The sequence below is a fragment of the Ipomoea nil genome, unplaced genomic scaffold, assembly GCF_001879475.1.
Source record: "Ipomoea nil cultivar Tokyo-kokei standard unplaced genomic scaffold, Asagao_1.1 scaffold3087, whole genome shotgun sequence".
NCBI classification, from domain to species: Eukaryota; Viridiplantae; Streptophyta; class Magnoliopsida; order Solanales; family Convolvulaceae; genus Ipomoea; species Ipomoea nil.
Window position 1 is genome coordinate 2,734,893 of NW_017619515.1, and position 69,144 is coordinate 2,804,036.

General features: G+C 36.1%; 7 protein-coding genes across 11 annotated transcripts; 3 read left to right on the forward strand and 4 right to left on the reverse strand.

Moving 5' to 3' along the window:
* Nucleotides 1-7,114: 7,114 nt before the first annotated feature.
* Nucleotides 7,115-8,969, reverse strand: LOC109166181 (peroxidase 6-like). Its single transcript, XM_019315083.1, has 2 exons — nt 8,237-8,969; nt 7,115-7,558 (listed from the first exon to the last, which is right to left on the reverse strand). Exons 1-2 carry the CDS (start codon nt 8,882-8,884, stop codon nt 7,199-7,201), a joined length of 1,008 nt encoding a protein of 335 aa, XP_019170628.1. The 5' UTR covers nt 8,885-8,969; the 3' UTR covers nt 7,115-7,198.
* Nucleotides 8,970-25,811: 16,842 nt separating this feature from the next.
* LOC109166399 (IAA-amino acid hydrolase ILR1-like 1) lies at nt 25,812-29,487 on the forward strand. Its single transcript, XM_019315385.1, has 5 exons — nt 25,812-26,350; nt 27,457-27,582; nt 27,683-27,997; nt 28,084-28,212; nt 28,953-29,487. Exons 1-5 carry the CDS (start codon nt 25,970-25,972, stop codon nt 29,349-29,351), a joined length of 1,350 nt encoding a protein of 449 aa, XP_019170930.1. The 5' UTR covers nt 25,812-25,969; the 3' UTR covers nt 29,352-29,487.
* A 6,589-nt stretch (nt 29,488-36,076) lies between these two features.
* On the forward strand, nt 36,077-37,454 carry LOC109166314 (gibberellin-regulated protein 3-like). The gene is made up of 4 exons (XM_019315270.1): nt 36,077-36,208; nt 36,321-36,368; nt 36,480-36,519; nt 37,073-37,454. Exons 1-4 carry the CDS (start codon nt 36,149-36,151, stop codon nt 37,255-37,257), a joined length of 333 nt encoding a protein of 110 aa, XP_019170815.1. The 5' UTR covers nt 36,077-36,148; the 3' UTR covers nt 37,258-37,454.
* A 643-nt stretch (nt 37,455-38,097) lies between these two features.
* On the reverse strand, nt 38,098-41,514 carry LOC109166310 (DEAD-box ATP-dependent RNA helicase 22). The gene is made up of 8 exons (XM_019315263.1): nt 41,225-41,514; nt 40,507-40,794; nt 40,242-40,364; nt 39,699-40,135; nt 39,275-39,599; nt 39,024-39,176; nt 38,687-38,738; nt 38,098-38,571 (listed from the first exon to the last, which is right to left on the reverse strand). The coding sequence occupies exons 1-8, from the start codon at nt 41,489-41,491 to the stop codon at nt 38,519-38,521; spliced, it is 1,698 nt and encodes a 565-aa protein (XP_019170808.1). The 5' UTR covers nt 41,492-41,514; the 3' UTR covers nt 38,098-38,518.
* Nucleotides 41,515-43,734: 2,220 nt separating this feature from the next.
* On the forward strand, nt 43,735-45,547 carry LOC109166313 (protein PLASTID REDOX INSENSITIVE 2-like). 2 transcript variants are annotated; one of them, XM_019315269.1, is made up of 4 exons: nt 43,735-43,880; nt 43,923-44,098; nt 44,183-44,281; nt 45,132-45,547. In XM_019315269.1, the coding sequence occupies exons 1-4, from the start codon at nt 43,823-43,825 to the stop codon at nt 45,324-45,326; spliced, it is 528 nt and encodes a 175-aa protein (XP_019170814.1). In that variant the 5' UTR covers nt 43,735-43,822; the 3' UTR covers nt 45,327-45,547. The 2 variants fall into 2 exon arrangements, with proteins under 2 accessions (XP_019170814.1, XP_019170813.1); XM_019315268.1 differs by having other exon boundaries at nt 43,736-44,098.
* An 8-nt stretch (nt 45,548-45,555) lies between these two features.
* On the reverse strand, nt 45,556-54,121 carry LOC109166315. The gene is made up of 12 exons (XM_019315271.1): nt 53,970-54,121; nt 53,058-53,437; nt 52,542-52,700; nt 51,890-51,973; nt 51,728-51,817; nt 51,400-51,495; nt 51,178-51,321; nt 50,975-51,082; nt 50,696-50,747; nt 47,535-47,714; nt 46,716-46,883; nt 45,556-46,073 (listed from the first exon to the last, which is right to left on the reverse strand). The coding sequence occupies exons 2-12, from the start codon at nt 53,403-53,405 to the stop codon at nt 45,850-45,852; spliced, it is 1,653 nt and encodes a 550-aa protein (XP_019170816.1). The 5' UTR covers nt 53,406-53,437; nt 53,970-54,121; the 3' UTR covers nt 45,556-45,849.
* A 1,519-nt stretch (nt 54,122-55,640) lies between these two features.
* On the reverse strand, nt 55,641-59,473 carry LOC109166311. Of its 4 annotated transcripts, none has more exons than XM_019315267.1 (6): nt 58,857-59,473; nt 57,129-57,336; nt 56,348-56,794; nt 56,167-56,277; nt 55,961-56,053; nt 55,641-55,851 (listed from the first exon to the last, which is right to left on the reverse strand). In XM_019315267.1, the coding sequence occupies exons 1-4, from the start codon at nt 59,365-59,367 to the stop codon at nt 56,190-56,192; spliced, it is 1,254 nt and encodes a 417-aa protein (XP_019170812.1). In that variant the 5' UTR covers nt 59,368-59,473; the 3' UTR covers nt 55,641-55,851; nt 55,961-56,053; nt 56,167-56,189. The 4 variants fall into 4 exon arrangements, with proteins under 4 accessions (XP_019170812.1, XP_019170811.1, XP_019170810.1 ...); XM_019315266.1 differs by having other exon boundaries at nt 55,961-56,093; XM_019315265.1 differs by having other exon boundaries at nt 56,014-56,082; nt 58,857-59,472.
* Nucleotides 59,474-69,144: the final 9,671 nt, after the last annotated feature.

The window sequence follows — 69,144 nt, forward strand, 5'->3', positions numbered from 1 at the left end:
TGTTTGGCCATTCCCAATTCTCCTTCGCACCCCCGAGATTACCATTTATGTGCTGCCATTATACTTCTCCAACAATAACTTGGGCAATTACCAATAGTAGCATCAGTAAAACTGGTTGTGGGATAGTACCTTGCTTTATATATTTTTGCTACTAGCGTTCCTGGTTCTGTTAGAAAACGCCATGCCTGTTTTCCCAACATTGCAAGATTAAAAGCCCTGAGATCTTTGAAACCCATACCACCATACTTCTTCGGGACACACAACTTGTCCCAGGCCTTCCAATGTATTCCCCTTTCTCTTCCATTCCCCCACCAGTACTTATTCATAATTTGCTCAATGTTCTGACAAACTGTCTCAGGTAACAAAAAAACACTCATTGAGAAGGTAGGCATAGATTGCGCTACACTTTTCAATAGTACTTCTTTACCAGCCTGAGTAAGCAACTTTTTACTCCATGAACCAATCCGCTGCCTTATCTTCTCCTCCACATAAGAAAAAACAGCTCTCTTATTTCTTCCCACAAAGGAAGGTAGGCCTAAATATTTCCCAAAATTGGGTGCTTGCACCACCCCAAGATACTCCGCTACCTGCTCCCTGTCACTCCCCTGGGTATTCCTGCTAAAGCATATATTGGATTTATTATAGTTCACGACCTGACCTGACAATTTCTCATACCTTGCTAGGCACTGCCTTATAACTCCAGCCTCCTGGATATTCGCTTTAAAAAATAGGAGACTATCATCCGCAAAAAATAGATGTGACACAGGCGGTGCTCCCCTAGCCACTCTGCACCCATGTATAGAGCCTGCTAACTGCTCATATTGCAATATCATCGAGAGAGCCTCTGCACAAATAATAAATAAATACGGAGATAAAGGATCTCTCTGTCTGAGTCCCCTGGTTGGTCTCACGCACCCTCTTGCCATACCATTGACCATCACAGTATAATTAACAGTCGTTACACACAGCATAATAAGTTTATCCACCTCGCACTAAAACCCATAACTGTCAGCACTTTTTCCAGAAAGGTCCACTCAATTCTGTTATAGGCTTTTGACATATCCAGTTTCAATGCACCCCAACCTACTACACCACATTGTTTTCTATTTAGATAATCCCCCGCCTTAGCCGCCACCAAGATGTTATCAGTGATAAGCCTTCCTGGGATAAAAGCACTCTGGGATTCTGAGATTAGTCCTCCCATAAGCGTTTTCATCCTATTTGCTATCATCTTGGCCATAATTCTGTATATGACATTACTCAACGCAATCGGCCTTAAATCAGCAACCGTCTCAGGCACCTCCTTCTTAGGGATCAAAACAATGTTAGTATCATTCAAACCATCGGGGAATACACAAGAATCCAAGGCATTCATTATAAAACCAGATACATCCCCTCCCACCACCTCCCAAAACTGCTGGTAAAAACCCGGGTTTAACCCATCCGGGCCCGGTGCCTTATCTGGATACATTGAAAACAGAGTTGCTTTTACCTCGTCAGTCTCAAACGGGCGGTCCAACATCATATTTTGCGCCGGGGTCACTCGTGGGGTTAGAGCACCAAATAGTGGATCATCACAGTTCAATCCATTAGATGCAAAAATATTTTCAAAGTATTTTAGAATAGTTGCATGCATATCCTCCCCCTCCACCCAATCACCAGCATCACATTTAATACTTGAAATATAATTCTTTTTCTTACGAGCAGAGGCATACCTGTGATAGAATTTTGTGTTCACATCCGCTCCGCGAAGCCAGTGTTGCTTAGCTCGCTGTCTCCAGAACACATCCTCCTAGATCTCAATCTGTTTCAGGGAATTCTCAATCTGCTGGTACTCAGTTAGGGCCGCTGAATCTCGCCTATTCTGAATGGTATTTTGCCTCTGTTGTAACTGATTAATCCGTTTACCGAATTTATGGAATTGATCTCCCCCCCCCCACCCCCCCCCCCCACCGCATTAACTTCTCTCCACACAACCGCTGACAATACAGCAATCCTTCCGTTCTCCCCTCCTGCCAGGTTGTTTCTACCACTTCTTTACATCCTTCATCTAACAACCAAGCCATCTCAAACCTGAACCGCCGCGGTCCCCATCCCCTAGTCATGCATATTGCATTAATACTAAGGAAAAGAATCGAGTGATCCGAGGCCCGAGTCCGTATGTTCTCCAGCCATGCGTTCTCATGCATTACACCCCAAGCATTCGTTATCAAGGCCTTGTCCAGCCTTTCCTCTATCCAATTCGGCGTCCCTTTTCCTTTCTCCCATGTGAATTGGTGGCCCCTCATTGGCATCTGCATTAAACCACAGCCATCCACAGCATCTCCAAAACCCCGTAACAGGCTATTAGGGTATGGATTTCCCCCCTTCTTCTCATGTTGATATAGGAGATTATTAAAGTCACCTATTGATGTACGGGAAAGAGGTGGTGAGTATACGGGTGTAAATTGTCGTTCCGCAAGGGATTGGGACTATGGCGCGTACTTGAGTGACAACTAAAGTTCTAGGCACCAAAGTATTGGAACCCACAAGAATCCAAGCAAATTCAAATTCATGGTTGGGTAATGTCAACAATTAAGGGCTAAAAATCTAGTTAAGACAATGCAATTTAAACACAAGCAATCACAATGATAAAAGATGGGCTCAAATTAGGGGATGTTGCCTTCTAGATGCTTTAACAACTTAGGGATTAGGGGAGAACATTAACCAAGGGAACATAAGGGCAAAGCACATAAAAAATCCTAGCTTAAAGCCATTTTCATAAGCTAAAGAACAAGGATTAGAGGAAGGATTGCCCCACTTTCATGGTGTATCAATTCCTAGCTCTTGAAGCACATAAGCATTTAGGCCCCCAATTCTTCCCTATTTTCATAGAAAGAAAATGGGTTTAGAGAAAGGAGAGGCTTAAATTCTTCCCCCAACTTTCATTGTGGAGAAAAACTATCCAAAAGCAAGCTAATAAGAGTTACGTACCAAATATTAGCAAGATTAAACATAAAACCAACTCAAACAAATGAACCCTAGGTTAGGGTTCTTCCCCCTTATGCAATAATCACCTATTTAGCATCTAGGTTAGCAATATCACCCTAATCCAAGCCCAAAAACGAACTACTCACACTTCATAAGCATAAATAACAACAAAGCACAAGAAAATATCATAAACATTGCACAAAAGCTTAAGAAGAAGAGTAAGAAGCTTCTCTATTGAAGATGAAGATTTTGTGGTTGAATCTCACTCCAATCCATGATTACAAGCTTTGTAGAAGAGTTAGAGATGAAATACTAGACTAATCTAAGCTAAGGAAATGAAAGGAAAACGAGTTCTTGCTATCTAGGGTTCTCTCTTCTCTTTTTTCTCCAAAAAAAGAGTTATAACGCAGTCAAAAGAAAACAGAGATGGGCTGCTCGACATTCTGCCAGGATTCGACGCGTCGAGAGTAATTCTCGACGCGTCGAGTGCTGATCTGCATCAGAACTTCGACTTGCAGGCTAATTTTGACCCTTTTTTCTTCAGAATTAGGTTTCGGTGTCTTCATGAAAGTTGTAGATCTTCGAGTCTTCTTTCAAATGGCGCAAGAATCACTTAATTTGGACAATTCTAGGCCGAGATATGATCAAATTACCAAATAGTGGTCAGTTTCGGGTGAAATCTGTAAGTTCGGAACTTCAACTTCAAGGATGATTTTGACCACTGTGGCTTCCTTTTTAGGCTTTGATGTCTGAATATGAGTTGTAGCCCTTTGAGTCTTCTTTGCAATGGGACAAGAATCATGTAATTTGGATGTTTTTAGCTTGAGATATGGTCCAAGAACCATGACGTCGACGTGCAGGTCGGAAATTGCAATTGCATGGTGCTTGCTTCTCTTTTGCTTTGGTTTGCCCACATGACCAAGACCATTGAAAGAACCACCCTAGACTCCTTTGGAAGTGTTGCATCCATCTCCATAGCTTCATATTTGGCTCTCATTGACTCCAAATTCATCCAAAATACCTCAAAAATACACAATTGCCTGCACTCTACAATTTATGCATCAAAAGATATAAACAAAGGAATTAAGGCACTTCTTTGCATAAAATCAAAGTGTTTGTCACTCAAAATATGTCTATACAAGGGGTAAAAATATGGACATAAATGCACTTATCACCTATAACCACCCAGGGTAACAAGGATCTACTTTTCAGAGTGCCAAGCAAATTCCAAGTGTCCTCTCTCATATTTCACTCCGGGATACCATATATACATGTCATACGCCATAGCTTATTAAACAAACTAACCTCCACATCTATATGACTCTGCGAGTAACTTAATAATCTGACCGTATTATTCTTTCTCCACAAAAGCGCCATTCCACCACTCAACCCATCATTATCGACATAAAACAAACCTTCATACCCAAGCGTAACACGGATCCGTTCTGCATGTATCCGTGGCACCTTGGTCTCCATCAAGAACACAAAATCTGGCTTCTTACTGGACACTAGGCCCCACTATCTGTAGAACCGTGCGTGGATTGCCCAAGCCACGACAGTTCCAGCTCAAAGTACTCATGATGATGGGCGGGGCTGGGTACCAGCTCCCGCCATAGACAAGTTTTTTGAACCATCTTGCATTGTGACATCACCCGTATTACCCATATCTTCCAGCCTATCCGCCTGCACCTGCCTTCGACGCTTCGCCGTCACAACCACACACTCCTCCACCACGTTTCCCGCCCCCTCCCCCTTCTCCAATTCCACTGTTGCCGTGACACCCGCCGGCTCCCGAGGCATCACCGGACGCGGACGCCCCCCTACCGGTACGAGCCAGCTATCCCCAACCGCTCTAGGAGCGCTCCGGGATCCACCAGCACGCATATCCGGACCATACGGGTACCGTTCCAGTGGTATTCCTGCCTCCCTTGCATGAATGCAAAACGTGTGTAGGTGTCCCATGAAACCACAAAAATAGCAAAACTTATGTAACCGTTCATACCGGAAAGTGACCCATGCAGTAGTCTTGTCCCGTTTCATTAGCTTCATCCCTCTCCGTAAAGGGCGATCCACCGGTATGGATACCCGTATCCGATGAAAAGTTAGCCACGATGCCCCCTCGTAACGATCATCATGTTTAATAAAAGTACCCATAAAGTTTCCCGCCTGTTCCAAGATAGCCTGCTATGTATATCCCTTGGGCATATCATTTAGCTGTACCCACATATCAATCCTATTCAATTGGACATCCCCCGGCAACACACCATCCTGGACTTCCCGACAAACCAACGCATTATTCTCAAACGCCCAGGGACCACCATTCAAGACATAGTCCATGTCCGTTTTATGAAAGAAAACGAACAGGAACAAACCCTTCTGGATCTCCGTAACCTGCACTCCCCTGACCGGCTGCCACACAGATGCAAGAACCTGCCTCATAAAATCTAGCTTTATCATCTTCTGTGTGAGGAAACGTCCTACCACCTTCCATGTTTCTTCTTCCTCCTCACCCACCTCACTGCCATCGTCTCCGCCCACTGCCGGCATGAAAGCAGCGCCCTCCTCCTCCAACGCCCATTCCTCCCAACGATTTGTGATCGCCGCCACACCAGCCTCAACGTCCGTCGCAACCGCCGGCGCTGGAGGTCGTATGTTGACGTCGCGTTGCCTCTTCATACCCCGGCCCTCATCAGCTGTCAACCCTTGCATGTTCCCGGCCATTCGACCGATGGATCTCCGGCGAAAATTGCGAAAACCTAGAAACCCTAGGATGAAAGCGAAAACCCTAGTCGTCTACTAGAGAGAATTTTTTTAATGATCATGTGGTTTATAGAGTTTAAATAGGGAGAAAAAATAGAGTTTAAATAGTGAGAGAAAACATTCAAAGTTATTAGAAAGAAAATTTGAAATCTTTATGAGGGTTGATTAGTTCTGGATGATAGCCACTACTTTCTTCTTTATTTACTGCAACAATTTAGTAAACAAAGAACAAATGTTTTTTAGCTTTACACGAGGGAACTACTTGCAATTACTATTTTATCCTCGTGTTTCGGACTTGCACCATTTATATATCCTCGTGTTACATTTTTTTTTTTTTTGGAATAAGGTCCAAATTGACCCCTGAACAAAATGTGAAAGTGCAATTTGGTCCCTGAACGTAAAAGAAGTGCAATTATCCCCCTCAACATCTCAAATGTGTGCAATTTGACCTGATAGCAGGTTAACATTCCATCCAACCGGTTATATAATGATGTGTATGCTGACTTGGCATTTTTTTTTTTTAATTTCCTTTTATTTCCTTTTCTTCCATTCACCGTGTATTAAGGCAAAGCTTCAATAGAAATTCCCAAACCACGCATCAAAATTCCCAAACCCGCATCAGAAATTCCATTCATCGTGTACCTGCATCAGAAATTCCATTCACCGCGTACCTGCATCAGAAATTCCCAAACCACGCCCGTGAAAGCTATTAACTTGTTTGTTGTTAATATAACTATGTAAAATTGAATATTTTTTCATGAAATTTATCCTGCTTGTAAATTTGAGAGAAGATATCGATGGTGGAATATTACAACTGTTAGAGTTAGTTGTTTTGTAAAGAAGAAGACAAAAGAAGGAAATAAAAAAAAATGCCAAGTCATCATCCACGTCACACATGCAACCTGCTAGATGGGATGTTAACCTGCTATCAGGTCAAATTGCACATATTTGAGGTGTTGAGGAGGGTAATTGCACTTTTTTTTACGTTCAGGGATCTAATTGCACTTTCACGTTTCGTTCAGGGGCCAATTTGGACCTTATTCTTTTTTTTTTTTTTTTTTTTTTTTTTTAATACAATAAGTTTCGCCCAGCTTAGGTACGAATCTTAAGTCGCAGGAACCCTCCAGGTAAATTACACATGACCCAATAAGTCATGTCAGATTCCATTCGAAAGTGTCTATATATATACTCTATGCATAAAGAGTTTTCATTATCTCTTATCAATTCTTTGATGCATATATTATATTCTTTGTTTAACTAACCAATTAAGCAATAATCTACGAAAGAAACATATACAATTAAGCATAAAGTAATACTCCATCGATCATATATATCGCATGCATATATATACACACAGAATATAATATTAGAACTGAACAAATCGTCACCGTACCATTCCACGAATATATAGAATCTGACCGTCGTCGTATAATATACAAATTAAAATCGTCGCAATAAGTACAAACGCCTAACTGGCCATCGTCGGCTTCGCATTATTGAAAGCGTCGCATCTCTTCCTGATCTCGCCATCTTTTCCGGTCTTCACCTGATAAAGGCTGACCTTCTCTATGGCACGCGCGAACGCGTCGAAGAACGCCGTCTGGTTCTTGGCGTACAGGTCGACGTACGGCTTCGTTCTGGCGTCGGAGATCAGCGCCTGGTCGGAGGCCAACAGCCCCATGCCGTTTTGCAGGTTGATGTAATACATGTTGTCGAATTTCCCCGGCGTCATGACGTCATTGAACGCCGACATCCCCGTTTCTTTCGTGTAATTGGCGCACAGTTTTCGTAGTGCTTGGGCAAAGTTTGGGTTTAGCGTGGGGTCGATCTGTCAAACTCAAAGGTTAATGTTTAGAAATTCTACATTATATTTGAACAAATACCCCAATTTTGGTCTCATAAGTATTAACAAAATCACGATTTTGATCCACATGTTTAATTTCTACCAATTTTCATGCACTACTATTATTTTAGTACCAATTTTTATGTGATTATTATTTTAGTACAAAAAATTATCACACCGGTCACCCCTCCATTTATGACATGTCGAAATCTAAAAATTGTAAAGGTATTTTCGTCTTTTTAACATAAGATTCTAATTTGGACAAGAATAAAAGGATTTAAACCCTAAAATCGATCTCAATTCGCAGTTCTCCTCCTCCTCATCATACATTAATTTGTGGAGGAGAACTACGAATTGGATAGATCTTATGTTTAAATTCATTTATTCACGCTCAAATTGGGATCTTAATTTAAAAATGATGAAAATACCCTTAATAGTTTCATTTTCAGCATGCCTTAAACAAAGGGGTGACCAGCATGATGAATTTGAATTTTGACACTAAAATAATAGTTGTGGATGAAAATTGTTACTAAAACAATAGTCGTGGATGAAAATTGGTAGGAATTAAACATGTGGACTAAAAACTGTTATTTTGTTAATATTTGTGGGACCAAAATTGGTATTTGATCATTATATTTGAAAAATGAATATAATGGTGGATACCTGGGAGGTGGAGTTGAAGTTGAAGATGCGTTTACTGAACTCCGAGCAGTGGGAAAAGCCGATGGTGTGGGCGCCGGAGAGGGTGACGAGTTCTTGGACGGTGAGGTTTTTGGAGGCGAAAATGGCGATGAGTTTGTCAACGGGCATGTAGGGGGTGGCGATGTGGCCTTCCACGTCGGAGGCGCGGGAAACGAGGCCGTCTTTCCGGCCGAGCAGGACTTCGTAGTGGGGCCCGCCGACCATGGTGATAAGGTTGCGCGTGGCCACGGCGAGGATGTCGGCGCAGGAGACGGTGTCGGGGCACGCCAGTTCCAGCGCGGTTTTCAGGCGGACGACGAGGTCGAAGGCGTCGCCGGGGAGGGATTGGTTGATCTCGGCGTCGCGCTCGGTGCTGCCTTGGGCGTTGGAGGCGATGAGGATCGTGGCGTCGCAGCCGCCCACGACGCAGTCGTGGAAGAACACGCGGAGGATTCCGGCGGCGGTGGTCGGGGCGGCCATCTGTTTTTCGACGATGATTTTCTCCATGGTGTCTGAGAATTGTGGGCATGTTTTCTCGTAGTAATCTTTACTTAGATTTGACTCCGTCGTATAAATTAGGGCCAAAAATGGCAGCAGAAAGAGATGGAGACGGTACAGAGAAAACGCCATGGCTGACCTTGAAGAGATGGAGGCGGAAAAGATTATTGATCAGATCAGAGGGAATTGAAGAGGAAATGGAACCCTTTTTCTTGAATTTTGAGTTGGGAAACATGTGGTGGATACAACGTTGTATTGCCATGTTTGTTTTGGATCGGACACAACCCGAGTTTCACTCTTTCCCAACAAAATACTAATTTTATGGTGATTATATTGCTAGCAAGCAAATGAAATATACCCACAATTATATTATTTCTTTATCCAATTAATTTCGCCATGCAAGGAGACTTTGTCCTGAATCAAGGATAAGGGTTGATGAATATTTATGTGTAAATCATGGTAATTCATCAACTAAACATATATGCTAAACATTTGCTTACTGCACAGTACACAAGGAACTCCCTCAGTGATCGAGGGTGAGACTCTCATCCGCTGCTGAACACAGAGGTTAAACATTTGCTTACTGTGCACAAGGAGTCCCCTCACTTTGAGATCGAGGGTGAGACTCAATCCTGAGCCATTGCTCTCTTTACCCTTATGATGACTAACTGAGTTGTCTATGCAGGCGGGTTTTGTATTAGTTATTGGCTTTGGAGGTACGCCAGCAAATTAAAATATGTAGCATGCATATGTTTTTGTTAAGGGGATGGGCTCTTGATTTGGCAAGGGAAATTGGGACTTTAATCCTCATGCTTGTATTTAGAGATTTAATCCAATCCACAACCCTATTCTGTTCTCAAAACACATGGAAGCCCACCACTTCCTATATATATATATATATATATATATATATAGTATTGTCCTTAATAATAAGGTGCTTTTTTTATTTTATTTTTTATTCTTTATAGGGGGAATTCCATTTTTGGTCCTATTGTTATAAGGGTTTTTTCAATTTTAGTCCACTATAATTATTTGTCACATTGTGTCCACTATTATTAAAAGTGTTCAAATTTTAATCCACTTTAAGATTTTTCGTGGACTAAAATTGAAACACTTTTAATAATAATGGACGTAATGTGGCAAAAATAATTATGGTGGTCTAAAATTGAAATAACCCCTTATAACAGTAGGACCAAAAATGGAATTCACTCTTCTTTATATTAGGTTGATATTCGTATTTTACAATACTAATTCAACTACTTTGTCCATACGACCATACCTTGACATATATATATTGCTTCGAACCCTGAACAAATTACTATTGTGTTTAGCAATCGTTATACCGTGCACCAGGGTACACATAGCATTATGCGCCCCGCGCCTCCCAAAACGACGTCATTTTGTTAAGTTGTTAAAAAAAATCATCTGTTTCGAATGCACATAAACTCATAACAGAATACACAAACTCATAACGGAATATACATAATCTAACATTATACGTAATACACATAAACTTTGAACTGAATACACATAATGTGGTTTGGTTAATATAATACACATAAATTCATAACACAATACACATAAACTTTTAACTGAATACACATAATGGGGTTTGGTCTGTTCAGACTGACGGAGTGACGTCAGCAAGAAACGCGTGCATTTTGTGTCTGGACGCACATTGCTATGTGCACCGTGGTGCACGATATAAATTGCCTGTGTTTAGGCTGCATCTTTCATATATAGGGTGTTTCATTGGGCCTTTTCAAGTAAGGCTTTATTGTTGCAAAGTTGGCTATTTGTAATTTTTGTACCTTGGGCGTGCACAAGTATATATGATGGGTGAACCAATAATTGAAATAATATATGATGGTATTCAAATGAGAACTAGGTAAGAGATGATTTGATATGTAAGGTTCGATCAATGATTGACCTATTTAAGTTAACGTTCTATTTCTGATTAAGCAAGTGCTTATTGTTATGTCGAAATCATATACCTAGTAGTAGTGAAGGCGAACATTATTTTTGTATACATGTGTAACAGTAATCGTCACGTTTTAATGACAAAATACGAAACTTAGTATTTCAAGATGAAGCCAAAAATAAGGAAACTAGCTAGATGGATGGTAATGATAATCGATCATAGTCCATAGATGAGAATTCATGTATATGTGAAAGCTTTTGTAAATATTATAAAACGTTTTGTTAGGTTACAAAACAATGTTTCTATTTTTAAAGAAAAATATACCATTAATCTGAAAGATCACGAGACAATGCTTATTAATACCTGGAAAAAAAAAAAAAAAAGTGACATGCCACCCGCTCTTACCTGATAAAGAAATAATCTCTCGCATGGGCAGCTCAATTGGTCACAGGGCTGCAGTTTAGAAACAACGATTTGAGATTAAGTATCACAAACGACAATGTGAGAGTGACCTCTTAAAGTGAAGAATTCGGGGCTTTGTGCGCAATAGGTCTAATCTATTTGTTCAGTTGATGCTATGTTGAGTCAAGACGTGAGAGACCATTGGAATTGGGGACAATTAAATGAATATATGTGATTAATATGCACTTTTACAAGGTACTTACTCTTTTAATGATGAGTACATTACATTATTTTAATCACAGATAAAGTGCAATTAAGCCACTGAACATTCCAAAAATGTGCAATTTCACCTGATAGCAGGTTACCCTCAATTTTAGTAGGTTATCTGCTTACGTGGCAGCTGAGTTGGCATTTTTAATAAATTTTAAATTATTTTTAATAAATTTTAATAATAAATTTTTATTTAAAAAATAAAAATGAGTTTATTTTATTTTTTATTTAATTTTTTTTCAATTTTTTATAAAATTTATTATTAAAATTAATTATTAAAAATTATTTAAAAATTATTAAAAATGCCAACTCAGCTGCCACGTAAGCAGGTAACATGCTAAAATTGATGGTAACCTGCTATCCGGTGAAATTGCATACGTTTGGAGAGTTCAGTGGCCTAATTGCACGTTTTTGAAGTGTTCAGTGGCCTAATTGCATTTTCAGGTTACGTTCAGTGGCCAATTTGAACCTTATTCCTAAAATAAATTAAAATCATATTCTGTATTACTATATATATGTACTACTATCAATTAAATAAAATAATTATTATTCACAGATAGCTAGCTTGAAAAGTTGTATACCCGGCCCACTGCCCAATTAAGCTAAACCACAATCGTTATGCGTTGGACCCGTGTCCAGCATGCTTGCTGGACATGGGTAACAGTGCCGTTAGGCACTGTTATCTCTTTTTTTTTTTTTTTTTTTTTTTTTTTTTTTTTAAATTTCAGACCGCTTCATTGTAATAGTATATGTTCATAATTTTATTACTATATGTTAATAACTATACGTTCATAACTACATAACTGTACGTTCATAACTCTATAACTGTACATTCATAACTCCATAACTGTACATTCATAACTCCATAACTGTATATTCATAACTCCATAATTGTACATTCATAATTTTCGAAGCTCTATGTTCATAATTTTATCACTATATGTTCATAATTGTAAGTTCATAATGTTAGAGCTCTTTGTTCATAATTCGATCAATAACTGTACATTCATAATTCCATACTGTAGATTCATAATCTCATAACTGTAGATTCATAACTTCATAACTGTAGATTCATAACTCTATAACTGTACATTCATAACTGTACATTCATAATCTTCGAAGCTCTATATTCACAATTTTAAAGCTCCATGGTCATAATTTTATCACTATATATGTTCATAATTGTAAGTTCATAATGTTAGAGCTCTGTGTTCATAATTTCATAATTGTATAACTGTATATTCATAACGGCATAATTGTACATTCATAACGGCATAACTGTACATTCATAATCAAAAAAAAAAAATAACGCCGTTAACGGCAAAACGCGCGCGATTTTTTTTTTTTTAATAACTAAATGACGCGTTTTTTTAAAAAAACGACGTCGTTTTGGCCCATGTCCACAATTCAATGTGGACACGGGTCCAGGGCATAATTTGCCGCTAAACCATAATTATCTTTTACTCCATTAATGGACTCTATATATTATCTATATATGGTCGAAATAAGTAAACCTAAAAGACATCATCCTTTTATTTATTTATTTATTTTTATTTTTTATTTGAGTACTATTGACTCTATTACAAGGTAGTATCTGTTCTATATATTTTCTTTATCTAATGCAGCTCAAAGAGTCAATACCTCACCATCGGCCCGGGATTTGATCCTGTGACCTTCCCTTCAAGGGGAGTCACAGAGGTGTCATCTGAGTAGAAGGTACTTGGCTAAAAGACATCATCCTAAACACATGATGTCACCCTCTCAATCGAGCTCGTGGCACAAAATATTTTTTGTGTAATTTATCTCTTTTATGTGAGTTACGAATTATTATATCAAAAATAAAATAAATTTAGTCCATACACAATATTAAATAATGACTGAATTTTTCTCTTCATCCCACAAAACTTACGCGGTGTTCATAATTTAATTTGATAAGATTCTTTACTTTTTGGAGATCAACATAGTTGTTGAAGATGGTCGCTGCCTATATAATTGTATGCCTTTCCAAGAAGGAAAATAAAGTGACAACACATATTTGTTTGTCATTGTATGTACCATGATTCTGTTTAGTTCTAGTATTTTGTACGATATTTTTAAAAATTGAAGTTAATATATCTTATTTTGATTGATTCAGACCAAAAAAAAAAAAAAAAAAAAAAAACACAATGAGCTAGCTACATTTTTTTCCCAATAAAATTAAGATAGACAATAAAATTTTACTCCTCAGAATATACTTATTATTTCCCATGTTAAACTGTTATTTTATAATTATACACATTTTTGTTATCTGAGTTTTGACAATTTTATCCCTCAAAGGACAGTATTTTTTAATGTTATTTTAAATTTCACTGTTATGTCATTAGAGAATATTGTAATATCTTGTTTTTTACCATCTTTCAAGAACAATTTTTTTTTTTTAATATATAAGTTTTGGAAAATGAGAGGTTTAATTTAATTGGATGGGTTATTATGTACTTATAAGTTGTAATTTATTATTCTCATTGGTGAGGTGTACATCCAACATTGTACGGGCTGATCACTGTTAAAAAGTCTATATATGCAAGTCGGATAAGTTTGTAGTGACTGAAATATGACAACTAGTAACAAGTTATGCACGTAAAGAAATCCAATAATGTATATACTTCCCTAACGTTCAAATTGTCCAATAGGGCATTGGTTAGTGACTGAAAAATTGTATTTAAAATTTACTCCCAACTATCGTCGATCACATGATGGGAGTTCTAACCTTGCCATGAACAATCTAGGATTTTGACTCTCTAAAAATGGGTTACCATGATACTTGTTATATTTTCTTATTTACCAACTAGCTTTCTAGCCTGAGAAATACTTTTTTTTTTCCAAAATGTAAAATGAAATTTACTAACTCAAATTGTGAAAAAAAAAATTAATTAAAGGGCATGAGACCATATTATCATCATCATATTATAAATGTTTTTTTTCCCCACAATTCTGATGAGTAAGAATAAAATGATTTTTTTTTTATTTTCTTATTTTTGTGTACATTGGTGGGGATGAGAAAAGTACCAAAACTTCATAACTAAAGAGCTAGCTGCATGATATTGGTTGGTGGCATGTCAATGACTAACTCTTTCCCAATCCCCCTCATTGCTGATATATTTAAGCAATTAGATCACTTTTGTATTTATTACTTTATTTAAAGAAAAAAAAAAGTTGTTAACTTTTATCATTAAGCACTTATTTAGGACCGGCCTTGGTCATATACCATCAGGACAACGACACAAACCGGCCTATTTATTGGACTTCTTAATTTTAGTGGTTAACTATAAACGATTTAGGTTGATTTATCTCTTTATGGTTCTCTGTCGGCTATGGTCAAAAGGTGAGTTTCACCCAAAGCGTAACTTCGAGAAGCAGCTAGGGCTTTCTCGGCCTGTAATTTTTTTAATAATAATAAAAAAAGATCTACCTAATGTGGTGGCATGGAATCACGGACGCATAATCGAGACCTGACAGTCACAATGTGTGAGTTATATCTAATGTAGTGGGCACCAGATATTGATCTTTCAACTTTAAAAAATTGTTGAATCGCTGTGATTTATCCATCCACTATCATATGTTAGAGTGTAGGGTCTTTGGAACGAGTGATTTCGATGTTATCCTGAGTAGCACGCTAACCTAGCTTCCATCTTTTCTTTGTAACGTTCTGTCTTTGGACTTAGTTAACGAATGGTTTTTCTTTCCAAAAAGAAAAACATTGAAGCTCCATAAATGCATGGTGGGTGAGTGGGGATGATGGGTGGGTGATTTATGCATTGGATTTGATTTGATGGCACGTGGCTTTGTCTCATGGTAGGTCAGTTGTTGTGATGGAGGAACTGTTGTCTGCATGTTGTAGGACAAAGAACTCAAAACCATGTCTGATATTTTGTACAAAGAGATCCAAATATAGTAACTTATTACTTTTTTGCAATTGATTGAATTAGTACATACCTTGCCGGCCTAATGTAGTTATCCCATGGTTGGACCATTTCATCAATGTTTGTTTTGTATAATTGTTTGGGTTGATTAGTTATGGGCTAGTTTAACTTTTTTTTTTTTTTTTAGTCTTTTCTTCAAAGATTTGAATTCTCAATCTTAAGAGTCACCCACATTTTGACTGGACAAAACATTTGAAAAGTTGTAAATCACGGTAATATAATGACTCAGCAGACAGTGTCAAATGTGCCCACAAAGATATAATCCTCACTGTCGCCGTTGAGGTTCGAACTTTGGTCTCTTCTTTCAATTTTCAAATACTGCCTATCGAACTATTGAGCTAAGCTCGTGCGAACAACTTTTTTAGTCCTTAATCAGATAGAGTCACTAGGTGCACTTCATCTAAAATACACATTCAAATAGTGATTGGATTTTTCATAAATCAAAGAACTCAAATCCAAGTTTGATATTTTTGTACAAAGTGTTCCATGTATTGTAACTGACAGGATAATGGGACAAGGTAATGGACCCGACCCGTATTGCTCTTGATCTAACCTGAATGAGTCAAAGCAATTAACATAGTCAATTAGTAACAATTAGGAGTCAAATAGAAAGGAGGTGGAACGGTACACTATGTTGTGATATGAAACTGCAGGAAGAGAAAGAATTTATATTGCATATATAAAAATATAAAGTGAATACAATACAATTATTTATACAGCAACACTAACACCATAATAGGAACAATACAGCAGATTACATGTAGGGAAAACAGGAAAGCCATAGAAACATAAATGTGAACCAGTTATTACTCTAATACACTAAACCCACACTCCAATGCACTTATTAGAGCACCGTCTCATAAAAAAACAAAAGTTATTAAGGAGAGCGCACAACAATTACTAATGAGCAACGACTTTTATTGAGATGAGCCTTTGCACTTAGCTTATTAGAAGGGCGTTGTGCCCATTATTGTAACTGTTACCATTATATATACTCCTTCAGTCCCGATTTGTTTGTCGACTTTACTTTTAGCACGCATTTTTATGAAACAATAGAAAAGTACAACACTTTCCAATATTAACCTCCTTGCTAAAAAATCACCCACTTCCATCCTAGTACATCACAAGGGCACTTTGGGAAAAACATAGAGTTAGTAGTGTTTATTTTAGGAAAGTGGACAAAATTTTGGGACGGATTAAAAAGAAAAGTAAGACAGGTAAAACGGGACAGAGGGAGTAATATAAAAGACATCGTGTAACAACCAAGGGACACGCTCTGAATCTTGTACGAAAACTTTTAGCAATACAATTACAACTCTTTGCTTACAACTAATAGATAACTACTTCCAATTATTATGGTACATATACCTTGCATAATGTTGTCCCATGGTTGGACCATTTCATGAATGTTTGTCCCATGTGAGCTATTTATTATTCTTTTTATTTTGTTTGATACGATTAGTTATAGCAACGCCTAAACTGGTTTATCTCATTATAATTTTTTATCGACTAGAGTTACAATGCAAATTTTACTTAAAACACACATTTGGATAGCACCTGATTCAAAATCATGTTTGATATTTTGTAGAAACTAGAAAGAGCTCCAAGTATAGTAACCTATTACTGTTTTGCTTGCATTGGTACATACCTTTGCCTAATTTTGCCCCGTGGTTGGACCATTTCATCAATGTTTGATCCGTATTGGGTTTAAATTTTACACGACTTATGCATGTTCAGATAAGGGGTATATTAGGAATTTCACTTGTGAATAGATTTGCAAATTATTTGACATCTATTTTTTGCTCTCTACAACTTGACTTGCATGCTTTTTAGGCGGGGCCGAGCTACCTATAATGAGGCAAATTATTATTTGGATAGTGTTGTGTGGATCATATTAAAAAATAAAAAATATATTTTTAATTACTAAAAATGAGTTAATTTCAACAATGGTTCTCCGACTATGTTGATTTTTCACAATTAGTTTTCGATTTTTAATTTGGACAATTTAGACACTTGACTTTCAAAATCTTTCCAATGTTGATCCTTCCGTTAGTTGAAAGTTAAGTGGATGTTAGTTTGAGGGGTAAAGTAGTCATTCACCGTCTTTCTCCCTTTCCTTGTATTCATTCTCTAATCTCTATCGGAAAATTATCGGGTGACTCTGCTAAAGGGGCTGAAAAACCAGGGAAAAATGGGTTGACTTCCACTTTATCATAACATTCGCCATAGATTACATCACCGGCACCGCGCGGCAACCCGTAACCGACCGACAGCAAATTTAACGTTTTTTGGGAAACCAACCACCTAAGCCGCGCAGACATCACCGCCATAAAGTCACGTCACGGAAACATTAAAGTCGCCATCAGCCTCCGCGGCGACACCGTCACGAAGCACCAAAAAACCTACTTCCCCCCACCTCCACCGCGTCGTGGCTGAAAAACACCATCTCGTCCCTGGCCGCCGCGATCGAGGAGAACAACGCGGACTGGATCGACATCGACTACGAGCACTTCAAATCGATGCCAGAGGAATTCGCAGAATGCATCGGAAAACTCATCACGCAGCAGAAAGAGAGCGGCGCAATCTCCTTCGCGTCGATCGCGCCGTTCGAGGACGGCGGCGAAGTGGCCAGAAATTACCCGGCGCTGTGGAGGAAATACGGCGGCATGATTGACTACGTGAACTTCCAATTCTACGTAGTGAAATTTGTGGACAGATTTGTGCCGCCATTTTTGCCTGGTTTTCCAGCGCCCCTAACATAGTCGCCTGGTTTTCCGGAGGAGAAGGAATAAAGGAGACAAACGGCGAATTATACAAAGCAGTTGAAATGACTATTTTATCCCACAAACTAACATCTACTTAACCTTCAACTGACGGAAGGACTAATATTGGAAAGATTTCGAAAGTCAAGTGTCTAAATCGTCCAAATTAAAATTCGAGGACCAATTGTGAAAAATCAACATAGTCGGATGACCATTGCTGGAATTAACTCCACTAAAAATACATTATTTATGTATTGAATGTATGCTATACTAAATAATGTGTTTTCAGTACTCAAATAATGTATTTTCTCTGAATACAATGTATATTTTTAGTAATATATTAAAAATACATTATTTATGTACTGAATGTATATTATATGATAGTATGGTCCACATAGTTGTGGGCCTATAATAATTGCTAGGGCTGTTAACGAACCGAATATAAACGAACGGAGGTTGTTCGTGTTCGTTTGTTAAGAAATTTGGAGTGTTCGTGTTCGTGTTCGTTTGTTAAGGTTTTTGAAAATCCTGTTCGTGTTCGTTTGTTAAGCGTTCGTTAGTGTTTGTTAACGTTCGCGAACATGTTCAAGAACGTGTTCGTTAACGTTAACGAACATGTTCGCGAACGTGTTTGTTAACGTTCGTGAACATGTTCGCAAACGTGTTCGTTAACATTAACAAACACGTTCACAAACATGTTCATTAACAAGCACGTTCATGAACATATTCATTTACGTTCATGAATACTTAATAAACAAACACATGCACATGTTCATGATCACAATTTGTTCGTGAACAATAAATAATATACGTTCACGAACAATAATCAAACAAACAACACAACTACAAAACTAATATAATATAATATAATATATGTTTGTGAACATGTTCGCGAACATTATTAAACGAACACAAACGAGCTTGTTCACGAACATTATTAAACGAACATAAACGAGCTTGTTCACGAACATTAGTAAACGAACACAAACGAGTTTGTTCACGATCTCTTAGCAAACGAGCTTACAACTGTTCAAGCTCTGTTAGTTTATTAACCGAGCTCTAAATTTTGTTTGTTAATGTTCGTTTACCTTAACAAACGAACATAAACGAACACTTACCGAACACGAACACGAGTAGTTTGCCGAAAGCTCTGTTCGCTAACACCCCTAATAATTGCTATTATAAGTGCAAGTGTAAGTGTGCAATTAAGGCAAGTTACTCAATTCTAACTTTTTCAGAGCGTTTGGTTGAGAGGAAGGAATTAAGAGGGAAATGAATTCTAATTTGGTGGGAAAAGAATAATGTGGGAATAAAGTAGAAATTCAAATTACATTATTTGGTAGGGAGGAATAGTATTATTGAGAATGAGAAGGGAAGAAGTGATATAAAGACTAAAATATCCTTGTGTAATAATAATGTTAATAATAATCAAGGGTAAAAAAGTCATTTTCCTCCCTTTTCCCTTTCCTTTCCCATTGAATTGCAATTCATATGAGGGAGGTATGAATTGCAATTCAACAAAATAGAGAATTGCAATTCAACAAAATAGAGAATTACAATTCAACAAAATTGCAATTCACTCCAACCCAAACACTATATAATTCGGAATGACCAAAGAATTAGGCTGTAATTGAATTTCAACTATATCCAACTAAACAACCCAATTGTGTTTGAATAGGAAAAGGTTGATAATGCTTTTTTTTTTTCTATTTATATATATATAGGGTCAGGTTCTTGTGAGGTCAGGTCTTCCCGTGCGGTCAGCATACACCATTAGGTATGTATAAATGCACCACACAGTGTTCGTAAATACACTATATGTGTGGTGTATTTTTTGTTTGTGTGGTGCATTTTTTGGCATTTCATTCTGGTGTATTTTCGAACACTGTATGGTGCATTTATGCATACCTAATGGTGTATGCCGCACTGACCGCACGGGAAGACCTGACCTCACAGGAACCAAATTATATATATATATAAACAGTTTTCAACTAAATATCGTTAAAAAAAAACTCATTACTACATAGTACATACAGATTTTATCCTTTTTATAATGTATATAAATATAAATATATTTGCTAAATATGTAATATTACATTTATATATTATATATAATATAGCAAAAAAAATACTTAATTAGCCTCGTAAATTGGTCAAATTGAGTATTAAGGTACTCAAATTCAACTCATTCATTTTTATTTTTTTTTTAGTATTATTAACTATGTTACACTGCAGTATCTGTTCATAACTACTTCATCAATCTACTGAAGCACAAAGAATCAATACCGTATTATCGCCTCACCTGAGACTTCCAATTAATTAAGATATTTTACACGTCGTCCCTCCATTTAATGACAATAATTAATTAGTTGGCTGGTCAATTCCTTAACGTATTTCCCTTCATAAATGCATGAAACTGGACAATTCTATTACTACGATATATTTGACCACGTGATCGATAATAGTTCATTAAATTCAAATTCAAATTAAATAAAAATAATAATAAGAAATTTCAACCACAAAATTTGTCAACACTCAACATGAAGAACGAGATTAATCAAAGTGTACTGACTGTATCTTTAATATATGATTAAATGTTGTGTGTGAGACTATATCACATTACACATATAAACATTTTTAATTAAAATGTAATATTTTGATGAGTCAATAAAAAGTATAGTACTCCGTATATTTTACTTAAAAAGTACTACATATCTTACCTGAGATAACCACACCAAAACTTACTTTTAATCAATGTTGCAAAAATTCCGCCTAAGCGGTAGGTGTCGATCGGCTGCCTAGCGTATCACTATAATCGGTGGTCTAGGCGGTCGGCTGACTACGCCAGTTAGGCCTCTTAGGCACCGACTAAGCTGCCTAGTCAGACGATTAGCTATTGTTCTTTTTTTTAATCACTCAAAATGACACTGTTTTGAGCGAAATAACCCTAAATTGTTCAAACTCCAGATGTTTTTAAGTTAATATTTAATATTTTAGCATTAACTATTGAAGTTTTAAATAGTTTATAATTATTTGTCTTAAAAATTAATAATTTAAAAAAAAAAATTTAAAAATACACGGACGCCTAGACGTCGTTTAATCGCCGTCTGACGCTAGGCGCCCGATGAGCGCCTAGCGATTTTTTCAACCATACTTTTAATATAAAGCAGTCAATTTACTAAACTACGAAATTTAATTTATTTATTTTTAAATGGTCACAAAATAGTTTTAAAAAATCAATAATTTGACCTAAATTAAAGAAAAGAATCACATATAGAAGAGAAGATAACTTTTTTTTTTTGGGTGCTGGGAGGTAGGGTGGGGAGGGGGAGGGGGTGGGGGAAGTCTACTATCAGAATTTAAAAAAATGGAGTGGTGGACCATAAGAAAGAGAAATAACCAACTATTATACTATACTATAGAAATTTACAATAAATCTCACAAATTTTTTGAATGACAAGAAAATACACCGTGCTCGAAAGTATGTATTAGGCAAACATCGTTCTTGTGTAGTAGTTTATAATCACATAAGAGAGATAAATCACATTAAGAAGACCCTGCGCGATAAGGTTGATTAAGAAGGTGGTGATAAGAATCGAATTTGTGACGTTCAAGTGCGATGATCAATATCACAAACTTTATTAATAAATTAATTGATTTCATGCTATTTGTAGATTGTCTTGTAGTTTATAGTGATGATATCATTTTTTTAATTTGTAACAAAAAAAAAAAGAATTAAATAACGATAGTAGATTATGATAGCTGATATCATGTTATATTAGTTGTTAAGTTGTTCACTTGTTTTAATTTCATCGACAGGTGCATATTATTAGCTTTTATATTTGTAGAAATTTAATTGATAAACATATTTGTTTATTGCAATCCGTTGTCAGCAGATAAAATAATTATATTCATAATGACATAAGTGTATTTTATTATTTAATTAACTTTACTGAAGGTAACCAGCTTAGTTAACATAAGTGTCGTGCATCTCATTCTTTAAGAGAGGTTGGGAGTTTGAACCCCTCTCATATGGAAAAATCTATCTGACCAACATTTTGCTCATTAATTGAATTGTCCCGATGTAAATGGGGATTAGTTTGAGTACTTATAATTAGGTCATTCTTAACCATGGACTAGGGCCTGCTCACAGTGCAATGAATGAATTATATACTTGAAATAAATTAGTAAGGATCAAGTGCGGTAATAGCTTGCAGGTGAAAGTTGATATTTAATCTCAAACCTCGGTCTAGTCAAAATCAACAACCTATATTGAAGAAAACTTTAAAAAAATTACGGTGGCATTATGGTAATTTTTTATAAGTTCAAAACTTAAGGTGCGTAGTTTTATAGTTTAAGGTGCGTATGTTTAAAGTTTAAGGTGCGTATGTTTAAAGATTAAGGTGCATCAGTTAAAACTCAATGTGCTTAAGTCTTAAGGTTAAGGTACGTATGTACTTTTATAACTTAAGGCGTGTAGTTTTATAGCTTAAGGTGCGTATGTTTAAAACTTTAGGTGTGTCACTTTCTAGTCAGTTTAAAACAAAAGGTGCTTAAGTTTTAAGGTTAAGGTGCATAGTTTTATAGCTTAAAATGTGTAGGTTTATAGCTTAAGGTGCGTCATTTTTCTAGTTTAAGGTGCATCAGTTTAAAACTAAATTAAGGTGCAAAGTTTTATAGCTTAAAGTGCGTAGTTTTATAACTTAAGGTGTGTAGTTTTATATCTTAAGGTGCATCAGTTTGAGACAGTGCATGCATGTTGGCAGGAAGCACGTTTTTTTTTTTTAATCATTGATTTGAGCACGTTAATTTATATTTGATCAACAGCTCAAATCTCATCACATCTATTACCTAGGAGCTCCTTCACACTTGAAGGTCAGTGACTGCCTTGTATCCCTAGAGTAGGGATTTTTAAGACAGCCAGGCATATGATTTCTTAAAGAGGAAGTGCCATGTTTTTAGGCTCACAAGCAAAGAGCCTTGCACAGTATAGGGACTTCCCCTTAATAAACTTTCCATCACTATCGATGATCTTTTCAAAATGATCCCACACCTTTGATCTAGACTCAACCTCCTTCCTCTTTTTTGCAGGAACAGCAAGAGTCACCTGAGGATGCTGAGCAGGTGCCTCAGTGGATCGTTATGCTGTGCAACCGTGTGCACCATGCAAGGTGTACACGAAATTGGATTCATAATTTCTATCCTATAGATTCATAATTTCTATATTGTAGATTCATCATTTCTAAACCGTAGATTCATAATTTAAATACAGTAGATTCATAATTTCTATACAGTAGATTCATAATTTCTATACAGTAGATTTATAATTTTTATCCAGTTCATCATTATCTAGATTTCAATTAAGGGCTTCCACCAATAAAATGGAAATTTCAAGCTTCAACCTTGATAATTTCGCATTTAAGCCTTTAACTTTTAAAGGAACGTCACAATAGATCACATAATATCACAAAATCATACTGCTTCTACCATTATATCAGATAATCAGAATATATTAGAACATATATATCACAATATTATCAAGTTGGGTGGGATTTGCACAGCCCTACACAATATATAACAATACAGTGAATAAACACAAATATAAAACTAGGATTTACGATTAAAACATATATCTTCCACCATAATAGATCAGAATACATCACTATATCATAACATATTCACAATATATCACATAAATCACAAATATAAAATTAGAATTGGCGATTAAAACAGCTTTCACCATAATATATCAGAATATATCATTATATCAGAACATATTCAAAATATATCACATAAGTCACAAATATAAAACTATGTGATGGGGTGTGAACCCCGTGGCCTCGGGGCCCAAGAAGAAAAGAGATCAAGCTCAGAAGAAGAGAAGCCCAAGAAGAAAATGAAGCAAGTCCAAGAATAGATATGGGCCAAACCGAGGAGTCGGCTCGACTCGAGAGTCAACGCGAGTGTAGGATCGGCACGAGTAGGAGATCGGCCTAAAATGGCCGCTATCCTTTTAAAGACACCTATTTACTTACCCACTAAACATCCACAACCCCCAAATAAAGACTACCTTCATTATCCTACTAAAACCCCATTACAGCCCATTACTACCAATTTATTGCCTATTCAAATTACCTCATCCTAACCCCCAACTTAATATTCATAACCAACTCTTTAATAGCATATTTAATCCCCATTATTTCCCTAATGGTTAGTCACCCAAACGGCTACTTCTTATTGCTATAAAAGACAAAGAGAACACAAGGAGAAGGGGCAACCATTCGTACATACTACAAGGACTCTTCCACCCACAATGCACAAGGAAAACTCCATCTCTCCTACACACTGGAATACCTCCTACTATTCTTTCATCCCAAGAAGACCACCCACTATTCCACCATGCACAAGAGAAGACTCCATCACTCTTCCCTACTAGAAGATGCATTATCCATTCATCACAAGAGAAGACTCTACCGCTATTTCAACAAAGAAGGTCAAGAAGACTCTATCTCTCAATGTACAAAGTATAGCTCTCTCCCTACACAATATTTCCTTATTACATGTACAAAATAGCCATATACTATGTACCAATAGCTACAAGAATAGTGAAAGTCTTGGCTTGGCACCGCCCAAAAGGCCCGTGATTTTCACCTTCCGGTTTCCACGTACAAAAGCATTGAGTTATACTTTGTTCTACTTATTTTTCTATAAGCCGCATGTGAACGGTGAACCCACCAACCACGGTTGTGTTGGACCTCCCTGGCCAAAAAACCCTAAAACCAACACTAGGGTTTGCAATTAAAACAACTTTCACAATAATAAATCACAACATAACAGAACATATTCATAATATAACACAAATATATCAACATGCAGTGAATACATCATAAATATAAAAACTAGGGTGTGCGATTTACTTGGTTTCCCTAAATATTTTCCGGAGAACAAGGGCCTCTAATCAGTAATTACCACGGGAAGGGCTTCCACCAATGTAAGTCGCCAAAGGCCACCAGAGAATCGAAGACGACTATCTTAGACACAGGTTTCACCGTCTCAGAGAGTGAGACAAGAACAGAGAAGTCAGAGAACACTGAACAAAGAGAATTGGAGAATCAGACTATTGAAGAACAAGAGTGAACAGAGGAGTAGAGAATAGACTCACAGAGAGAATCAGACTATCGGAGTAGAGAGAGGACAGAGGAGTAGAGAGAAGTCTAAGAGAATGGAAGATGCTAGAGAACCGAACGACTGCGCAAATGAAGGAGGACTGCGTTCAACATAAATATATACTAGGCTTAAACGACACTGTACCATAGCATGTCTAACCATAATCCTAATAGGAAAAACATACATAAATGTAGGGTATAACCTTTATTCACACTTATTATGTTTTTATTTAGATTAGATTTAGATTCTTTCAAAAAAAAAAAAAAAAAAAAAAGATTCTTTAATTTTTTATAATAAAAAAAAATATTAAGCTCCAAAGTCCTATTCTTTACCCTATTTAGTCTGCATAATTTATTCAAACTTTCCAAATTCCAAGTGATTTTTGAAAATCTATTATTGCCGCAAATTACGAACTTTAAAAAAAAAAAGAAAAAAAAAAAAAAAAAAAAAAAAAAGACCAAACGGTTGCCGGTGCCGCCGATACCCACTAACCTTTTCCAGCACGTGTTTGCTATTTTTCACATGCTCAAAATTGCCCCTATAATAATAATTATGTGTCTCTCTTTCATCCATATATACACACAGATATCTCTATAGATATACATATAGAAGATGAGCGCTCTGTAAAACCCAAAGTCGTCTTTAGATCCATTTTTTGAATTTATTTATTTATTTGTCTATAATTATAATTTTTCTCCGGCCCAGACGGCGATCCATAGCTTGCCCGCAGTGTTTAATGGAGGCTGCAGTTAAGGCTATGGCGGCGGCGGCGACGGCGCTGCCGTTTTTTTCACTCTTCTGTTTGTTTTTCTTCGGCGCCGGGGAAAGTTCGAAACTGCCCCTCGCCGTGGACGGCGGTTTGAAGGATCGCATCATGGGGTTGGCTAACGAGACGGAAACGGTGGAGTGGATGAGGAGGGTAAGGAGGGAAATTCACAGGAACCCAGAGCTTGCCTACGAAGAATTCGCCACCAGCGCGGTGGTGCGGCGGGAGCTGGACCGGTTGGGAGTGAAGTACCGGTGGCCGGTGGCCAAGACCGGCGTCGTCGCCACCATTGGCTCCGGCTCTCCGCCGTTCGTCGCTCTCCGGGCTGATATGGATGCCTTGCCTATACAGGTTAGTTTTGATCATCATTATCTTCATTAAAATTAAAAAAAAAAAAAAAATCATGATTGTAGATCAGAAGTTCGACTCTTATAAAGATATAACTCAGGTAGGTTGAAAATTCATTTCTTACAAAAGATTGACTTAAATATGTTAAAAGTTTGATTCTTCTAAAGTAGGTCGGTCTAACTTTTAAGGTTCGATTGATTCCTATAAAAGATGATTCAAGTAGGCCAAGAGATTTGATTCTTATAAAAAAATAACTTAGATATGTTGAAAGTTCAATTCTTCTCAGGTAGACCTAATTTCTAAGGTTGAAATCCTACAAAAGATGATTCAGGTGATGAGTGGGAAAGTTTTTTTGGTGGGTCAAGAGTTTAATTCTTATAAAAAAATAATTTTTATAAATCAAAAAAAAAATTCCTATAAAAAAAGAATACTTAGGTATTAAAATATTGCCGGAATCAAATAATCCAAATTAATTTTATAGATATTTGATAAGTTATTAGTTGTTGCATGCCGTGTAGAATATATTCCTCTTGTCAGCAATGGCAGCATACATGGTAGTCGTAGATCCACCCATCCTACTATATAAAAGTGATTTCTTGTGGAATGTCTTATTTGAAATAGAGGAAAGACTATATAATAAGTAGAATATATTATTATAATAATATTATTATTAAGTGGAATTCAAAATTGAAATACTACTTGATCAAAATTATAATACTAATTTAATCATATAATTCTTCTCAATATTTTTACACATTGTACCCTGTGTAATCCGTCACCAGAATTAAATTTTGTCTATTGACATTCTTAATTTGAACTAATCAATTTTGAGCGTTAATTATGAACAATTTAGATCGTTTGAGCCAATTGGGTAAGCAATATAGGAATGTTTTTTCATAATTATTTGCTGACACGAGTGATTAGGTAGAGTTTTACTCAAAACGTACAAACACTTTTGAGTAGGGGGCTACGAGCTTTCTCTTTTAAATCAGGGTACTAAAAAACTGAATCCAACCAAATAGTTAGTATAAGCTAAAATTATTCTTTTGACTTTTTTTTTTATGTGAAACTTTTTTTTTATGATACCATATTGTGTGGGACACTTATAGGAGTTGGTGGAATGGGAGCACAAAAGTCAAGTGGACGGAAAAATGCATGCCTGTGGGCACGACGCCCATACCGCCATGCTCCTTGGAGCGGCAAAGATTCTGCAACAACTCCGGCAACAATTAAAGGTACTACCTTAATTAATTAATCAACCTTAACCCACGTTTTACGTTAATTAATTTACTCCGCGATTCATCGCCGCCGGCCGGCCGGTCATATGATGTGCAGGGGACTGTTCTGCTGATATTCCAGCCGGCGGAGGAGCGAGGGCGAGGGGCCAAAGATATGATTCAGAATGGGGTTCTTGACAACGTGGACGCCATTTTCGGGCTCCACGTGGCGCATAAGTATCCCGTCGGCGTGGTGGCTTCCCGGCCGGGGGAGTTTCTGGCCGGCTGCGGGATGTTCAAGGCGACCATTAAAGGGAAAGGCGGCCACGCCGCCATTCCGCAGGAGTCGGTGGATCCGATCTTGGCGGCTTCCACTTCTGTGATTAGTCTGCAAAGCATTGTTTCGAGGGAGACAGACCCTTTTGATTCCCAGGTTTGTTTGTTTGTTTTAGCAGACTCCGATGATGAATATTTGGGTGTCGGAGATTCATCGGATTTGTTTTGTTTGTATGTTTTCAGGTTGTGTCTGTGAGTATGATTCAAGGAGGATCTTCTTTCAATGTGATCCCGGACACCGCCACCATCACCGGCACTTATCGCGCGTTCAACAAGGATAGCTTCTACTCCCTAAAGAAGAGAATAGAAGAGGTAATTATTCATTAATTAACCACTCAATTATATTCTATGGTTTCAAAACATCATAAAAGGCTTCACTCCGGGCCGGCCTGAACAACTCACCTAAGTTGGCTGAACATTGGTCTTTTTTATTTGAGCTGATTAATTATAAGCTAGACAAGTTTGTTTTTTTGTTGTCTTTCTTATCTTTCTTTGCCCGTTAAGGTCACAAAGCTAGTTTACTTCCTTGTGACGTTTTTAAATGACTTTAGAGGCCTTTTCTAAAAACTACATATAACTATTGTCACATTTTTGGGTCAATTCTCTACTAGTGTTTGTTAGCTAGGGTTACACAATATCACATTGTGACAGATTTTTTCCTGTCATATAAAAAAATATTTAAAAGGATCAGGTCACAAATTCAATTATTATTAGCACTCTCTAGGTTGAGCTCGTTACTTGAGACTCCAGACCCTTCAATTATTATTAACACTCTCTTGTTGAGCTTGTTACTCGAGACTCCAGACCCATATATACTACAGAGTATACTTTTTTATTGGTGCGTAAAAGCTGTTGTAAAGTATTATTTTTTTTTTTTTGGTTGCTGTTGTAAAGTATTATAAGTATTATCAAATACCAAAACATAGTATGCTTGATTTTATATTTCTAATTTTATATATTGATAGGCACTATAAAAATCTTGTAGTTTAACATTTGTTATAAGTTATATTGATAATAATTAAGCTTAACTATATCTTGGTGATGAATGGTAGATTGTGAGAGCTCAAGCAGCAGTGCATAGGTGTACGGTGGAGATCGATTTTGACGGGACGGAGAATCCCACGTTCCCGCCGACACTAGCGCCGACCATAAACGACGTGAGAATCTACGAGCATGCACGGAAATCGTCGAGCTTGATCGTCGGAGAAGACAACGTGGAATTAGCTCCGGGCCAAATGGGCAGCGAGGATTTCGGGATGTACCTAGACAAAGTTCCCGGAGCTTTCTTCTTCATCGGAGTCAAAAACGAGAAATCCGCCACCGTCTTCCCGCCGCACAGCCCGTACTTCACCCTGGACGAGGATGTTCTCCCCGTCGGCGCCGCCGTCCACGCCGCCTTCGCGTATACGTACCTCTTGAGCCACGCCAAGCCGCCGCATTCTTCATCGTAAAACCCGAACCGGTTTACATGTTAACACTTATGTAGTCTAAGTTACACGAAAACCGACCACGTTGATTTTCAATGATCTGTACAGATACGGTGAGGATATCAAATTTCAAATAAAAAATATGTTGTCATAATGAATATATATCCTGTGCCCATCAATCCAGGCGTTATATTAAGCACAAAGTCTGATTGATTAACAACTTTTAGTTATTCTGTTATAGCTTCATAGGACAATCAGATTGCAATGTCTCAATTGTCTATCTCATTCAAACTTTCGATTTCAAACACTTATTAATTTTGGTTCTTGATCCTTATATGTACATTTACTTTTGCCAGTAAATTTTTCGTGATTTGTACAGATGCGATATGATGATCTCAAATTTTTGATAAAAAAGTATGTTGTCGTGGGACTATCAAATTGCAATTTATCTCAATTGTCTGTTTCATTCAAAACTTTCGATTTCAAACACTTTAATTTTGGTTCTTGATCCTTGTATATACATTTATTTTCGTGATGTGTACAGATACGGTGACGATTTCAAATTTCAGATAAAAAATATGTTGTCCTAAGATAACTAGATTGCTATTTGTTTCAATTGTCTGTCTCATTCAAAACTATTCGATTTCAAACGCATTAATTTTGGTTCGACGATTTCAGATTTCAGATAACAAATATGTTGTCATAGGACAACCAGATTGCTATTTGTTTCAATTGTCTGTCTCATTCAACACTTTCGATTTCAAACGCATTAATTTTGGTTCTTGATCCCTCGTACATACGTTTGTTCGTGTCAGTAAATTTCTGTAATCTGTACAGGTGTGGTGACGATTTTAAATTTCAGATAAAAAATATGTTGTCATAGGACAACAAGATTGCTATTTGTCTCAATTGTCTGTCTCATTCAAAACTTTTGATTTCAAATGCTTTAACTTTAGTTCTTGTTCTTGGTACACACATTTGTCTGTGTCAATAAATTAGGGAATTTCATTTTTGATGGGCAATAAATGTGATAGGAGGGGACCAAAATATTCCTGCAGTGAATCTTTGATGATAAAATATGATTGGAGATGGGTGGTTTGAAGCAAATCCTTAGACGTCTCAATCTGGTATGTCATGAGGATTATTACCTGGAGAAAACAGAGTGTACGGATTTGCAGAGAGGGTTTTGGGCTATGTCAAGTGGGCCTATACATTCTTGGGGAGGGTTGTGAAGTATAGAATTTGGGCTTTCTAGGGTTTCTAAGTTACATGGGTTTTCTATTGGGTTTGGGCCGGGTTACTGACCCCCAATGTTTTCCTAGTATTGATAGGGGAGCGTTATGTTGTGCAACCGTGTGCACCATGTATAATGCACACTGTTGCAAAAACGACGTCGTTTTGACGTCTGACTTTAAAAAAAAAAATTCAGAATTGCATAACTACACATCCATAACTTCATAACTATAAATCCAGAAATCCAGAATTGCATAACTACAAATACATAATTTCATAACTATAAATTCAGAATTGCATAACTACACATCCATAACTTCATAACTATACATTCAGAATTGCATAACTACACATCCATGACTTCATAACTACACATTCAGAATTTCATGCATAATTACACATCCAATTTCTCGCGTGAGGCGCAACAATAGCGCCCAACCGGGCGCGTTACCATAGTTTTTTTTTTCTTGTTTATTTTCCCTCCTCTCCTACTTGACATCTTAAAATTTGTGCAAAAAACTAACTATTGAGGATGCTATAATTAACAATGGTGCTTTTTTTTTTTCTTTTTTCTTTTTTTTTTTGTACAATAAGAAATAGCATATATGGTTGGTTGGATATGCTACTAGAAAATTCATTGTTTAGACTTGTGTTGAGAGAGACGTGAAGGGTCAAGTTTAACGTTTTGTTATTGGAAGGTGCCACTAACTAGTATATAAGTATGAGAAAATAAAGGTTATTGTGTCTTTGCAAGTAGGTATAATTTTTGGCATGCTAACCAAAAGATTCCAATTTTTGGCATGCATATTAACTAGGATTGGTCGGATAATTGATTTTGTAATTAAAAGATTCCAAATTAAACTCGCTATGAGAAATGTCTATTGACCTCTCTCTCTCTCTCTCTTTTTTTTTTTAACCGATCAATTATAAACAACCTAAATTGGTTAACCATCTTGTGATTCAATAAGTTTCACCTAGAACCAAGGTTGCAAAATACGTTAGGTGCCCCCTAGGCGCCCGATTTTTTATTTTTTATTTAAAAAAGATTATTAAAAATTGTAAAAATTCACTAATAAAATATAAGGTTCCTCTAGTTTTTTCTTACAAACTATTTACGTAAGTTGTTATAAAATGGTTTAAAATATTGTTGAAATCATCTAAATACATTTAAAAAAAAAAAACTAAAATTAAGACCAAAAAAAAACTTTTTTTTTTGAGAAATTAGGGGCCAAACCGCCTAAGACAGTAGCAGCAGCGCAATAAATAAGTGCGGAGCTTTTCACTATAACTTTAACTTTTACATAGCTCAAATTTACAAAACACAATGTCACGTTTCAACTCTCACGGAAGAACTCCATCTGCGAGCCGCCCCCGCCCTTCCTCTGTTTCGTTCACCTCTCTTCCCTCTGCCTCGCATCGTAGTCTTGCACTCCAAGCTAATGCCGGTGGAACGATTCGGCGGCAGACCTCTCGTCCCCGCCTGAAATGGCGTCGCCAACATTAGCCTCCTATCGTATGTTTAGCGCGGAAGCCTCAACCTACAGGGCAGAGGAGTTTGTTTCACATAGATCACAAAAAAATACACGATTTAAAAGAAAAAATTTGTCCAAAACATATAACTGAGTCAAAAATTATGTCTTGCCAAACTTTCTACTTTATATATATATATATATATATATATATATATCGCCGGTTCAGCCGGCTAGGCGGTCTAGGCCGCCCAGCCGCGGAGGAGGCCGATTCCGGCCTTCCTCACCGCGGCCGGACAACGCCTAGGCGCGATTTTTGCAACACTATCTAGAACACACTTTCATATAGTAGTTGTGTACTTTACAGTAAATCGAATAGCATTCATTTACTTCTTCCATTGGATCTATCTTACACATCATTAATCACAACACTAGTTGTGACCTTAGAAACCTCACATGCATGTTATAGAAGTTGGCCAATGCTGAAATTTAGAAAAATATTGGAGGGCACAAAATCCACAAATCCAAGGCTTTTGCCTTCAAAGTATCCACAATGATTGATTTAAACAAATGATAACACTTTTTTTGGGTAACGAGAAAACCCCTCGTTTGGTTGATCATAAATGATAACACTCAACTTCTAACACCCATCACCATTCTGCCATTTAAGGGGCACACAAAAAAAAAATGAGAAACGTGTGGATTTTTTTTTTTTTTTTTTAAATTGAAATAGGTCATCAAACTTTACTTGAAAAGTTAATTAAGTCTCTAAACATTTTAAATTTACAATTAAATTCATCAATATTATATTTTGGTGCCATAAAACCCAAAAAGTAGTTAGTGACATGTTATGACATGTCACTAGAGTTCTGGCGACACTCCCATGCATATTCCAACAAAAAATAAAAAGATCGGTGACTGGCGAACTATCGCCGATTGTGGACAAGGAAGGCGACCTTGGTCACCTTCTCAGATCACCGGAGAAGGAGACTCTGGGTCGCCTTCTCACCAACTAGTTTCTGGGCTTCATTCCACCAAAATACAATGTTGATGGGTTTAATTTAAAATGTTTAGGGGCTTAATTGACTTTTTAAGTAATGTTCGAAGAGCTATTTGGCCATTTGCCCAAAAAATAATTTATAATCTTAAAAAATATAAGTGTATTTAATATTTATAAATATCTCAAGTTTAGCGCCTTGTACTAAGATAATATCTATGTGGCTTTTCTTGAGAGAATGTCACAAGATTGAACTCTGGTGATCGAGTTTGACTCTTTGAATCTATATTACCTTTTAATAGAGTGAATAGTACTAAAACAAAATATTTCGAGTTTGGCGCGCAACTCAAAGCTTATTTTTCGGTGGGTGTGAAAAAAAAATATGGATAGGCATGAAAGCAATAGGGATTTTGAGTAGCCTCCAGCTCACAATGAGCCAGCAATCCTCCATGAGTCAGCAGTTTGCTTACGTGGCATGACTGTGTTTAACCTGGAGAGATAGATATGGCTGGGTGCACTTTTGGCCTAGACTCCAAACCTTAGCAATAAAGGAATTTAATTGTCTGGAAATGAATTTTTTTTTTCTTTTTTCATCCGGGTTGAATTTTTATTTTTTATTATTTTTTTTTTTAAAATCACAGTGACTCATGAGACCAAATCAAGGTCCACATAGTAGGTCGTGTGACAAAGTTAAGATCCATCATTTCTAGAGCTGTCAAAATGGACTTAGCCTACCGGGCTAGTCCGTCCCGCACCATCAAAAGGGCGGGGCGGGCTCTAATATTTTGAGTATGTTTTATAGCAGGCTTTTTAGCCCACCCTCGCCTAACCAGAAGGCCCTGCCCAGACCTAAGGGGTCCCGGAGGGGGATAGTTATGTTGTGCATCCGTATGCACCACGCATGGTGCATACAGATGCAAAAACAACTTCGTTTTGACGTCTAACTTTAAAAAAAAAAAAATCAGAATTGTATAACTACACATCCATAATTTCATCACATCCATAATTTCATAACTATACATCCAGAATTACATAACTACACATCCATAATTTCATAACTATAAATCCAGAATTGCATAACTACACATCCATAACTTCATAACTATAAATCCAGAATTGCATAACTACACATCAATAACTTCATAACTACACATCCAGAATTGCATAACTATACATCCAGAATGAATGAACTAAAATATGAATAACATAATGTTGTTGCTGGGAATCGAAACTGATTTTATTTTTTTTTTAAGTAGGACGTGCGTTTTGATGCAAAACGACGTCGTTTTTGCATCCGTATGTACCATGCACGGTGCATACGGATGCACAACATAATTTTCCCCCGAAGGGGGAGCTGCCTGCCCTTAGGCTAGCATTTTGATGGGCTTTTTGGCCCGCATTGACAGCTCTAATCATTTCGGGTCCAGAGATGAGTTTTGGGACAGGAATGGCTAGCGGTCCAGGGCCGGGCCCCACGTATCCTCCTCGGAACATCTTTCTCTTGTAACTCCTGAATCATGGGCTCTTGAATCCCGAGTGATGGGCTCCTTAACGCTAAACCTTCATTCTTGATCCATTTCTAATATTTCCACCAGATATACATATATATAGAGGATCATATGAGAACACTTGCTTAGGTGAGAACGTGAGAACAAATTGTGTGCATCTATCTAATATTTTTAATGGTCTAGATTAGATTAAGTGTGTGCGAACGCGATTAAGTGTGTTTTCATACATTTAATTCGCGTTCGCACACACTTAATCTAATCTAGACAATTAAAAAATATTAAATAGATGTATTCTCACGTTCCCATTGGAACCCATATATATATATATATATATATATATATATATATATATATATATATATATATATAACCAGTCAAACTCAGTAAATACATAATTATTTTCACATACATTATACCAAAACCCACAATCTTTGATGAACCGATTGTGTTGTCCAGGTTGGGCGAGCAGTGCGGGTGGTGGCCAGTTGTGAAGTGGAGAAGATCGAGATTAATAAGGTGGTCAGAATTTTGAGTGAAGTGTCAAAACAAGAATATGCCACGACTCATCTCTCCGACATCTTTCACACCTACCAAACTGCATTTATCATCCAACTCCTCCTTAGCTGGCAAATATGTATTATCCACCATTTTATATTATTTTTATTCAGTAAATCTTTGCATGCCTTGCATGCAAACTCGTGCCAGGTGAAAACGTATGAATTTATGCACTTTACGATTATATTTTACACATTAAAAAGTATGTTTTAGAGTTTTTATTGTGTATTTTTATAAATTTTGAAGTTTAATTTTGAATTGCACTCATAAACATTATAAAATGTACTTTGTAACTTTGTTGTGTAGTGTATTTTAAAGTTTGAACGTTCGCACTTCATCTCATCCTTATATATATATATATGTACCACTTCAAAGTAAATAGTTTCCCTAGGTACAAAAGAGGCATGGTGTCAATTGGCTTACAAATTAAGCAATACAAATAGCTATTCACATAATGACTTATCAAAGTGTAGAATAAACCTATATTCCCATGAATATTATTTCATTCTTGACTTATACCGTGAAATATAGAAATATGATAACTAGTGTAGTATATCTCAACAATTATACTGAATTTATAACTAAAAGGTTGATCAGGACTAGTATTTTTTATATCAAATACAATTATGCATGACATGTATAATTGTAATGTGAATAATTGTAAGGATAGATTTATAAGAAACCTAATACGACCTAAATGACATACATGGATCTAATTGATACCAAAAACACCATGAACAAATAACACAATAGAAAATCCTTTAATAATTTATAAGTTTCCGTTATGAAAAGGGTGACCGAGTGAGTATAACATTATTCTCGTACAATTCTTATTAACACCTTATCGTCGAGTCCGGCTAAAGGTTTCTTAGAAAAAGTGTTCCCTAATTAAGATGCAAGTTTAAAGGGTGATATAATTTGTAAAAAAAAGTAGGGGCAGTCTTGGTAGCAGCACGAGTATAAATTGTAAGCAAGGGGAGGGGGCTCTCTTTCAATTCACCAGTGAAAACCCAGAGTTCCAAGAATATTATAAGCAGAAAGAAACATAGTTGGAAAACAATGTCTTCTCCACGCTTGCTGCTCCTGCTAGCCTTCTTCCTCTTCTGCCTTTCTCACCAGGTAATGTTACATATATATATATATACTAACATTATCATCAGTAGAAATGAAATACTATGTTGGGTTTGTTTGACTAACCTAAGAGTTGGTTGGCCGTTGGCCGGCGGCGCAGGTTTTGTCGGACAATGTTGAACTTGAAGACCACCAAACTCATCTGCAGGTCTGTCTTCTTCTTCTTCTTCTTGTGTTCAGTTCCGATTGATCTCCTTTGTTGTTGAGCTGAACCAGTTGATGGGTCACTCATTCTCTTAACCTTCAATCTTACTTTCAGGTGGTCAAAGGTCCCAACAGAAGGCTCTTGCCTTTCGTAGGTACATTTTCTGTTCTCGGATCTCTCTTGTAGAATGAGACTAATCTCATTCAAGATTTTTTCAAGGGGGTTATTCTATTCATATGGAAACTTATTGTGTACTTGGTACATCTCACATCTAAGAGTGTTGTTCCTTACACATAAGAACTTATTGTGTATTTTATACATTGGGTGTTAGCGGATCGGATTTGACTAGCTGAATAGTTAATAGTATTAGTTAGTTGTAAAGAAATGTTTTGTAAATTAATTTTAGTTAAGGATAGATTACATGCAAAATGACATTTAAAGGTATAATTTATTTTTTTTATCAAAAAATTGTTTTTTGAGTAATTTTTTAAATTTTACTCCGTAACATTTTGGAGCAATAAACTATTACAAAAAGCTTATTAACCAAATACTTATATTGACTATTTATTCAAATCAAATAGCTGATAGTAACCAAACAAGTCAAAATTAGTTGATAAACTAACTATGTTACCAGAATTAATCCACTTAAGTTTCGGTTGGGTTCTATTTGACCTATACATATAAAAACTTACGATTTATTATTGCAGACTGTGGGGGATTGTGCAAGAACAGGTGCAGTGTGCATTCAAGGCCAAATGTATGCAACAGAGCTTGTGGAACTTGTTGTGTGAGATGCAAATGTGTTCCACCTGGCACTGCTGGCAACAGAGAAGCCTGTGGCAAGTGCTACACTGACATGACCACCCATGGCAACAGGCTCAAATGCCCTTAGAATTTTACTCTCCCAACTTTGCCCCTGTCCTACAACCAACCTCACCTCCTACCCTTTGCTATTAGGACTCTACTACTAGTGTCCCTTAAATAAAGCAAATTACTTTCCAAGTCTATGTGTGCATATATATATGCTCTAAGTTTTGTTGAGCTCATAATATTCTAATATAAATAAATGTGTAGTTCAACTGATTAATATATATAGAATATAAATGTATAGTTCAACTATCAGTTTAGACATTTACATAATATATTATTTGGCAAATTCATATACTTGATTTAAGACATGACTATACAACATGAAATCATATACGAATATAGATTTAGTTTTATTATAATCCAAGTGTTTAATAAGTTGACACAATTTTTTTTGATGGCCATGGCTATCTGGAGACGGTCCCGAACAGCCATGTTCGTCCATGGTCGTTTGGAACGAGGGCGGCAGCCACCGCCCACGTTCCAGACCATTTGAGGGCCAAATTTAGATCTTATGTCTAACAGTTGTGGCTATCTGTGAAGGAGAGACCTCATTCTTGACAGCTGTGAAGGAGGTAAGCACGTAGTCACGGATTGTCCTCGCCGGATAGTCGGTGGCTAAAACTATTTTTTTTTTTTAATAATTTAATAAATAAATTTAAAAAAAATTTAAAAAATATTTTAAAAGTGACACGTGTCAAACTTGGAAAGAATTAACCAGCTATACAGGTTAATTTGGATTCAATTGAACAATTGTACAGATTTAGGTGATCTAATTGAAGGTTTTTTTACTTAGAGGACCTAATTGAGTCCTCTCCGAATGACTTAAGGATGACCCTTTTTTCCAATAAATTTAGTCTAAATCACACTAAATAAACACAACAAATCTTATTTAGTAAAAAGAACATTTATTGTTAGGTTATTATCCTTTTTACAATAACAAGGAAATTTTTACAACATAAAATACAGTTTCATAGTCAAAAATTACTTTGAATAAAAAAAAATTACAAATATTTTTTTTGATTAATTTCCTGTCGATTGAAAATGTCACAAATGAAAGGCTTGGAAAAGAGCAGTGTTAGAGCCTTACTTGCACTCCCAGAAGAGAATCATCAAATGGTTGAGATCTTTTCTTCAACTCTGCTCCAAGAAACCTCCATCTCTTCTTCTTCTTCACAGCCCAGCTTGTCAAAAGAGCCTGTAATTCTCTGTACCTCTAGCAATGGCGAAGAATTCCCTCAACGAGGAAATACAGATTTATCCACATATTCCGATGTATATATATATCATGCAAGAACATTCTCTTCAACGGATTCTACATCATTCATGTTGCTAAACCCTGTCATAGTATGGTAGTTTAGGAAGAAAGTGTAAACGCATTTATCATAATCCGGAAACATGTTGGGGATGCTGTTGTTAAGGAGTGTATAATAAGACGCATTGTTAGCCATTACCTCTCTTCTTAAGCTTGTTTCGGAAGCTCCTCTTTCGACTAAATGCCTTCTCCTGCAGCCATATCAGAGGAGCGGGGAAGAATCAGTTACATATTAAAGATTTCTTGAATCTATTATATTTGACCGCTATAAAGTAGAGATGATCTGAAAAACTCTAATCAGGAACAAACGAAGAAACAACTGGTAAAACTACACTCTAGGCATCATCGCGGACAAGCTAGAGAAGTGTGGCACATAAACACTAGAATAAAGAACAAGTATCATCGTTTTTAATGGAAGGATAAAACAAGATAAGAAGGTTCAGAAACTGAAACAATCCAAAGGTGCTGGAACTTACCACAGGTTGACCCCGCTTTTCAGCTAGACGAACGGTGGCAACGAGTTCCCTGTTCGATTCATTATACAGACTTGTAACAAGCCCGGGTTGACCTGCTCTTGCTGTACGGCCAACCCTATGCAAAAAATCTACAGCAGATGTAGCGAATTCCGCCTATGATGAAATAAAAGATGACATAATTAGATTTCGCAATATCACACTGCACTTTGTGTGATGGCACCGATACATAAGAAATTATTAATACAGCGAACCTGAATAACATGTGAAACATTTGGGACGTCAAGACCACGTGCAGCAGCATCGGTGCACACAAAAACGCCCCCTTTCTGCTGGAAACTGATTAAATTTTTTGTTCGCTCCTCCAACGAGCTATTACTGTGGTAGCAGAAACATTCAATCCCAGATCCCGTCAAGACTTTAGCAACAGCTTCCACTGCATCAACAGTGTTTGCAAACACCATTGTTCGAAGTATTCCAGACCCATCATTTAATACGGACTGGATTCCATTTCTCACAGCGCTTATTAAAGCGTCCACCTGAGTGTCAATTGTAACTTCAATCCACTTCTGTTCCAACCTGTGGCACAGAAGCCATGTTAGAAACCGTTGTAATAATATTCAGCATATACTTCTGCTCATGCTGTAAAATAAATAAATAAATAAATAAAACAAGCACCTTGGGTTGTGGCAATGGAGGTAGTTTCCACTGACCCAGCTTGCGTCAGGAAACATCCGTTTTAACACTGCTCCAGCAGTTTTCTTTCCATTCACAGGAAGCGTGGCAGCAACAAAAATGTACTGCTTACTTCGCTTGTATGTTTTTCTCACTCTTCGCCAATCTGTTCTCTTTGCAACCTTGCTATCAACTTCTGAGTCCATTACACGAGCATCATCTTCAGTATCATCTACTTCTTTGCTGAAATCTGATATTAGGTCCCTGTTGTCCTCCTGATCAGAACCGAGAGGAGAATCAGGAATTGAGCCCGTCACTATCTCAGCGTCAGAATTTCTTAAGCGGGACAACTGCTTTTCATCAAAACGAAGCATATTCAAGAGCCGAATAACTTGGTTTTGGAAACTGCCACAAAGGAGCATGTCTGCCTCATCAAAAACCTGGTGTTTATTTATAATAAAATAATCGTTAATATTCAGGCCAGATGAATTTGAAATAAGCCGAATGGGCGAGTGATGATGCATTTCTATTGGAAGAAAAATTTACCACATGTTTCACACAACGTATAAAGTCAGATCGGCCATGATTCTCAGCTTCAATTGTATAAAGATAATTCAAAATTGCAGCTGGTGTTGACACCATTATATCTGGTTCTTTCACTGGCCAAGTCTGCGGGGTAAAGTTTAGTCCTTAAGGAACAGTTCATATGGTAAAAATAGATGCCAATCAAAAGAGCAAGATGCTATGCAAGAATGACTAGCCATTTAGTTCACCACATGACCGTTAAGGATGATTTTGATAATATCAGTACCTGTCGGCCACAAACAGCAGCAACCCTGAGGACAGGTTCGCCACCATCATTACGAAGACAATTAGCCATTCGAACCACTTGCTCACACAGCATGACATTTGGACAGAGAACAAGAGAAAGTTGACGGGACTTGTTTGCTTCCCGGCCAACACCACCTTCCCCCGATATACCAGAACTTTGGCATACCTTATCAATCAAGGGAACCAGGTACCCATGGGTTTTGCCACTACCAGTCTCTGCAGCAACCACCACATCAGCTCCAGAAAGTATACTCGGTATGCAAGCAGCCTGTAATCAGACTTGCAATATGAAATACTTGTTTTATGCAAGAGATAGGATTCTAAGGTAATAAAATGAAGTCCAAGCATGATCCAAATAGGTAGAATAAATCTAGAATTGAACATTGACATAGAACTGAACAGCAGGGTCTAAATAAAAATTCTCACTTGCATCACACAAGAATTTCATGTAGTACCTACACTACTGATTTAAACAATAGGATGGATAAAGATGGTACAATATACCAATACAAATACAAACATCATACATTAAGTTTAATTTGTTTGCAACTAATACAAAAATTCAATCTCTAATCATCACATCAATCACAGCAATCCTTTAGCTGATATCAGGCATTACAAGTTACACAACCTAAAATACGAAAGCAATTAAGAAATGCGGATTTTCATATGCCTTTTGCGCAAAATAAGTTGAGCACCTGAACCAGAGAGGGCCTATGAAGGTCAATACTTGAGAGAGATCGAGACAGGCGTTCCGAAACGCCGAGCGACGTCCAGGAAACGTTTTCCTCGGCGAAGAAGGTGTCGCCGCCATTCTTCTCGGCGGCGACGGCGGCTGTTCCAAATGCTCTTATCCTAAACAACTGCAGCTTTGCGATGCTACAGGTTCTGAATGATAGAAGCTTAGGCGTAGAAGGCGACAGCGTGCATAGCCTAAGCACCGAAAAGGAGTGCTGGAAACTCATCGTTAGCTCAGAAGCTTTCCGCCGGAAAGCTATGGCGATAAAACGAGCTGGGGTTTTAATTGGGGTTTTACGAGGAAATTGCACCCTAGTCCTCAAGGTTTACCGCTTATTTCACTTTAGTCATTAATCTTTATGAATTGTTTACCAAATTGAAAATTTGGAGGATTTAAAATAAAAAAAAATTTAAAATAAAAAAAATTTTAAAAAAAAAAAAACAAAGTTTGGTTCTTATATTTTGTTTAGCTGACGAGGAAAATACTTAGGCCTTGTTTAATAACATATAGTTAGCTTATCAGTCAATTTTAGTTTATTTGATCATTGTTAGTCGTTTGACTTGGTTAAACAATTAATATGAGTGTGATTAATTAACTTTTTGTAACAAGTTATTGCTCTAAAATGCTAAAATTAAAAAGCTACTCAAAATAGTTTTTTTATCAACTTTTTGGAAAAGTCATTTGGCATGTAACCATTTAATAGCTAACGGTTAATTTACCAAACAATTTTCTACACCCAGCTAATGATACAAACTAGTCAAATCTACAAACCCAATCAGTTAACAGTTATTTACCAAACACCCCTTCAGTCATAGAAATCTTGTGGCTATTATTTATCTATTTTTCCTAAAAACAGTTGCAAAAATTTATTATAAATAAAGAGGTTTCTAAGTGTTTGCAAAAGCATACAAATCTCTTATTTCTCTCTAAAATATCCTAAAATGGTATAAACTGCAGAATCGTTTCAATGGTATCTTAGTATCTGCATGAATACAGTTTTATTAGCGAGTTTCGTTCTTAAATAGGTCCTTAAGCATTTTTGGTATTATTTGTCTAATTTTTTATTACATGATATTATATTATGCTGAAAAGGCTTTATTTTTAGAAAAGCTTAAGAATATATGGAAAAAAATTATCTGTTTAAATAAAATAATTTTTAATTTTTGAAAAAGAGAGCTTATGGTGAAAGCCTCTCCAACCTTTTGGGGTGATTTGAGTGACAACCTAGAAGAACTACTATAAGAGGGAAGATTTGATTGATTTTAGGATGATGAGAATGTTAATGACTAGGGTATTAAGTGTTCAATCTTGTAAATAGTATAAAATTTGAGGTATAAAATGTAATTTTCTCTCTAATAATTTGAATAAAAAATATAATATATCTTCTTGATTTTGCCTACCACTTTGTCTAATTTGCCTTCCACTTACCATCCACTTGCATAATAATTTGCCTTCAAGTATTATAACATAGTATTGGGGAAAATGAGATATCATTGCCTTCCATGCAACTTTTGATTGTTATGGCATCTATATATGGCTTTGTAGTCTTTATGAAGATCATAGCCGTTTGAATAATCTTTCAACCAGTTCAAGAATCTCTCAATTTGGATATTCCAACAGCGAAATATTTTAAATTGAATGGTAAATACAATTTTATGTTGTTTTGCTCCAATTCATCCTCCCATAATTATATCATTGCAACTTTAATTGAGTTGCTTATATATACTAGGTTGTTGTATGCACTTCGGGCCTTCACCAAGCCTCTACTCAGATTAAACTGATAAATCAATTTGGGTTGATTGGTCGAGCCTAAGTATCTCATCCAACAATATAAATAAACAACAATAATATATTGAAACAAATATTGAAAAGGGAGCGTAGGAGAATTATGTCGTGCAACTGTGTGGGTTGCAAAACGACGTCGTTTTGAATAAAAACAACGCCGCCAATTGCTGTTAACAGCGTTATGCTGTGCATAATTTGGACTATATATCCAAAATTAATGAACTATATATCCAGAATTAATAAATTATATATCCAAAATTAATAAACTATATATCCACACCGGTTACTGGTACTCTGTTTTGGCTTATGGCAGTTTGTTGTGTCTGTGTATTCCGAATGAATGAACTACTCCATTTTGGCTTATGACAGTTCGTTGCGTCTGTGTATTCAGAATGAATGAACTATATATTCAGAATTAACGATCTATATATCCATTCGATGTGGACGAAGGAAGCCTCAAGACTCCTCTATTTGTAACAATTTTGTAACAATTGAGATTTTAGTGGTTTGGAGTCAAACCGCTAGTTACCAAAAGTTGTAAAGTTGTAAAATGTAAATCTATATCTAAAATATAATTTTATCACCAAATTATAGGAATTATTTTTCAAAAATTATATGGAACGGAAAATGCTTATGAAATTATTGTGGGTGAAATTCCAAATATAGGAGGCCTTAGGCCCCTAATTGAAATTAGCAAAAGAATCCCCTTGTGGATATTTTCCACAAAATCTTGTGAGAAGATAAGCGAAGAACAGTCATTCTGCATATTGAAATGGCTTCGGCTACATCAATCGTCGTCTCGCCATTACTACTCCCATCTTCTCCTTCTTCAGTGAATAGGGTTTCAGTTTCTTCACCGCCATTACTACTCCCATCTTCTTCTTCTTCAATGAATAGGATTTCAGCTTCTTCTTCGTTCAAATGCGAGCTTCGTCGGAAACAGATAAACGTCTCGCCGTCGCGGAGCAGAAATCAGAAACCCTACAGGCTCGTTTGCAGGGCGTCGGAGTACAAATTCCCCGACCCGATTCCTGAGTTCGCTGAAGCTGTTAGTCGGAATACAAACGTTTTCAGTTTTCTGGATTCAAATCCCCCAATTTTTTTGGTGATTTGGTGATTTGGTGGCTTGCAGGAAACAGAGAAGTTCAGGAATCATCTCCTTGAGAGGCTGCCTAGGAAGAAGGACATCTATGGAGATTCAATAGAAGAAATTGTTGGTATCTGCTCTGAGGTATCACTTCTCTTAGCCATGTTTCCATTCTTCATTTCTTTGCCTTAGTGCCACTAGAATTGGGTTCCTCAATCTCCTTTCCAGCCCAAAGAATTAATGCCCCCACCACCACCACCACCACCAAAGACTGTGACCACCTATTTAGAATGGTTACAAAGGCGTCATCACATTATAGTTGACTTTTCTTTTAGTAATACTGACAATGTAATATCTGTCTAAACATACCTTCAAATTTATGATCTCTCTCATTTGGGAGTGTTACAGAAAAGTCATTGAGCTACAAGCTACTTGGCTATTAACTAGACTTGTTATAGGCAATGTTGAAAAAATCGGCACCCTCTAGGCGCCTGGGAACCACCTAGGAGGCTGACCGCCTAGCTAATCGATGGCTAGGCGCGATTTTTGCAACACTAGTTATAGGTCTATTTTCACTTTCGTTTGGCATATCAACTACTCGACACCTAAAACTTGAAAGATTAAACGTCAATTGTCATCACCGATATAAAGTTTGAATCTCAAATTTAAGAATTCATTACCGTTCCTATCCTAGAGAGTGGTGGAGGAGGTAGTGCCCACAACAAGGCCAAATCCATGCATTGCGACTGCTAGCAAAGCAAAACTTATGAATTTATTTTGGTTATACCTACCTTAATTTTGTTTGATGCATCTTATGTTTACCCAAGTGGGTATGCACCATCTCCAAACTTTTTTCATATCCTAGAAAATAAAGGTATTGGGTGGGTCATCTAGGATGCTGAACTGATCAATGTCATGGCACAAAATGAATAGCTTCTTAATCTCTCTACTTCATTGCTAAGATACACTCATGCTGGTGTACCGATTTGAACAGATCCTAAACAACTTCTTGCACACAGAGTATGGTGGTCCTGGAACGCTCTTGGTCAACCCGTTCATTGACATGGCTGATACCATAACCGACAGGGATTTGCCCGGGGCACCACAAGCTGCACGCACAGCAGTTAAATGGGCACAGAAGCATGTCGATAATGATTGGAAAGCATGGAATAGCAGCAAGAGCAGTTGATTCCCACTATCATAATCACCCTTATTATGTTTTGTTGTTGCAAAGCTGCTGTTAGAGATTTTCTGCCAACCATTATTTGGAGAAATAGGAGTTTTGTAGGTTTTAGAACAGTATACCCTGTAAGCACTTTTGCTCTTTATTAGCCATCTCATGTCATTTGGCTAACATGTTAGGGTGGAGTATTAGAAATTTTATAAATCTGAGTGAAAGTTCAATATCTACACATTGATTAACAGGGCAACATTCCATTGCATAACCTCTCAATAGACCAAATGCTTTTTTTTTTTTTTTCTACGACATCTGGTATTCTAGTATCCCTTATCATTACGAGACTAATCTAGGTCAGAAAATGCCATGCTTCTATTTTGAATAATAATGATGTGGCCAAAATGTGGAAGCAAGGCTAACAAGATGCCTTCTAGGCTGTGGATGAACTATGAGGCTTTCCAATTGCAAAACCGGGAGCTAATTTAACAGTTTTAGGCAAAAAAAACAAACCTCACAATCTTGTGCTATTCAGTATTCACGAATCTGATTGGCGACGTTTCAGCAATTCTTCTGCATCAATGAAACGCTCTAGCAACTCTTTCTCCTGCAGGACCAAGCAGTCATCATCTTTGCCAAACCAGTGATAGCGTCTCTTTGCAATATAGTCATAGACAGCATCCCTTAAAGGTGGGGGGATAATCATGAAAGTGCTTAGTATAGAGTAAGGCAATGGCAGGTGGGACAAAACCTTCAGTGCAGCTGCACCAAAACCAAGAAACGTAAGATTCTAGCAAGAGAAGAGTTGGAAAGAATGGAAGGAAGAAATGAATCTAGTACATGTAATATGCAACAATAGGAGACAATTATGTCTCTGTGTGCCTTTCATTGGACAAAAACTAAACTTTCATGCCTTAACGAAATGAGCTCTACATGCAAGTGCGTTTTCTGAAAGCCAATGATGACCAATTGAACAATAAGTCAATAAGTATAGGCGGATAGCAATATCATCAAGTAGGGAGAAATAAACAAGCAAAAGAAGGCTATAGACTTTTCATTGTCCCAGCAGAAACACTAACCTTGAGATTTATGGATGAGTTAATACTCAAAATGGTTCATTGACTATACTATAAATCTATAATTCTCAAATTGGTTTTCAACTATCAACTTACTCAACATGATCACTCGACTCTACAGAATTTACTCAGTTTAGTCCTCTTTAACTGGCATTGAAGGACTAAATCGAGTAAATGTTGCATAGTTGAAAGATTATTTTCACTAAATTGATAGTCACAAAAAACAAGGGAGTGAGGAAGAAATTCTGACAAGTGGCAACAATTGCTCAACTATAAAGATGATGAAAAGCATGGGAGTCGGCAAAACATATAGAGGTTTGTTTCTAACCACTGGAGCCTTGATAGTATAGACCTGGGCCTTCAATGAACAAGAAGCGGCGAAGAACATCATTTCGATCAACACCACACAGACTCATGTATGGTTCAGCAGCTTTTGACTGAAGGCAACAGAACTTAATTTTTCTATCCTTGTCTGCCCGAATCACCCACTTCACACCTACAGAGATAAAGCCAATCAATCCATCAACATGGATCCTTTTTCTCTTTGGTAAAAAGTAAAAACATATAATGGTCTAACCTTACATCATTAGAGACTAGTGAATGCAGGGTGCAAATTTCAATTCAATTGCATAACAGGGGTCAATTGATGGCACCCACACTTTCGAGTTTCGACACATAAATTGAATAATTAGCAACAAAATGCTTTTCTACGGATTTGTTCGATCCTCTAAATATATCTCATCCATGACTTTTCATATCTTTTAATGCATTGTTGTGGTATATATATTTTACAGCTTCAATAATGAATGCTGACTACCAATGAAATCCATTGTATTTACAAACTACTTCTCAAAGCATCTTTAAATTTCCAGATAAATTTTTCCAGTTTGCCAAGCACGCTTGATCAAAGGAAATCAAGTGAGCAACAAAGTTAAAACTCTTAAACTGTATTTGAATATAAACATAACAAACAGTATCAGCAGATCATGATAAGAAATTACTTATCTATCACACCAACAAAATAGAAATTCAGTTGGATACAACAGTTCTCCCTACATTCATGATTCATATACATTACAGAATACAAAAATTCGATAGATAAGAGCGAGAAATTTTAGTATCCAAAAATATATGATTGTGTGTGTACCTTTGTGACAGAGATGGCAAACGCCATCATAAACGACGACGCCGGGTTGAAGCAGAGTCGGAATCGTATCAGGCTTGGAAACAGCGGCGTCTTCGTCGTCGTCGATCAGAAGATCCTCTTCGGTGAAGCCGGCAGCGGCGCTGGAAGCCGCGGCCGCGGCATTGGACGCCGGTGGAGACGTCGACGACGACTTCGTGGAGAAGCTACGGTAAACCGGCGGCGTAGAAACGGAGCTCAAGCTCCCTCTCAGCGATGTCAATGTCCGCAAACCTCTTCTCAGCATCATTACGGTCTGTCTCGAAGTTTACCCGTCTTCGTTCCATTTTGAGAAGAATTTTCAGTTTATTTATTTATATTTTCAAAAGGAATAAGGTTCAAATTGACCACTGAACATAACCTGAAAATGCTGCAATTAGGCCACTGAACGAACAAAAAGTGCAATTAGGCCACTGAACACTTCAAAAACGTGCAATGAAGCCACTGAACTCTCCAAACGTATGCAATTTCACCGGATAGCAGGTTACCATCAATTTTAGCAGGTTACCTGCTTACGTGGCAGCTGAATTGGCATTTTTAATAATTTTTAATAATTAATTTTAATAATAAATTTTATAAAAAAATTAAATAAAAAATAAAATAAAGTCGTTTTTATTTTTTAAATTTTTTTAAATAAAAATTTATTATTAAAATTTATTAAAAATGCCAACTCAGCTGCCACGTAAGCAGATAACCTGCTAAAATTGAGGGTAACCTGCTATCAGGTGAAATTGCACATTTTTAGAGTGCTCAGTGGCCTAATTGCACTTTTTTTTCGTTCAGTGGCCTAATTACATTTTCAGGTTACGTTCAGTGGCCAATTTGAACATTATTCCTTTTCAAAATAAAAAAGGAAATGGTTTTTTTAGGGAAAATTTTCAAGTGCATTTTGCATGAAATCTGTTTTATGAAATCAGTTATGTTATTCTAATCAGGTCGGTTTCTATCATTTTATAGGTACGGGACATAACAAAGGATAGATTCATATGAGAGTTAATATATATTTTATTTATATTTAAAATTTAAATTAAATAAGAAAAAAAATATTAATATCAATTATCTTAAATATGATTAACAACTTTTTAATAATTTTAGATACACAATAATAATCATGAAAACAATTTTATGTACTTTTTTAAATACAAAATAATAATCAATCACATTAGTATCTCCATAAATAAATAATTCATGACTCTAACTGACAAAAGATTTTCATGTCGACAAAAGGTCATGCGAGAGGTCAAAAGAGGGTAAATTAACTTAGATTATTATGAAACTTTGTAATTATTAAGTCAATTGTCAATTTTACCTTTTTATTTTTTACAGAGTATTTTTTATTTTTTAAATTTAAGTGATTCGGTGCAGGACTAATCCTAAGCCCACAAGACTCAATTCCTACTACAGAGGTAAATTGCAAGTCACACCTACTACAGAGGTAAATTGCAAGTCGTACAATCAACTCACTGAATAGATGCTAAGGATTCGAACCCCACACTACCGTCTCCGGTCATAACTTTTTTCCCAAATCCTTTTTATATCATTCAAGTTGAAGTCATTTTATTAAATTTTTTTTTTATTATAAATTTATGACTTTTAAAATATTTAATACTAGTATATAAGAATGAAAGGACAGGATCTCAAAAAAAAAAAAAAAAAAATTAATAACCTAAATGGTCCCTCGACTATGCCGTAATTACTAATTTAGTTATCGACTACTATTCTTACCCAATTAAGTCCTCAACTATGTAATCTTTATTCAATTTAGTCCTATGTTAACTTGTTTGTTTGTTGATGGTTAACAAAGGACTAAATTGGACAAAGATTATATAGTTGAGGGCTTAATTGGGTAAGAATAATAATCGATGATTGAATTGGTAATTACAACATAGTTGAGGTACCATTTTGGTTATTAACTCAAAAAGAATGAAAGGAGAGGTTTCACTTTGTGTAATTACTTTCTTAATCATCCATGTTAAATTGCATTAATACCGTCACATATAAATGAGACGAAAAGAACAAAAAAGCATTACATATTCATTTTAATCTTATTTTATATTCCATATTCAGTCTAAGTCATACTCGGACGAAAGTTTAGCCCAGAACTCTTATTTATATCATGATGAGACATTGTAAGGAGTTATGTTTTGTGTGTGCGTGTGTGTGTATAGAAATGATAACACGAAACTCAACTACAAGTAGAAATGAACTTTCTGAGACAACAATGAAAGATAAGTGAAATGCATAATTCCGCAATAGAAAATGGACAGACAAAAATGGCTTCCACCAGCACAAGTTGCAGAGAGTTTCTGGAAAACCAAGAAGATCTTCATATCTAAGTGAGAATGAAAGGCCAAAAACTTGTGCATTTTGTTGTTGATGCCGGTGAGGCGCCACGTTTAAATAGCCAATGTACAGATGAAATCCCGAGGGCATAAAGAAAACTGGGGAAGAGCTTTCGTGAAGGCAAACCAAGAGTCATGATGGTGCAAAGCGTAGGATGACTGCTGTATTTGTGCAACGGGCTCGACCTCATCTCCTATCCTACGCTAGCTCTTCTTGAATTTGGCCATCTGCATAAACCGAGAAGAATTGCACATTGATGAATGAAATGCTCTAGGGTCTAGGCTATAACTACTCTTGTTCTTAGAGATGACAATATGAACTAGCTCCACGTGGGCGGGCTCACATGCTACGACACTTGGGCTGCGGCACGGCATTGCCCGACCCCATCCCACGAATGAAATATGGGGACGGCCCACGTGCTATAATACTCGGGCTCGCATGGCATGGCATGGCATGGCCCCGCCCCATATATGGGACTGTGTTGGGCCACCTTCCATGTAATCGCCTAAGCCGGGTTGGCCCATTTGACACAACTATTTTTTTTTTTTGGGTCAGACCACGAGGTGTCATGAGCAGGCCTTAACTGTAGGAGGGGCCTTTAAGCCCATACCATACTCAGACTAATCCCGTTCGCACCGGGCCAGTCCAATTAAGGGGCAAAGTACTGGCCAGAATGCCAGATTGGTTTTTCCATACGAGAGAGGGTTCAAACTCCCAACCTCTCTTAAGGGGCAAAGTGCTAGCCAGATTGGTTTGGCCACTTGACACGACTAATTGCTTACCAGGAAGTTCGACAGCCAAGTTTGCCTGTGCATCAGCATCAGAATTCGACTCCTATCATCAATAATATCAAAATAAATGTTGGTCGACAAAGAATGAGCAATGTGACGGACAAAGGTTAATTGTTGAAGCATAACAAGGCATGCAATGGTATTAGCACATAGGCGTTGGAGTAATAGACCTACTGGCTACTGCAGATATTGCGAGACTGAATTATTTGAGACATACAAAGAATTTATGCATATCCTACCGGGAGTAGAAAAAATAGTAACTGAAATTACCCGCAGAACATGAATGAGCCGAAAAGAATGAAATTTATCCTTCAATTGTTTTGCCTGCTCGTACAGGGGGGAGATATTTTGGTTTTTAACCTTCCAAAGACCCTGGACCTATTCGATAAAAACAAAGTTTCAAACCGGTACTTCAAAACAAACAGTAGATGTGTGAAACTGTGAATACATGAACTAAGAAAAAGAAACCAAACCTGCATACACACAAGCTTAGAGTCACCTTGTGCTCGAATGCTCGTAAATCCTTTGCTAAGCGCATACTTTAAACCCAAAATAATGGCTCGATATTCAGCAGCATTGTTTGTTGCTACACCCAAACCTTCACGAAGCCTACATGTCTGTATAGGAAGGTTTAAAACATGAAAAACGAAGAAAGTAGAGAAAGTGATAGATGCTTCAATAATAATGACATTTACCAAGCTACCATCATCTGCTCGCAGCACAACTCCCGCCCCGGCTTGTCCGGGATTTCCTTTTGAAGCACCATCAAATTCGAGAGTACAAGAGCGCTGCTAAGGATGCCAAATAACAGGTTCATTTGCAACAAATCATATAGCACCATTAAAGAAAATTACAAGAGCCGAGCCTTATATAGGTTGCTCCTACGAGTTTGTTTTCACCACTACTTAGTAAGAGTTATGATAAGTATAAACGCCTTTTGGTCTAGATATTTAGTCTAGAGAGGGGATTTTATTTACTATTTATATATTTATTTCGCAATATTCATTGTTAACAGCCACTCACTCCTGATGATAATGCTTGGTCACCGTTATGTTCTGACTTCACATGCTTTCTTTGAGAATCATTTGACATAACTCCCGATCCAACAGCATCCTGCAAATCAACATCTTGGTTGCAAATCAACATGCTTTCTTAGAGAATAGCTAAAAAGCGATGCGAACTTACCCCATAGTCTGACCACATTGCATCCTGAGACCTTTTCTTTGGCACGCGCTCATTTGATGTTCCGCCTTTCGAAGAAGAAGCTAGCTGAAGAAAACGGGATTAAAACAATTGATGCTACCAGCTTAAATATGATGGAACAAAGGGCATCCCACTTTTCTACCAGTTCAATTTCACAGATGTGTAACTAATGTTACGAATATTAAAAACCTCATTGTATAAGGGTTTCTGAAGTTTATCCAATTAAGAAATAAGGTACTTTCACAATCCCCGTGAAGTAATAACAACTGCATACATTAGTCTGACTGTAAACTCAACTAGATGAGATTACAAGAAAAATATGCAGGCAGTTTTCAGAACAGTAGTCATATACTCAGTCACTTTTGGCATTCACTTTCGATAGATCAATTACAATAAACATCAAGCACACCTTTATTCGGTTATTCCCTTTTTTTTTTTCTATTATATTATTCAGTTAGGAATGCTTAATCTATTGGACATACAAGGCTCCAACCTCACACTAAGATTCTCATCTTACAACTTTGATCAGTAATGCCACCTCGTTGATGCTCACGCTTTGAAATAGTAATGCATTAAGAAGAAGAGTAAATGAAAAAGGACTACCGAAACTGCATGCAAAACAATAGTCTCTCACCTGAAGAGGGCAAGATACCAAAGTGCCAAAAAGATCTTCAGTTAGATCTTGGGCTCTGATAGAATATAGAGCATTTTTAAGCCCACGGGAGAGAAGATATTCTTCTGTGTCCTTAGGCATAGAATAGCCCTTAAACACACTAACGGGAGGATCACATATCTGCCAAGGAAGGAAAAACAGAAAAGAATTGAGTAATCCGAACAGACATCACCCAATTTAACTTCAAGATAAAATATTTTCAAACATCCAATACAACTGTTATAAATATCTAATTACAGGGACAACACCTATCCAAACTATCATAGCTGAACCATTTTCTTTCTCACAAGAAACTATATCATAAATTCATAATTGACTATCCAAAATTAACCTATACATCTCATATGCAGAAAAATCGCCACAGTGCATGAAATACAGGTTATCAACATTAATAATAAATAATCAAATGCACTGCACAAGCACAAAGAAAAAGCCTCTTATGCACTCCTAGATAGATGATAAAATCAGGTTAATTACCGAGGATCCAACTTGAGTCTGGCAATCACTCAAATTCTTGTATACTCCAATAAGATCTCCTTTCCTGACAACAAAGAAACCGTCTCTCTCTTCCTTCATTACTGGGGGAGAAGCAGGAGCGGGCTTGGACTTGCGCGATCGAGAATTCTTTCCTCGAGACTCTTTAGATGAATGAAACCTGATGCAAACACTTTTCAGAAACAAGTTAAAATTAGAGCTTCTAATTCCATCATGGTTGACACTCGCCTTCCAAGGGAAAGCTGAGAATTTGCAAATTGAACTCCTCCCTACAAAGGTAGTCTTCGATAATGCAGCAGCAACTGTACATGCATGAAACAAACTGTTCATTACACATAACCTTCCTCAGACTCCACCAATCCCTGCAGAAAACCAAACACACAAAAAAGTAATGTTCATCATTCAACAGTTAAATGTACAGTTCATAAGTACAGTTCATCTGATTATCCACCATAACCACCATTCCACCAAGGTTCAACCTTTATCATTAAAACAAACTTCCTTTTTCCATTTTTTAGGTTAAAAAGATAAGAAAAAAATAGTCTTCTTCATAATCCCTTTCTCTTCTTAAGCCTTCATTAAAAGATAACACCTAAATGATAACTTCACAACTGGGTTATTATAACTTATACGTAATTCCTCCTTTCATCACCCCAAAATCGAACTTTACTCGTCACATGAACTTAAAAACTGCAAAATGCATTTCTTTTCCGTATCCACACTGCAAAGCGCCAGCTATTCCTCCAACCAGAAGCATAAAGCTCATTATTCATGAACTTATTCACAAGAAAACTATAACAGCCATCGGAGAAATCAGAACCCCAAGCCTTAACAGTTAAAAGACAAAAAAGGATGATCAAACAGATAAATACAGGTGAAAAGTACGATACATACCGCTAATTTCTCGACGATGCCGGGATAAATTAAAGCCTGCACTCTCTGTATGAACAGAGACTGTCGAATTTGTTCGTCTAAGAGACTAAGAAGCGTGAAGAAGAGTGAGGGGTGGGTGGCGGATTGGGTGGATGGGGAGTGGGGGGTGAGGGGTGAGGGGTGGGTGGGTAGTAAATTAGGTATTATTGCGAATCCGACCCGAATTGGTTATTTGTATTTGAAATATATTTTTGTATCCAAACAATTACTCCGTATAAGTAGTGTATAACCCTAATTAAGTAGTTGTAGTTTATAGTAAGAAGTTACGAAATGTAAATATAATAAGATCGGCAAATTATATTATGCACCGCGGTGCATAATCGATTATGCACCGCGCGTTTTTTTTTAAAATGAAAATTAATCGTGTTTATTTCCGCCGTTTTGCACCCTTTTGCAAAAAGTAACTCTGTTATTCAGTGTCATTTTGTATACACTGCAGTTTCAGTTGAACACAACTACAGTTTCATTTCGATATTTATAGACTCAAATATGTGAAAATGTTATTTAATTTTATTTTATATACACTATAATTTTATTAAAACACAACTACATGATCATTTTAATATAATTACAGCTTCATTGTACAATATACACTCAAATATGTGAAATGTTATTCAGTTTCAGTTTATATACACTGCAGTTTCATTTCACTATAACTACAGTATCATTTTGATATAACTGCAGTGTCGGTTTGGATATACTGTAGTGTCAGTTGGTGTTTAATATACCAAACAAACGGATTCCGTTAACTCTAACGGCGGGCCGTTTCTTTACTTAAAGAAACGGCGCCGTATATGGGCCGCGGTGCATAATCGATTATGCACCGCGGTCTATAATATAACAACTGAATAAGATCATAAGAATTTAGAAAATCAAAGACTTATAAGTAAATAATTACACCTTCTCATTTTGTCTTACTTTCCTTTTTAGTTTCTCTTTAAATAATACAGAGTATTTCCTTCTTCTTATTGTATGTGTCTAGTTTGATTAACAATATTTAATTGAATTACTTTTTAATTTTTTTTTCATAATATTAATTTCAGTAACCAATGACCTTGTGGTCCAATAGCATGAAATGACTATCGTAAATAGAAGATTATGAGTTCGAGCCCGAATGAGGCGATATTGACTTTTTATCAGTGTTGCAAAAATCGGGCATAGACGTCGATTAATCGGCGCTAGGCGGTCGGCCACCTAGGCGGTCCCCAGGCACCTAGCGATTTTTTCAACCTTGCTTTTTATGCTTCAATAGGTTCAAAAACTAGTAACCGAGACAATAATATAAAAAATTTATGTTTAAAAACTACACTAAAAGTATTATTAAAAATAAAATAAAAATTAAATTTAAAAATAAGTAAACAACTAAATAAAATAAACAAATAAATATGGCAGGTAAAATGAATATATATATATATATTTAATCTAAATATCAATGTTTTTTAAAATCTTTTTCATACATTTAAAAACGTTTTAAGTTTATTTGATTGGATTCGTTTAAAAAGACAAATTTGGAAATAATATCAAGTATGAAATAATATTATCAGTGTGAAAGCAACCTCTCAAAATAAGGGATTCCTTGTGCGCACTGTCAGATAGTGTGTGGAAACGCTTAGAAGGACAATTCCACCTTGATCACAAGGATTCTAGTTCTATTTCGCTTATATTGTATTGATCAAAAAATAGAGAGCATCCTGAGCTCTGGGTATTAGAGTAACAAACTACAAACTATTCTGTACCTAAATTGTTAACTGCTTACCAATATAAATAACACATTCTACTCAACATAATTTTCTACCAAAGATCTACTACGCAGCATATTGAGTTTCCAGTTTTGCAGGCTTTCCTGTAAATCAAAGAAATCAATTAAGATCGGAATATTTAGGTGGTATGAATTTACTACATCAATTGGCGTTTTATGCATATGGTAACTCGGTAATGTTTTGAGAATTGACCTGATTCAAGTAGTAAATGAAACTCAAAGGATTGGGGTATCATTTGAACCAACCTGCTTCTGGTGTGCTTCATTTTCACTTCATGATGATTCCCTGAAAGCCGGGTATTTACTTCATCTTGTCTGAAAATTGGGTTTAAAAACGACAAAATCAACAGATGGACTTAATAGAGTCGTGATAAGGGGCGAGGGTCTGAGGGAACATACGTATATAGGTAAAAATGCTTCAGTTAGCTCGGTTCTTTCACAGCTTCAGCAGTGTTTAGTCCATATTTGGTGAGAACTCCAGTAAGTAGAGCTTTCTCCCTGATCTTTAGCCTGAAAAACATTGTAAACTATAAGGTTTTGCACATGAAACCCGGGAGGGATACAAGGCATGTAAACATACCTCCGGGCAGATCCTGGAATGTTTAGTTTAGGCGTTGTCTCTTTCTTTCGTTTAGCTTTTTTCTTCTTCTCGTTTACTACTACTTTCTTTTGAACCGTAGAGAAGGGTACATTGGTATCAGACCCTTCCATTGCATTATCTTGTTCATCGCCCGAATCAGTCTCCATATTTTCATCGTAACCATCCATTTGAGCTGATGTATGTTCCGCTTCAGCATCATACTCTCTAGGATCATTTTCCTCCCACGAATCCGAGGTATGAGCATCGATCTCAAAATCAGCTTCTAACTCTTCTTCATCTGAATCAGGTTCTGACGGATCATAACTAGTTTCGTCGACTGAGTGTGCATTTTTGAGCTTGGTTGAGCTGGAACTCATCATCTCACATTTTATATTCTTCAGAACCTTACCAAAATATATGCTCTGCCCCGAAAAAGTCTGTACAAATCTACCATGAGCAGAAAAACCTTATCACAATTTTGTAAAATTGTATTGTATACTAAAAAGTTCAAGCTATTTTCTATTGGTGTTTGCCTTTCACCATCTTATCAACACTATCAAATAACCTCATCACCCCTGAAACGAAAACTCTGGACGCCACCAAAGCAGACCGAACAGGCTCTTGATACTATGTTGGACTAGGGTCTCTCAATTGGCTATAATGTGACTCTTTAACACTATCTAAAGACAGCATTAATGGTCAGATGTCATTGGTCTAGCAATGGCAGGAAGGAAGAAAGTGGCGAGAATACCAACATCCAACACGAGTATAAAATGTTTACCTCTGAGCTCCATCTTCAGACTTAAAATCAACAAATGCAATGCCTTTGCAGATAGGGTCCCTGGTCTTAATGTTCCCAGAAACAACTGGTACTATGTTAATGATTCCAGGAAATCCTTTGAAAGCCAATTGTAGATCTTTGAGAATGTTCTTTTTCTTAGGAAGGTTGAACAAACGCACACGGAAGCCAACCTGAACATCTTTTGATACTGTAAAAACTCCAGTATATAACTGCAAATTAGTTTCACAGTAGGAGTAATGCATTTGCACAACAAAAAGTATTAAATATAACTTCATGATGTTCTTTCTTACAAGATTGCACATTTTAATGAATCTTCCATTTAAACTTACATGTGCATATATTCATCATAACAAAAATGGCCTTTTTGGTTTAAGCCGGTTAGCTATGGGCAACCTAGGTTGGTTTGCAGGATAGGGTCACAAAGGGATTTACACCTTCGGGTAATAGCTACGAGTTTCTCTCGTTAGCCAAAAAAAAATGTACACCAACTCTAACACCTATGTGAGAATACATGGCAGGCCGATATAAACACTAACTTCCTCTTGCCAAGACACGGTACTCGGACATTTGCACAAATGAGTGAAATGACCATTGACCAGTGTGCATATATCACTATAAACTATCCAGCAACATATCTTATGTACCATCAATCACATTCTGGGAACAATGCTGCTAAGAGTAGAATTAACCATTGATTCATGAGCAGTAATGAGCAAAGGAATAGCATATACTGCCAAAGTAACAAGTTGAAATAGCTGAAAAAAATCCATTATCCATTGCAATATTACGGATGTCAACCGGGCCAGCCAGTTTGGTTTCGGGCTAGTCCTATCGAGCTTATCGATTCAGGCTAATTGATTTTTTTTTCCCTGGTCGAGTTTAAATTCTTGACTCTAACCCTAAAACCTCTAGTCGGGTTTAATAAACTAGTGCAATTACACTGATAAATAAAAACTTATACATCATTCAATCAATATAAGCCTCTATTTTTAAATTTCAACTAAAAATAATTAATATATTTACACTAATATACTCCGTAATAATTATAATAAGTTTTTTTTTTCATTATTTATGTTCATAAAAAATATTTTATTTTATACTCCGTAATAAATTTATTAAAATTTTATTTACAAATTTAAGAAAAATTACTAATGATGAACTTACGTATAAATTCTCTATACATTTTGTACTGCATCACTCGTGGAACAAAGAATAGTGTCACACACTGTTTTCCGTGACCGTGTTAAGACCCAATGAATAAATAGACCAACTGGTTAGCTTGCCAAATGGGTAAAGGGGGCTTCGTAGCGCTAAGGGTTTTTCTACCTTAGACGCTAAGGTCTGGCTGAGTCACCGACCGATTAAATTTGGGGAGCTTGTAGTTGGTCTTGGACTTGACTATGAAGGTGGTCGGGAGCTAATGGCCGTTCCCCTGATGAGCCTAAGTAGGGCGAAACCAGCCACACAAGCGTCCAACTCTATGCCCGTGACAATAGTCTTACGTGACTCGAGCTATGTACTAAATTTCAAGCTCGCCTTAGATAATTTTATTTATCAATCTAAAATTTCTTACCCCTAAACTTAAATTTTTTTGAATTTATCGGACCACACTACATTTCGGACTAAAATTGGCATCCCTACACATATATCATAAAGGAACTCACAAACTACAAATTTACACAAAACAATGAGTAAAAACACTTTTACCTTCTCCTTGGGGGAGCTGTTTCTTCATGGAACCTTGATTTACTGGATTGTTCTTAAGGTTGTTGATATTAGCAAGCTGCGCTCTCCTGCTCTGCTCAATTTCCTCCATGAGCTCATCCTCAATCGAAGTATCGTACACTTTGCCTTCTCCAAACCCGCGCGGTTTATTCTGAAGCCATTCCTTCATATTCCTCAGAGGAACAAACACTTCATCATCATCATCACCATCCCCATCCTCATCGAAATCATCAGCGCCATCAAAATCCTCCATTTCATGTAGAAAATTTCCACTCTCACTTTCAATTTTCCCTTGATTCTTCGAGGCGTGTAAGCGAAACCTAGTTCTGGATTTCCATTTGAATGAGCAAAAACCTAAACGGGTCGCTCTGTTTGAGGGAGAACAGAAATGAGGTTGAGGGGCTTTGAGAGCAAATGGGCGAGGTTGTGAAATGGGGAGGCGTGAGATTACGCAACATTTTGGCTGTGTAGGAAACTCGCCGAGGTTGAGCATAGCTAGAATTGCAGGAATTCTTCGGAGGCTTTTTGAGGAAGACAATGAGAGAACAGTGAAGACTCTCTGCGAAACTGGAGCTCAGAGCTAAAGGATAATGGAAGACTAAAATGGGCTGAAATTTTGTTTGCAGCATATTGGGCCTTTATCAAAGTGGATCATTAGGCCCAATCCAATATTGGGTCTTGAGGCCAGATTTTATTTTTTAATCAATGTCCAAAGAAACATTCATTTTAAAACCCGTAAGGCACTGCTTCTAATGTTATGATGGTGCACACGGTTGCAGAAACGACGTCGTTTTGATTAAAAATGCGCGTTTCACTTAAAAAAAAAAAGTTTTGATTCCCCTCAACAATATTATATTGTTCATTCATTATGAATATTTAGACGGAAATCGAAATTGATTTTTTTTTTATTCATGCTGGATATTTAGTTCATTCATTCTGAATTTTTAGTTCATTTCATTCTGGATGTTTAGTTCATTCATTCTGGATGTATATTTCAAATTATGCACAACATAATGTTGTTGCCGGGAATCGAAACTGAATTTTGTTTTAAGTGGGACGCGCATTTTTAGTCAAAACGACGTCGTTTTTGCAACCGTGCACACTGCTTCAATCATTATACCATTGACCATGGCTCGCAGGGCATTGTATATCTTGTGTTATGAAATTTTGTATTTGAAGAGTTTGAAATCTGTACCTAAAATAAATTAGTAATTGTATCTTACGTTATGATTTTTGTGACTTGTGTTGTGAAATTCTGTGCCTATGAACAAAAATTATGTACCTAAATCACATTTGAAAAATAGGTAAATATATATTTTGTTGTGATTTTTTGTATCTTGTGTTATAAAATTCTTTACCTTACGAGTATAAATTCTGTATCTTGTCGTTTTGATTTAGGGTTCATAACGCTATGTGAACCCTGGTCCAAGATATAAATTGCCGCACTACTTTGCCACCTATGAAATCCTAACTAAAACGAATATATAATAGTGGTGTGTAGGGTCTTAGTGTACCATGGCTAAGAAAACTTACAATTGTTATGCCATGGACCAAGTTACATTTTACATTATGGATCTTGATCTAAAATAACATTCAGATTATATGTCTATAATTAACATATTATGTGCCTTCGGTTAATAAATTTTGTATCTGCATTTAACATATTATGTACCTTCAATTTATTTATAGGTGTATAATATGTTAAATAAAAGTACATAATATGTTAATTGCAAATACACAATGCAAGATAGACCATGATTCATGGTATAAGTTCTCGAAAACTTGTAATCAAACAAAAAAAAAAAAAAAAAAGTGCACCAAGTATTCATCCTTCCACCTAAGAGATCATTGAATTATCGTAAGTTACCCATCCAGCATCGAGCTGGGGTGTAGGGTCGCATGGGGCGATGAATTTTGCCTTTTGTGGGCAAAAGAAAAAAGAAGAAGACATTGACTTTGGATTCTTGGAACAAGCGCAACCTATTTATAGGTGTATAATATGATAAATGAAGAGACATAATATACTAATTACGAGTGTATAATCTGAATATCGTTTTTTGTCAAGGTCCATAAAGGTAAACCCTAGTTCATGGTATAGTTTTTCAAAAATGTGTGATCAAACAAAAAAAAGGTGCAACAGGTATTCGATCGTCCTCCCACATAAGAGATTGTTGAATTACCATAAGGTATTCATCCACCATTTTATCGGGCTGGAGTGTAGGGATCTTTGGGGTTAGGGATTCAACTTATATTTTCATTTTTTGTAGTTTTTTCGTTTCCAAATTTCGTGCTACCTTGTAACCCATATATTGCAGAAGAAACGGTCCAATTTGACAAATTTTGTAGTAGACATTAACTAGTGCAAGTTTTGTCAAACAGCGGCAAAGATAGTCAAGCTATTGTTGTTTCATGGAGCGGATCGGAGTGTCCCTTCAACTTTTCTCCATTGCAATTAATTGTATTTGACAATTTTGCATCTGAACACAGCTATTGTCTATTGATTTGATAATTTGATTGAAACTCATCCACATTTCCCTACTTGCTTTAAATTGGGATTCGAGAATTAATGAAATAACTAATAAGATTGTTCCCAAAAGGTAGAATTTTCAACCCTAAAAACTTCCACACTTCGGCTCGACAGAGCATCTGGGAGGATGTAAATCATGGTAACTCAGCTGATCACTTTGAGAGGTTGCTCCCACAATGCTGTTGGTGACTCACTTTGAGAGGTTGCTCCCACAATGCTGTCTGGGTAACTCAGCTGATCACTTTGAGAGGTTGCTCCCACAATGCTGCTGGTGACTCAGCTGATCACTTTGAGAGGTTGCTCCCACAATGCTGCTGGTGAGACTCACTTCACCCTTGTGACTAACTGAGCAGTCATGCGGGCAAAATAACTAATAAGATGTTCATAGAGTGGGTGATTTTTTTAATTGGGGTGATTCCAGCCAAGTTTGTATAACCGTTAGTTTGGTAAAAAGTTTTAAGTTTAATTCTTTGTTGGAGTTGTCTATTGGTCTTCTTGGTTTAAATCGTTTAGTTATGAGCAACCTAAGATATATAGTTTATCTCATTGTGATCTTTTATTGGTTAGGGTCAAAAGGTAAACTTTACCCATAGCGCACTTTCAGATAGCGAATGTGAACTGTCCCGTGAATCAAAAGTGATTTTTCTAATTAAATAAATTTAAGACGATAAACCAGCAGAATCGCATAAATAAAGTATTATTTGCAAGAGGGAAATCAGGAAGTCTTATTAAATTAGAATATCTTGGTTCAATTATTCTAGGATAATACGAACATTTTGAATTTTTATTTTTTAAATGTACCAAAAAACGTGATAATGGATTAGGGGAGTGTAAATTAGATGACGTAAGTCACTTCTAGTTTAATGAGAAGTTTCAACTCCAAAGTTGAAGAATGCAGTTACCTAACAATAATGTTAACAATGAAACTATATATATTGATATCCAAATGTATAAAAGTTTGACAACATTATTAGTTTTACTTGGAACGTTAGATATGTAACAATAACTTGAAGCTAGCCATATATGCATCATACACTTGTATGATTTAACAGAAATTTAATGATATGTCCTGACCATGTGGTTAGGGCTTCCTATATCTATATGTTTAACTTTTTGTGCCAAATTATTAATGTTTACATGTAGTGTTCCAATCTACACTACTATTTATTTCTGACCAAAATGAAAGAAACAGATATATCATTATTTTGGTGGGGGTCGGGGGGGGGGGGGGGGTGTACATTTCAAAGAAATAAGATAGGCTCATTGATGTTACAATGTTAGAATTGATTGGGGTGGTCACTTTGTTTAAGGAGGTTTAATTTGACATCAAGAAGAAGATATAGAGAGAAACATAAAATGGTATTAGAGCAAATTCAACCGTTAGTGAGTTTTGTTACATTTTTTTTTCTAGGTGGGGAGAGGAGAAAGTTTTTGGGGGGGGGGGGGGGTGTTTGTTTGTGGCAATACATGAGTTTTTCCCGAATTTTTTTTGGAATATAAATTTAAAAAAAAAAATGCTAGTTGGCGTTGGCGACCACTCGATTTTTTTTAATCATTTATCTTTTTTACATGATCTGATATGAACCCTGTAAAATATTTGTGTTGAGCGTCGGCCGAGTTCAATCCCTGCTCAATTTGAGACATGACGTTGTGACTTACAAGTGATGTTGTTAAACGATTTATGTTCACATATTTATCACCAATTAGTTTTAAGTAGAATATAGCAACAAGATAGCCAAAGGATTCTGTAGTTAAGTGTACTTAGCTTAAGCATAATGCAGCGCTGAGATTCAACAATTTGCACCAAAATTCTTGTGGATAATTCATTTGAATCTAGGTTAACTTTGTTCAAAGTAACCTGGATTGATATGAAGGGACTAGATGCAAAGCATGGTCCAAAAAAATTGGCTTTATTTGTGTGTTCGCGTTTACTTATTTATTTATTTATAAAGGAGTGCAGATAGGGTGAATGTATGATATGTTCATTTGACAATTCAAAGTAAAGTGGTAAGCTAAGGGGTAGATTTATTACCTATAGTGTTAGCTCACTTTGTTGTTGACAACTTGATTTTAGAAATTATACTAGGCATTATTGACAATGATTATGACATTTATGCTCCAATTCATTTGACACTTGTTTTGATTTCGTGCTTTAATCTCAAGAGTTCTGTTTCAGAAGTTTTGTGGATGAAGTAATTAATTCTTCGTGTATTAGTTTTTTAGGAAACTGTTCTTTGTGTATTAGTTAATCAGTGACAAATTGAAATATGCACAAGAGCAGTGTTGTAAAAATCTTACATAAGCACCGATTAATAGGCACCTAAGCACTAGATGTCAGTCAGTCGATTAGCGTATCACCATAATTGGTGATCTAGGCGGCCAACTAGGCCGTTTAGGTGCTGACCGCCTAGGCCTCCTAGGTATTAATTAGGCCGTCTAGGCACCGACTAGGTCGCCTAATCGGCTGATTAGCTATTGTTCTCTTTTTTTTTTTTTTTTTTTTTTAAAAAAAAATGAGTTATTTCACTCAAAATAACATCGTTTTGAGTGAAATAATGGCCCTGTTTGGTAAAATGGCTGTTAGCTGATAGTTGTTTGCTGTTAGCTGATTGTGTTAATTAGATGGTATAAATAGTTGATAACATTAGCTGATTGTAGAAAAGTGTTTGGTAAATTAGTTGACTGCTGATAGCTGTTTGGTATAATTTTTTTTCTCAAAAAGCTAATTGAAAAAGTTGCTAGGAGTAGCTTTTTAAATTTTAGCCTTTTGGAGTTGCAAAAAGCTAATTAACCAAACATTTATATTGATATTTTAACTAAATCAAACAATTAATAGTGGTCAAATAAGCCAAAATTGGCCTATAGGCCAATTTTTTTTACCAAACAGCGCCAATCACTCAAAATGACATCGTTCTGACTTTTGAGTGAAATAATCCTAAATTGTTCAAACTTGAGATGTTTTGTAGGTTAATATTTAATTTAATATTTTAGTAATAACTATTAAATTATTAAATAGTTTATAATTATCAAGTCTTAAAAAATAAAAATAAAAAACTAAATAAATTTTAAAAAAAAATAAAAAATACACAGACACCTAGGCACCAATTAATCGCCATTAGGCACCGAGCGCCTAGCAATTCTTTTCAACCATGTACAAGAGGTTGGGATTTTGATTTTTCTATCTATGCTCAAATGGGGTGTTTCATTAGTTTGTGTTAGCATATATACTTGTATCCATAGTAAATTGTGTTAGCTCTTCTGACTATATATAGCATTAGCTATTTATAATAAAATAATAATAATAATTGTTTGCTAAATTAAGTGTTTAGTTTAATTGGTTACATATAAAATAACTTTAAATGAGATAAATATATTTGTTGCTTTCTCTCTCTCTATGGTGGAAAAACACCAATTTTTTTTTTTCTTTTTTACAATAAACCTCACATAAAACATTACAAGATCTCACAAACACAATTAGCCATGAAGAACAAGTAAATCCCACTAGATAGAAAACCAAACAAATGAAAGCAAAGTGGACATTATATTCTCAAGCTTTGTATCCATCTACATGTATAAATGAATAATGAAAAATGTGATAAGTAAATATATAAAAAAAAAATATTTTTAACGTGAAAATTCGACCTGAAAAATCACATATGGCTGGGGACCAAGTGACCAACTAGGAACAATTCCAGGATTCAAAGTACATGTACATTCAACAATTAGATGTATGCCCCATTGTGTTTAGAAGGTAGGTTTCATAATGCTCTTATGAGAAAATTATGTATGTCAAAATTCAAACATTTCTCTATATATAAATTATAAATCAATCAACTTCGTAGAGCACAGATCATATTTCTTGCCATTTTCCTTTAATTTTCGTATGTTAGAAAAACAAATATCAATTAATACCATCATTTTCAACTATTTCACCTTTTCTAAACCACAACAAAATAATTTGAAGTATGGGAAAGCTGACAGCCGCTATTTGGAAGTGGGCTCTGAGTAAAGACCACGTTGTGGTCCTAGCTAACAAGGACCACAAGAAGCTTAGATAAAGTAGTCTAAGTTATCCATAATTGATTGGCTTAAATCAAGAAAGTCAATAGTCAGTTTCTACAAAGAGCTGAACTTAAACCCTGTGGTGAGGTTACGGCCCCACCAAAACAAAATACTATATACATACTTAACTTAACGAGACAATTGGTAAATGAATTGCTAATATAATTACAAAGTCGGAGATTCGATGCTATATGGAAAAATACTCTACATACTCTAACCAACTTAGCTGGAGTGTCATCTACCATACATAAACAAATAGAATACTTACAGATACTTGACTCTGTTACAATGTAGTATCTGTTTATTATACATACTTTTTCAACCTATTGAAGCACAAAAAGTCAATGCACTCACTGGACAATTCAAACTTGTGACCTCCCATTTAAAAGAGTCACAGTTATGCCGCTTAACCACAAGATTTTTGGCACTTTTTGTTACCTATATTATCATAAGATTTATAATATAGCTCAATGCAATAGATTTCCAAATTAAAGTCGGTGATTGCAAGCTACTATACACGGATTGGTGGTTGTGATGAGGGTCACATATAACATCCAACAACAGACTCAACTGCTCACATTTGAACTATTTACGTTTAATTAGAATATATATTAAATAAAAATTCTATGTATAGTATATTCATTTTTTTAAAATTTATTTAAAATTATTTACAACTTCGGGTGTTTTTTAAAATCGACATGAAATTATTTTAATTATAAATTTATTTATTGTTCTGACGTCGATTTTCTAAAAAAATCAACGTTATATATTCGACATTGTATGTTATTTCTGTAGTAATGCAAGCGTCTCATTACTCTAAAGCATGCTTCAATTAAACCACAATCACTTCCGAATCACTAAATATTATATATATTAAACATAAAGTAATATTTCATTTATTTATTTATGGTGAAAGCACAACTGGAAAAACATCGGACGGGAACCAACCAAAAATAAAAATAAAAAGTTATTTTGTGTATACAAAATAGGTCTACATTCAACATTTTACAATTATTGTAGATTCCCCATTGTGTTTAGAAGGTAGGTTTCATGATGTTCCTAGCTAGCTATAACAAAAATAATGTATTCCAATATTTCAACATTACACTGCAGTATAAATCAAATCAGTATCTTATATATATTACACATTTATTATTTTTTCCAATGCCTTTTTTAAGTGACGAAGAAAATTTATAGCCTATTTTAACGAGTTGTACTGAAAAAATTTTGTTTCTGTGAAATAGCATATAAACTATACAGTATACACGAAAGGTAAATCACACTACAAAGATATTGTGTTACGGAATTGATCGAAAAGATGTTGATAAGAATCTCCGATGCCTATTTTGTCAATATGGGAAAGGAAAATGGTGCGTGATGATTTTTTTTTTTGGGGGGGGGGGGTAGGGAGGGGGGTGAGAGAATTAGTATTAATTGTATCATACAATTATAAATTCTTAAAATTAAATATTACACCATAATATTTAAAATCACTAATTATATAAAACACTATACACTAAATTCCACGTGTAGGACATGTTAGAATCTCAACATGTATTCCCAAACCTGCCTATATAATGCCGCATTTTGCTCAATTAACCTAATCATGCTTATTACCGATCTTTGTTCACCCACAAAGAACTACTTGTTGAATTGTTACGTTAGACTAGCATGATACTTATTTGATCGTATATTGAAGAATTAATCATATCAAATTCTAATCATTTTTCTTTTGTGACGAGAAAAACTCACAGTCACTACTTAAGAGCATGCACAAGGTAAACATCGCTCATATATAGCAGCTAACAATCTACATATGAGAGGTAAACCGTACTAGAAAAAGAATGTGTGATGTGTTCAATAAAAAAAGTGATGACAAGAATTGAACTCACAACCTAACAATGTTGAAAAAATCGCTAGGCGCCCTCTAGGCGCTTGGGGACCGCCTAGGGCGCCTAGAGCGCCTAGGCGGGCGCCTAGGTGGCTGACCGCCTAGCACTTAGGCGTCGATTAATTGACGCCTAGGTGCAATTTTTGCAACAGTGCAACCTAACATTAATCATGATATTAATGCTAATCATTTTAAGTCTAGCTATAAATGTGCCTTTTGTAGTCACTTCATTTGTATGAAACCTAGGGAGATATATATCATAATGCATGGAAATCTATGGCAATCAATAATCAAAGAATGATTCCAATTCTTTAATTTAAGGTATCATTGTTAATTATGAGGTTTGGAATTTGCATTCCTTTAGGAAATGATTATTCATGCATTAGATAAGAGATGTCCGATGATGGGCACATAGTACATCGACAAAAATGAATAATGAATGAAAGATATGATGATATATGTAGTGGATATATTAACCATGTCAGAATGTATTATTTTTTATCAAATAATAAGTTTATTAATTTTTACAAAAAAAAAAAAAAAAAATCACTAAGGTGGATATAAAAATATTGTATTATAAAAATAAAAATTGACGTACAAAAATATATTTATATTTTTTTTTATAAGTTGTGTAATTAACTAAATATATATACATCTTGTTATTGAGTAATGGCATTTTTACACGCACACTATATTCTAACATTTTTTTTTTATTTATACAATTAATAACTATCAATTTAAAATTAATTAACTATGAGGCGCTCAGATAAAATATGCGGATATATATGAGCCATTGATCTGGACAGACCAACGGCTTTAAAAAATTAAAAAATTCTACACTTCTAATATACCAAAATGTGTATTCGAAGTCACAAGATGTGCACTCGAAGGTCAAAAATGCACATTCGAAGGCCTAAAATTGTGCACTTGAAGAGAATAAATTATGCATTCGTGCGGAGAGAATAAATTACGCACTCAAAGGGATAAAAATATGCACTCTCTAAGAGAATAAATTCTGCACTAGAAGAGACAAATGTATGCACTTAAAGACAGAAAATAATACACCGAAGACCAAAAAAAATATGTACTTACAAAAAATTACTAAAATGTCACCGCATTTTTTAAAAATTTTCCTTCATTCTTAGAGATTGATATGAACTAGATCAATGGCTGAAATTTAATCTCATTTTTTATCTAGCACCTCTTTTCATTTGATCTGTCATATATGTGTGCGTGTGTGTGTGTGTGTGTTCAAGGTTCATAATCAGGTGAGAACCTGTGGACAACTTCAAACCATTGATATAGTAGATCTAACGGTTGAAAATAAACAAATTTTTGTAATATTTATGAAAATTACACAGCTCATTTTAAAAATTTGTAATATTTTTGAAAATGACCCTGCTCATTTTTTAATTGATTTCCATCCATTAGATTTTGCAGATCAGTGATATGAATTTGTCCACAAGTTCTCGCCCGGGGGAGTGGTTCTCATATGATTAGGATTCTGATGTTTAGGTAATCAATACTATCAACATTTGTCACCAACTAGAATAAATATAGGTAACCACTACACGTTATTATAAATTCATAGGGTTCTGGATTAGTCCGGCGAAATTGGGATATCTAATGTCAATAAAAAAAAAATGTAATGAACAATAATTATCGCAGGGAACCAAAACAAATGGAAAAGCAATTAAATCGAGGATATATATGTTTGCATAAATTAAAATTTTAGCCCCAAACATTGATCACTTGACACTGTTCTTAACCAACCCAACAAGAATTTCATT

Bases quoted from the DNA above. Each gene is read 5' to 3' on its own strand.
- LOC109166313 (XM_019315268.1), top strand. From the start codon at position 43,823: ATGGCTTCGGCTACATCAATCGTCGTCTCGCCATTACTACTCCCATCT. The intron at 44,099-44,182 runs GTTAGTCGGAAT...GGTGGCTTGCAG, and splicing joins TTCCTGAGTTCGCTGAAGCT to GAAACAGAGAAGTTCAGGAA. The intron at 44,282-45,131 runs GTATCACTTCTC...CGATTTGAACAG, and splicing joins TTGTTGGTATCTGCTCTGAG to ATCCTAAACAACTTCTTGCA.
- LOC109166314 (XM_019315270.1), top strand. From the start codon at position 36,149: ATGTCTTCTCCACGCTTGCTGCTCCTGCTAGCCTTCTTCCTCTTCTGC. The intron at 36,209-36,320 runs GTAATGTTACAT...CCGGCGGCGCAG, and splicing joins TCTTCTGCCTTTCTCACCAG to GTTTTGTCGGACAATGTTGA. The intron at 36,369-36,479 runs GTCTGTCTTCTT...TCTTACTTTCAG, and splicing joins ACCACCAAACTCATCTGCAG to GTGGTCAAAGGTCCCAACAG.
- LOC109166310 (XM_019315263.1), bottom strand. From the start codon at position 41,491: ATGAGTTTCCAGCACTCCTTTTCGGTGCTTAGGCTATGCACGCTGTCG. The intron at 40,795-41,224 runs GTGCTCAACTTA...GTCTGATTACAG, and splicing joins ATAGGCCCTCTCTGGTTCAG to GCTGCTTGCATACCGAGTAT. The intron at 38,739-39,023 runs GTAAGTTCCAGC...ATATGGCTGCAG, and splicing joins AAAAGCGGGGTCAACCTGTG to GAGAAGGCATTTAGTCGAAA.
- LOC109166311 (XM_019315267.1), bottom strand. From the start codon at position 59,367: ATGCTCAACCTCGGCGAGTTTCCTACACAGCCAAAATGTTGCGTAATC. The intron at 56,795-57,128 runs GTAAACATTTTA...TGCTCATGGTAG, and splicing joins TCTGAAGATGGAGCTCAGAG to ATTTGTACAGACTTTTTCGG. The intron at 56,278-56,347 runs GTATGTTTACAT...AATGTTTTTCAG, and splicing joins ATTCCAGGATCTGCCCGGAG to GCTAAAGATCAGGGAGAAAG.
- LOC109166181 (XM_019315083.1), bottom strand. From the start codon at position 8,884: ATGGCGTTTTCTCTGTACCGTCTCCATCTCTTTCTGCTGCCATTTTTG. The intron at 7,559-8,236 runs GTATCCACCATT...TGAGTTTGACAG, and splicing joins ACTTCAACTCCACCTCCCAG to ATCGACCCCACGCTAAACCC.
- LOC109166399 (XM_019315385.1), top strand. From the start codon at position 25,970: ATGGAGGCTGCAGTTAAGGCTATGGCGGCGGCGGCGACGGCGCTGCCG. The intron at 27,583-27,682 runs GTACTACCTTAA...TATGATGTGCAG, and splicing joins AACTCCGGCAACAATTAAAG to GGGACTGTTCTGCTGATATT. The intron at 27,998-28,083 runs GTTTGTTTGTTT...GTATGTTTTCAG, and splicing joins CAGACCCTTTTGATTCCCAG to GTTGTGTCTGTGAGTATGAT.
- LOC109166315 (XM_019315271.1), bottom strand. From the start codon at position 53,405: ATGAACAGTTTGTTTCATGCATGTACAGTTGCTGCTGCATTATCGAAG. The intron at 52,701-53,057 runs GTAATTAACCTG...CTTCCTTGGCAG, and splicing joins AGACTCAAGTTGGATCCTCG to ATATGTGATCCTCCCGTTAG. The intron at 51,818-51,889 runs GTAAGTTCGCAT...GTTGATTTGCAG, and splicing joins CAATGTGGTCAGACTATGGG to GATGCTGTTGGATCGGGAGT.